At 35.1% G+C, this 72,089-nt stretch overlaps 5 protein-coding genes across 6 annotated transcripts; 1 reads left to right on the top strand and 4 right to left on the bottom strand.

Annotated features, from left to right (window-relative positions):
* Nucleotides 1-21,409: 21,409 nt before the first annotated feature.
* LOC108332301 (uncharacterized) lies at nucleotides 21,410-24,546 on the bottom strand. Its single transcript, XM_017567487.2, has 5 exons — nucleotides 24,268-24,546; nucleotides 24,030-24,170; nucleotides 21,963-22,202; nucleotides 21,826-21,885; nucleotides 21,410-21,709 (listed from the first exon to the last, which is right to left on the bottom strand). Exons 1-5 carry the CDS (start codon nucleotides 24,376-24,378, stop codon nucleotides 21,605-21,607), a joined length of 657 nt encoding a protein of 218 aa, XP_017422976.1. The 5' UTR covers nucleotides 24,379-24,546; the 3' UTR covers nucleotides 21,410-21,604.
* An 8,809-nt stretch (nucleotides 24,547-33,355) lies between these two features.
* Nucleotides 33,356-34,036, bottom strand: LOC108327752 (S-adenosylmethionine decarboxylase proenzyme 4-like). Its single transcript, XM_017561451.1, has one exon. The coding sequence runs from the start codon at nucleotides 34,034-34,036 to the stop codon at nucleotides 33,356-33,358; it is 681 nt and encodes a 226-aa protein (XP_017416940.1).
* A 469-nt stretch (nucleotides 34,037-34,505) lies between these two features.
* On the bottom strand, nucleotides 34,506-36,022 carry LOC108339928 (uncharacterized). Its single transcript, XM_017577159.2, has 4 exons — nucleotides 35,825-36,022; nucleotides 35,543-35,730; nucleotides 35,325-35,487; nucleotides 34,506-34,990 (listed from the first exon to the last, which is right to left on the bottom strand). The coding sequence occupies exons 1-4, from the start codon at nucleotides 35,900-35,902 to the stop codon at nucleotides 34,763-34,765; spliced, it is 657 nt and encodes a 218-aa protein (XP_017432648.1). The 5' UTR covers nucleotides 35,903-36,022; the 3' UTR covers nucleotides 34,506-34,762.
* Nucleotides 36,023-44,068: 8,046 nt separating this feature from the next.
* On the top strand, nucleotides 44,069-47,918 carry LOC108322955 (succinate dehydrogenase subunit 6, mitochondrial). The gene is made up of 4 exons (XM_017555301.2): nucleotides 44,069-44,181; nucleotides 44,639-44,847; nucleotides 47,160-47,262; nucleotides 47,522-47,918. Exons 2-4 carry the CDS (start codon nucleotides 44,662-44,664, stop codon nucleotides 47,671-47,673), a joined length of 441 nt encoding a protein of 146 aa, XP_017410790.1. The 5' UTR covers nucleotides 44,069-44,181; nucleotides 44,639-44,661; the 3' UTR covers nucleotides 47,674-47,918.
* Nucleotides 47,919-54,662: 6,744 nt separating this feature from the next.
* LOC108339883 (glucan endo-1,3-beta-glucosidase 14) lies at nucleotides 54,663-57,087 on the bottom strand. Of its 2 annotated transcripts, none has more exons than XM_017577109.2 (3): nucleotides 56,880-57,087; nucleotides 55,641-56,695; nucleotides 54,663-55,341 (listed from the first exon to the last, which is right to left on the bottom strand). In XM_017577109.2, exons 1-3 carry the CDS (start codon nucleotides 56,941-56,943, stop codon nucleotides 55,261-55,263), a joined length of 1,200 nt encoding a protein of 399 aa, XP_017432598.1. In that variant the 5' UTR covers nucleotides 56,944-57,087; the 3' UTR covers nucleotides 54,663-55,260. The 2 variants fall into 2 exon arrangements, with proteins under 2 accessions (XP_017432598.1, XP_052723877.1); XM_052867917.1 differs by having other exon boundaries at nucleotides 54,663-55,124.
* Between the last annotated feature and the right edge of the window lie 15,002 nt (nucleotides 57,088-72,089).

Genomic DNA, 72,089 nt, shown 5'->3' with positions numbered 1-72,089 from the left:
AAGCCATTCCAACAATTAATCAATTACCAGAAAATTAATATAACCAAAAGAACAATTAATCACCCTTCTTCCGTTCAGCGAATCGTCGTCCGCAACCAAGGGAAAGGAAATGGAATCTGACCCAATCCTCTACGTTATGAGAAAAGATTAAAATGGAGGGAAAAAGCGATAACCCATTATTGGGGTTTGAAGATTTAGAACCAAAACCGGTTGTTGTATGTTTCTCGCCAAAAACACTTATCAATGGAGTATGACCTCCTGCGCGTTCCCCCTTGGTTGTCGCTCCATGACAACCGCTACCGCTGATTGTCCCCCACATTAAGCCAAAAGCTCTTGCCCCCGGCGACTTACGACGAGCGGGAGATCTGGGCGAGGTCGGATTCCGACGCGTTGACGGCAGATCGGCAAAGCGGCCCCGTGAGTTTCAACTGGAGCCGTGGTGGAGTCGACCGGGCGCGACAAAGATTTGGAGCAGCGGGGGCGGATCCAAGCTTTTCCTGGAGGATGTTCTGAATGTCTAAGAAGGGCGGTGCTCTTCTTTGGTTGTACTCTTGTGGCTTCAGCTTGTACCAACTCCAAGCTCCATGGCAAGCTCCGTGCTCCAGAACAAATTGCTTCCTATCTTTACAAATGTCCTGAACTCATCATGCTCAAACAAAAGATAAAAATCAAAACAATATTTATTTTTTGAACTCATCTGGTATTTATTTATTTATTTTTGAATCCTGATCGTCGTAATCGCGCCAACGCCGAGACCTCAGCAGCCCAACGATCAACCCGTGCACGCGGAACAACAAAAGCACAATCACCGTCGAGTCAGACTCAGTGAATTGGTACACCGGGTTGATGCTCCTCCCGGAAGCAAGCAACTTGTGTTGTTGAGTAAGGTCAGCCTTGAAGTGGCGATGGAGAAAGGTCAGGGCGACGTAGGTGGTGGGTATCCACATGTGATTTCGTAGTGAGAAAGCCATTATTGCCGGAGTTTTGAGAAGACCTCTGATGACTCGGAGGCTGGACCGGACGGTGCCGCACTCGTCGCAGGTGTTGCGGACGACGCAGAGGCTGGTGGAGCTCAGACGGAGTCCGCGAGAATGCTTGCTTATCTGATTGCTGACCCTAACCAATCTGCGGTGTTTGGGAAACCTCACATGGTTCTTCTGAGGATAATCTTTTCGTGTCAGCCTCGACATTCTGGAAATGCTGAGACTAGAGACATCTTTTCAGAAATCTTTTTCTTCAATTCCAGAATCTTTTCTCATTCCGGATGATGTTTAATGGTTCATCAGTAATCAGATCAGTATTGTATAAAGAATAAAGGTTTTCTGGGAGAATTCTTATATTGTATCCAAAATGTAATGCTTGAATCATATCAGGTTGCATTATAATAATCTCATCATGAAATTTCTATGCGTTATTGACAAATATGTTTAAAAATGGTTTAAAAAAGTCATGAACTTTTTGTTTCGGTGTAAATGTTGTCCGGTGTGTCTTTGTTACTTCTAAATGTCTGGGGCGCTATCTTCTCCTCCATTGTTGTCGTTCGCGCTCCTTCAGCTCGTACCGCTCGTCTACTTTCGCCAACGAAGGGAGAGGTACCTGCGAAGATACTCCGACACTCAAGTCAGATGTGAATTATGGAGCCTCAGCTCTCAAGAAAGTGATTATATTATCATTGTAGAATATTATCTAGAGTTCCTCTGGCATAAGTGGAACGTAGAGGGAACATACCTATACTTTTGCCCTGTCATTGTATTTATAGGCCAATAAAAATAACCTTACCTAAAAATCTGGTTAGTTACTCATAAATATCTTAACCGCTTAAAATATCTAAGATATTTTATCCAATAAATATCCTACGATACATGCCCCCTAAGTCCGAGTTAACCATTCTATTTTATGGACGTGGTAACTATAGGACTTATGAGTTTAAGGGAAGCTGTATTCGCTGTGTTAGGGAGCGTGTTTCCGGTCGTTGCTCATCTGTAGACTGAACGGCGGGTTTTATGGGTTTTCTTTTTGCCCTGTGCTGAGCGTTTTAACACCTGAGGCCAAGGATGACCGAGCGGTGGAGGTCAAAGGACCAACATGTGAGGCCGAATGGCCAAAAGTTGGAAAGCTTGAGGCTGCAAAAGGCCGAACGGTTGAACGTTTGAACACATGAGGCCATGTATAACCGAGCGTAGAGGCCAAGTGACTGAATGTTTGAACACCTAAGGCCCAGGATGACCGAGCGGTGGAGGTCGAAGGACCAAAAACATGTGAGGCCGAACGGCCAAAAGTTGGAAAGCTTGAGGTCGCAAAAGGCCGAACGGTTGAATGTTTGAACATGTGAGACCATGCATGGCCGAGCGCTAGAGGCCGAACGTGCCATGCATGCCCAAGCGCTAGAGATCGAACGTCAATGAGGCAAAATGCTGGAACGCTTGAGGCCACGGATGGCCGAGCGCCAATGATGCAGAATGCTGGACGCTCGAGGCCACGGAAAGCCGAACGATTGAGGCCGAAGGGGTTGAGGTCTAGCGGCCGAACGACAATGAGGCAGAATGCTTGAACGCTTGAGGCCACGGATGGCCGAACGGTAGAGGCCAAGTGGCCGAATGTCAGTGAGGCCGAATACTGGACGCTTGAGGCCACGGAAAAGCCGAACGATTGAGGCCGAAGGGGTTGAGGCCTAGAGGCCGAAGGGGTTGAGGCCTAGCGACCGAACGACAATGAGACCGAATGGCGGAACGGTTGAATGTTTGAACACGTGAGACCATGCATGGCCGAGCGCTATAGACCGAACGTCAATGAGGCACAATGCCGGAACGCTTGAGGCCACGGATAGCCGAACGATTGAGGCCGAAGGGGTTGAGGCCTAGCGGCCGAACGTCAGTGAGGCCGAATGGCCGAGCGCTCGTGGCCATGAATGGTCGAGCGGTTGAAGCCAAAGGGCGAATACCTTTGAGACCGAACGGCCGAATGCTTGAAAATTGGATGTTCTTGGGCGAACATAAGGTAGGCTAGGGGATGGTCCCCTAGTTTTTATGTTCTGGGTGTTCTAGGGCGAACATCTACCAGAGGGAATGTATCCCTTTATTCAATGCACCTGGGTGTTCTAGGGCGAACATCTACCAGAGGGAGTGTATCCCTTTATTCAATGCACCTGGGTGTTCTAGGGCGAACATCTACCAGGTTTGAGAGTGTTTTCCCGGTTTTGAGTGCTTGAGCATGTACGACTCTCTAGTGTCCGCTTTTGTATGCAATGTGTACTTATCTGCACTGTAGAATGAGAAAAATAGTAGCCAAACAAACCAATGCATTTACAAGATTTAGAAAATTAATATAAAAAATAGATTATTTTATAAGGCCGATCAGTTGATAGAGTAAGATCGCTCGGTCTTCGGTTGATTGTCCCTTGTGACCTGTAAGATACATAATATCAAACATATAGGTGAGACCGTTCGATCGAGATTTAAGCTGAGGCCGAATGGCCGAGCATTAGTTGGGCCGAATGGCCGAATGTTGGAGCGCTCGTGGCCATGGATGGTCGAGCGGTTGAGGCCGAAAGGTCGAACGTCCGTGAGGCTGAGTGGCCGAATGCAGGAACGCTTGAGGGAGGCCGCAAATAGCCGAACGATTGAGGCTGAAGGGTTGAGGCTAAGCGGCCGAACGTTAGTGAGACTGAATGGCCGAACGGTTGAGGCCGAATGGCCGAGTATCAGTGGGGTCGAATGGCCGAACGTTGGAGCGCTTGAGGCCACGGATGGCCGAGCGTCAATGAGAGCGAATGGCCGAACGATTAAGGCCAAGCTGCCGAACGTCAGGGAGGCCGAATGGCTGAACGTCAGGGAGGCCGAATGGCCGATTGCTGGAACATGTGGGGCCATACATGGCCGAGCGGTAGAGGATGAGTGGCCGAACGTCAGTGAGGCCGAATGCGGTAGAGGCCGAGTGGCCGAATGTCAGTGAGGCCGAATGCTGGACGCTCGAGGCCACGGAAAGCCGAACGATTGAGGCCGAAGGGTTGAGGCCTAACGGCCGGTCGCCAGTGAGAGCAAATGGCCGAACGGTTAAGGCCAAGCTGCCGAACGTTAGGGAGGCCGAATGGCTGATCGTCAGGGAGGCCGAATGGCCGAATGCTGGAGTGCTCGTGGCCATGGATGGTCGAGCGGTAGAAGCCAAATGGCGAATACCTTTGAGGCCGAACGACCTAATGCCTGAAAAATTGATGTTCTTGATGGTCGACCTGGTTGGGTGACCTTTGGAAGATGACGAGATCGTTTTTCCTTGGACTCTGTCGATCGATTATCTTGGTGTTGGACGATCGCTGTTAAGGCGATCGCTATAGAAGGCGATTGACGTGTGCCCGACGAATGCCTCAATGGCATTATCTTTCACGTTGACAGGATCGTCCTGTCTTGGAGGTTGACGACCGCTTATTGACGATCGCTTTCTACGTACTCGTTAATACAGAACCTGCATATTATTACTAGCCGACCGGAGGAAGGGGACCTTGGATGACCGCTCATTCTACGTACAATTGGTCAAAGGTCAGTCCTAGTTTGGACACTCGTTCTTGATGGTCGACCTAGATGGACGACCTTGGAGGACCGTTGGGTCTATGTGTCGGACGGACCGGACGGTTCGGTATCTAATCCTTAAAAATAGGGCTCAGGCCAAGGTGATGGAGGTGTTAGTTGCCGCGTTCACAGTGGATGGCGGTGACATCGAGTTTGCACAAGAGGCCTGAGAAATGATTTTGTGAATCACCATCACGGTTGAGTGCGACGCCAGCGGCGGAATTGCTCGTTGTAGGGGTTGCTATTGTAATGCGAGAACTGTGGTTAGTGGCGGAGACGCAAACCTGGGCGCGGCGGATGACGCGGAGGCTGCACTAGACGGTTTGGCGGGTGATGTGAGACTGGATCGGACGGCGCCGTGGGTGTGGAGCCAGAATAATAGCATGAGAACTGCCTAAAGATAGCGTAGCTCCAGCTTTCTCTGGCGCCCTCGATGAGGGCCTGTGGACGGTGCTGGAGGGTGTCCTGGATGAGGATGGCGGCGGATTTCGGCAACGCCGGCCGAGGCCCTATAGAGGAGAGATCGGATGAAAACCTCCACGACAGAGAAGTAATCATCTGTTCAGAGATTCACTCGCGAACACTAAATTGTCGATGATGTTGGTCATTAGGTAATGATGACCGGAGTTTGACATATGGGGAATAGAAATTTGGACAACGTGGAGGCAGAACCGAACGGCGCGTGGATGGCGTGGGTGCTGCGGAAGACGCGGAGGATGGGTCGGACAATGCGGTGGACTTGGAGGCGCCGAAAGGGTTTGTCTCTGGGTGACAACCGTCTTCTCCATAGGCAATGGGGATGCGACTGATAAGGGCATCCAGGGTATCTCCTTATGAGCTCTGTTTTGGTCACCGAGGAGGTACCATGGTGACTTGAAATGCTGAGAAGCATCATGAACTTGCTGGTGAAATGTCATGTAGAGATGATGACTTTTTTGCTGTAGTTTTTTGATGTTGATCCCAAATAACGATGTCGAGACCGAGTGCTCCTCTTGCGGCTTCTGCGGGATGACACTCGGCCCCACGGTGGGCGCCAAAATGTTTCGGTGTAAATGTTGTCCGGTGTGTCTTTGTTATTTCTAAATGTCTGGGGCGCTATCTTCTCCTCCATTGTTGTCGTTCGCGCTCCTTCAGCTCGTACCGCTCGTCTACTTTCGCCAACGGAGGGAGAAGTACCTGCGAAGATACTCCGACGCTCAAGTCAGATGTGAGTTATGGAGCCTCAGCTCTCAAGAAAGTGATTATATTATCACTGTAGAATATTATCTAGAGTTCCTCTGGCATAAGTGGAACGTAGAGGGAACATACCTGGACTTTTGCCCTGTCATTATATTTATAGGCCAATAAAAATAACCTTACCTAAAAATCTGGTTAGTTACTCATAAATATCTTAACCGCTTAAAATATCTAAGATATTTTATCCAATAAATATCCTATGATACACTTTTAATTAAGTTGATGGGATTAAGAATTACCCAAACAGGAACAAATATTTTGAAATATTTGAATGAACCACACAATGGAAATATTTCTGCATTGGGGCAGGACTACTTTTTCTTTAAACCGCTATTTCTCCCCATTTTGATGAGGCTTTTTGATGAAATTATTTATCCAAAGGGAGCCTGATGCAAAGCTGCAGACCTTCGTTAGTGATAACACCCTTGACTTTTATATCAAGTATTTGAAAAATAAAACTCCCTACTGATGAACAGTACCGATTTCACTTTTCAATATAAGTTCTAAAAAATGAATATTTTTTTTTAATAAAATTTACCAGTTCTTTCCTAAATAAAGGAGTAAAAGAAAGAAGCAGGCCAAAATAATGTATTGTGACCTCCACTGGAAGTTGACGTAACAGTCAAAGTTATTGACAACATTATCATATATCACATTTTTTTAAAGATCTATGTGATTGTCATATAACTAGAATAGGTGGTAAAATAATAAAATATTAATGAGAAAGTTTAAAATATTAGGGATTTCCCACTCATCTTTTACTAAACCTCAATCGGCGACACAAATATGATGAGTCTTTCTGAATGTAGACTCAAGACCAGTGTCCATAATATTCCTGAAAATTTTCCAAACAAAAAACATCAAATTTATTATTGAACTTTTTGGTTTTGGTGCGAAACCTGGTACTGATATGAAGTAGTGATGTTGAGACCGAACACGCGTCTGGTTCTTCGTAGCTTCATGGGGATGCCCTTCGGCCCTACGGTGGACGCCAAAATGTTTCGGCAGGATTTAGAACCCTAATCCAAAACATTCAAAGTTGTCTGCTCCGATGTCCAGTTGTGTTGTCTTCTCTCTTCTCCTTGTCCAAGCCGCGGGGAGGGTACCTGTCTAAGACACTTCGACGCTCAAGTCAGTGACCTCGCGTAGTAATCTTGTAATCAAGATTAGTTATCAGAGCTCTAAGTTCAGTTCCAGTTAAAAGTTACCTGTCTTCTTTACGAGACAAATAATTATAAATTATAATGAGCTTACCATTAGGTTTGACTCATTAACCAACAATGAATGTCAATATTAATTGTCAATAAATGACAATTATTTTCATTAACTCCCCGACAGTTATTACTATTGATTACCTTAACGACCGATTTTACCGATCGATTCATTGACTTGAGAGGTACCATCGGTCGGGCTGATTTTACCGATCGGTTCATTGACCTGAGAGGTATCATCGGTCGGCCGACTCTTCTGCACCTTTACCGTTCGGTCGGCTATGAACCCATAGTAACAATATGTTATAATTGGCTAAACAATTATCACTTTTGTATACAAATCAAATTTAATTCTTTTATTTTTATTTACTAAATGAGAATATATATTTTATTTTTTCATTTTTCTCTTGTTGAATATTTCGAATTCCTTAACATTTTTAAATTTGAAATCTATATTGATAAATGGAAAAAAAGGACCTTATTTTTTCGTGTTCTTTTTAGACGTAGAGCTAAATTGACATTCAACTTTTAGTTCATATATGGTTAAACTTCAAATGTGAGGATTGAAAAAAATGTCTTCCATAAACATCGGTTGAATGCCATTAATTACACGCCAAATTAATTAAACTTGTGTTTGAATAAAGAATTTTATAAATTTTAAAATTTAAATATTTTAAATTCAAATTGTTTTTATTTTAAATTATTCAATTTTTAAAATATTTTATTTAAATAGGGCAATTCAATTTTTTTAAATTTTTTTTTATTTTTATTAAATTATTTAAATTGACACTAAAATAAAAAAAAAGTATAAAATTTAAAGATTATAACTAGATAACTCTTATGATTATGACGATAATAAAAAAAATTCTTATAAAACTCACTAGAATTGGTCAAACTCTCAATGTGATTGGGAGAACTCTTATTAATCTTAGTTAACAAATAATTTTGACTTGTATTTTAATTAATGATAATTAATTGAAAAACAACCCTATTATATATCAACTCGACGTGGTAAAAAAATCGTATTTGATATTACTAATTAAAACAATATAAAATTGCCAAAAAATGTAAAATATTAACTAAAAAATTAACATTTGCTAAATTAAAGAAAAAATAAATAAAAATAGACACAATATTCTCAATCCTACAAGAAAATTTACTAATCAGTCAAACCAAAAAATATTATATCAAGCCAATAACCATCTCAATCTTGATTGACGTGGACATTTCAATAGAAATGAATGAAAGCTGTATTTACCAAAAGTTGAATTTAAAACGTGATATATATATATATATATATATATATATATATATATATATATATATATATATAAACCTTCTTTTGGTGTTAGGATCTTTTATTCCACTTGTTTGTTTTGTAAATATATGTGAGTCCTGTACTTTTTAAAGGTAATTTTAGTTTAAAGAGTAATTATTTACTAGTTTAAGATATTTCTCATAAGACAAGGTTATGTATTTAAGCGATTTCTTTAACTCACCTATTTTATTTGGAACTTGTATAAGTGTGAAACTTGTAATCTTTTAAATTAAGAAAACTATTAAAAACAAATATGTCATGTTATAGGTCTTTTAGAGTTAGTAATTTTGATAAGATAGTTGCTTTTAAAGACATTAAGAAAAAGCTTGAAGAAATTGTACATTTGGAGAGTTTGACAGGTGTAGAAAAAGTTAGGTCAATTGTACCAACCATGAAAGGGAGTGAATTGACTTTCCCCTTTAAAAAATTGTTTTTTTAAAAAGCTTTTCAAAATCTTTTAAGTTTTCTTGGAATGCAATCAAATAAGAATATGAACAACGTAAAAAAGAAGGGATAAAAAAATCAACACATAAATTTATACTAGTTCGGCCAAGCCTACATTCAGTCTTCCTTCAACAACCTGAGTTGATGAGAACCACTATATTGATAGAGTTTTACAAGCAAGAAATACAAATATCAACCCTCTTAAATGTACTCTCCTTTCACAACTCAATATCACCTATAGCATAACCCAGAAAGCTATCCCCACTTTCTGTCACCTTAAAGCAATTCCAACTCTAAGAAACTAGAACTCAAAAAGTCCTCTTTCTCGCTCACAGCAAAAGGGAAACACAATCAACCAGATTGTAGATGAACAATAATATGATAGAGTACACCACAACGTGCAGAATAATCAACAATATGAAAGCATTTCAATCTTGCAAGAATCTTTATGAATTTCCTTCCAATTAAGTAATCTTGATTCTCCAAGAATATTAGGACGCTCCTTCCAATTAAGTAATCTTTAACAACCCAGTTAGTTATATAAGTTTAAGATCATTAAATCATTAAGAATAGAGAGCAATGCGTCTATTTATTAATTTTTCAACTCTGACGCAATTTAATCAATTAGGCATTTAACGTAATCTGTTAAGTTTTTCTTTCTGCTTTAACAGTTTTATGTTAACTCCTCGGCAAGTGTACCAAATCGTTCAAAGTAATATAAAATGGTAAGACCAAGTATTGATTCCCAAGATACTCGCGTAATACTAGTTAATCAGACTATTAACAACTCGTATAGACTCAAGAACAACATATCAATTGAAAAACAAGTGCAAAGAATATAAAATTTCAACTATACAAATTTGGACTTTGGTGTTTGAAGACACTTAGACATGGACTAGATTAGAAATGGTATGAAATGACATTGTTAAGGTTAGTTTTCACTGATTCACTCTTGTGCACACACAATTTCATCTCCTCTCCATCAAATTACTAAAGTCAATCCACAAAATTATTCTAGCCCTAATTCCTTAGGTGAAAGAGCCTAGCTTTTTCCTATTAAACTCTAATATCTTGGAAAATCTAACAAGCAAAACCCGCATTAAGAACTAGGATCCAAGACAACAAGTGAATTATCTTCCATTCCTAGAATCAATGAACCACTAGGACTCTTGTTTCAGTTCTAGATTACACAAGATACATTCCCATACCCATGAATCAAAGATCAAGCTATGAATATCTCTATTACATGCAATCTTTAAGAATGGAAACAAGAATACTAGCAATTGATAGAAAAGGCATAAATATATTCAAATCATTCATCAAATACACAAGAGTTCAAAGGTTACATCTATCCCCAACAAGATAGGTTTGGCTCTCCATTTCCATGGAGAGCTTTAGAGCTTACAAAATGGCCATGGAAGAAGAAGAAGAACCCAAAGAGGAAGAAGGGAGTGTTCCAACGAACCCTAACAGTCCTTCAAGCTCTCCTTTAAGTGAAATCGTGCCTCCAAACCACCAAAGACCTAGATCCCTTCGCTTTTTAGGTTTAAATAAGCTCAAATTGCCACATCAGCGAAACTAGATGGCGCTCAGCGCCCTGGATGGGGCGCCTAGGAGAATTTGCGCAGCAAATGGCGCTCAGCACCCCCTGGCGGGGCGCCTAGGCGCGAGCACACCAGAAATCAGCTTCTGTGCAGGTGGCGCTCAGCGCCCTTGAACCAGGGTGCTCAGCTTGACTCTACTGCATTGCATCTTTTTCTCTTTTTTTTTTCAGATTTGCTTGATATTGTGGTTGGTTCAGTCCTCTACATTGTTGGAGATTCTTCCAAGCACAATTTTACCTACAAAATAAGGGGATTAGTGATGAATTTATATCAATGTAGCCTAAACTATAAATAACATTAAAACAAGATAAAAGAGAGGATTTAAGCAAGTAATAAGCTAAAGGGAAGCTGATTTTGTCTCTAAAATGAACCTCAAATAATGGTAAGAATTACCGTTATCATTTTACATCTACATAAGATTTAACAAATCAAAATATGCATGCAATCGATTATATAAAACATACAACCCACCACATTCAAAATATGACTGTTATTGACAGTTATGGAAGTTTAATCGGTTTGGTTTGGTCATTAGCGGCGGTACAACGCTTTCCTTGAGATTAATGAGTATTAAATGTAAATTTGCTGCACTTTACCTTGCATTTCATTGAATCTGTTGTGCATTGGAGATTACAACATGCTTAGTGGTCTAATGTGGGTTAATTATCGCTTAGTTAATTAATCTGTTCGGCGCAGGATTGATTAAATGTGTGCAATTTATTTGCTTAATTCGATTTTAGGAAAACTCAATTAATCTTCGCTTAGTTGATTGATTGGTGTTGGAATAGGGTGAGAACAGTGATTAATTGATTGTTAATCGAGGATTGGAAGTGTTATAATTGAGCTAATGACCAAACTGTCTTTGAATTGTGTGAATTTCGTGTTTTGGTTTGTTAATTCTGGTCACAAAATTGTCCACATAACCCCTCACTACGTGTTCGATATAATTCATGAACTACATTTGGTCCTTGAGAGACGACCTAGGAGTCAATTCTCCTAGTATACTGCACTTTAATTGCACATTAATTTGATTCGGGTATGGCCTCAATCCCTTGGCTTGTAGTGTCATCAAGATTTGCCATTAAGCACAAGTTTGCTTCTTCATCGGAGTCGCTTGAATTAGATGAGCTTGAGTCATTTTCCTCCCAAGCAATGTAAGACTTCTTTTTTTGAAACTTATTTTCCTTCTTTTCCTCACTATTTTTGTTTTTAGGATAATCCGCCTTGACATGTCCTCTTTCTCCACATCATAGCACTTGTAACTTAAGGAGGATACTTAATGTTCTTTCTTTGCACTTCTAAACTTATCCTTTCCCTTGGCCTTCATGAACATAGCAAACTTCTTGATCATGAGACTCGTATGCCCATCATCGTTAGAGTCATCATCTACTCTTGAGCTCGTTCCTTTAGACACTTCAGTTTTGAATGCAAAGGTTTTCTTCTTTCCTTGGTCTTCTTTAGTAGTTAGTGTATTGAGCTCAAGCTCATGCTCATGGAGTTTTCCAAAAAATATCGCCACTGACATTAACGATAGATTTTGTGACTCAGAAATTGTTGTCACCTTGGGTTGCCAAGTCTTGTCCAGAGATTTCAAAATTTTCACATTAAGTTCCTCAGTATCAAAGGTCTTACCTAGTCCTGTAAAGTGGTTGACAATGTGAGTAAAATGCTTTTGCACGTCTGTTATGGTTTCACCAGGCTGCATTCTGAACATTTCATACTCCTAGATCAAAGTATTCTTCCTTGCACATTTTACATCATCTGTACCTTTGCGAGTTCTTCTAAAGACTTCCCACATTTCTTGAGCTGTCTTACACACAAAAATTCTATAAAATTCATCAAGCACAATAGTAGAAGACATAATGTGACGAGCTTTAATATCAAATTGAGTTCTTCTGTTTTCCTCAACAGTCCAAGATAAATATGGTTTTTCTTGTTCAACACCATCAATAGTTCGAGTAGGGATTATAGGACCATTTTCAACAACTTCCCAGATGCCTCTATCAACAGACCCCATAAAATTTTTCATTTTAACTTTCCAAAAAGCATAATCATCACCGGTAAAAGGGGAAGGTTTGTTGATGGAAGCACCTTAAGCATACACTTGATTGTGTTCGACCATTTTCAAAAAATTTGAAAAACTATCAAAGCAAGCTCTGATACCAATTGTTGGAATTCGTATCGCACAATGGAATGTTTAAAAGCATGAAATCGGACACAAAACCAAGAGGGGAGGGGTGAATTGGTTCTATTAAAAGTTATCATTTTCCTTTTTTAAAAATTTCTTCGAATAGATTGAATTAAAGATATTAAGGGATGAAGAAAATCACATAGATGATTTTTATAATGGTTCAAATCAAAAGATTCTACGTCTAGTTGTTAATCACTTTAAAATGAGTGATTAACTTTTCACTAAAATGACTTTGAAGTTACAAGATGAACAATGAAATAATCAGTAAAGAAAATACCTTCCTTTGACACATGAGGGAATGAACACCAGCTTGAACAACTTGGTAGAGAATCGCTTGAACTTTTAGACACACTAAAACCAAGTTTCTCCTTCTTCAAGACTTAATCAAGAAATCACTTAAACACAGGAGTTTCCTCAGAACCAATTTTGTACTCTCAATAGTTCAAGTAACCTTCAAAAGGTTTAGGAGACTTCTATTTATAGGCCAGGGATCAGAAAATGAAAAGATAGCTCCCAACGGCCATATATAATCGATTACCAAAAGTGATAATCGATTACCAAAAGTGATAATCGATTAGTTTAGGTCGTTATGGATTTTGAAAAACGTGATAATCGATTATCCTTAGTGATAATCGATTATTTCCGAACCCTTACAATTATAACTTGTAGAGATAATCGATTAACCTTAGTGATAATCGATTATTGTTGAAACTAAGCCTTTTTTTAATTTTACTAATGATAATCAATTAACCCACGTGATAATCGATTATTACCAAGAGAAATTAATACAAAAGAATAAGTTACATGACTTCTAAGTGCTTACAATTGAAAGATAAAGCCTAATACAAATGTTTATATAAAAGATGCTTTAACAATGTATGTGAATGTTCCTTCAAGTCTTCAAGTGCATCATCATCAAAATCTCTTCAAACCATCAATGCTTCTCATTGGCAACATGCTTGATGTCTTAGGAAAATGTCATCAGTATAATCCCATCTCCATTGTTAATGTTTTGTAATAGTCTAATTTCCACTCTTAGAAGTGAAGATATGTTAACTAGCTTTTAAGTGTCATTCATCTTCATATAGGGTCGTTAGCATTACTTGTTTACATCATAGCATTCAATTCCCTTATATTTTACTTTTCCAAATTTTTTTGTTTTCCTTTTAAGTTTTCGTGGTACTTAGGATATTTGAAAACACTTAAGTAAACCTTTCTTTGGTTTTTAGGAGCATTCTTTGCATAAATATTTAAAAAAAAATTGGAAGATTTCTTCTTAAAAGCTTAGGTAAGGCTAACTCAAGTAAACTTTGTCTAGGAAAGACTTGGTTTCTAAACTTGTCCATTGTGACTCACCTCTCTTTCTTGGAAGCTACTCTAAATATCCTTATTCTATTGTTTCTCTTTTGAAATCCTCCACCAAAACCAAAAGTTTACTTGTAGAAATCTTTTCTCATTTATAGTTGTAAAGTGTTTTGAAAACCTTTGTGAAAATATTTTAAACTTTATAACATGAGTGACCATTCTTATTCAAGTGTTCATGGTAGTGTTAGGCTTAGCCAAGAAAGCATACATTGGCGGGATGAACTTTCATAAAAGGTAAGCAAGCTAGAGAGTATGTTTACTGAGTTTAAGATGGAACAAAGGAGAGAAAAACATCAACCTGAGTCATCCCATAGAAGAAGGTACAATAAGACCCTCTCTCTTAACCATAGTGAACACCACCATGAAGACTTTTACCAATCCACATCTAAGAGAACCCATCGACATAGGGATCATACTCCTAGAGAACCTAAAATTGACCTTCCCCCATTCTATAGTAGAGAGAGTGTTGAAGAAAATATATTCTCAAGCTTCATAAAGTTATAAGCTTGCAAATTTAAGTAGAGAGAAAATCTTGCAAAGTCTATTAGATTGAATTGTAAGTATTCTGATTGTCTAAATACTTGTAAGCAATCTGATTGATTGCACATTCTGAAGAGAATTCAAACACTTGGTGATTAACTCACTTGGGTTAAACACATAGCTAGACTAGGAAGATATCAAAATTATCTAGTAGAAACAAGGAGTGGGTGAAATTCAACTAGACAACATATCAGAAAGATACTGAGATTGTCTAGGGATAACAAGAGTGATGAAGAATACTACATAACCATGATTGGGTGATACTTGGTTCTAGTCAAAGTAACATGGGTTACTAGGAATGACTAGGGATATTGGGAGTGCTACGAATACTCAGTTGTAATCTTGTTGAAGATTACAATGGAACCATCTGACATGTCATAGAGGAGAATTGGATGTAGCTCTGTTGAGTGAACCAATATAAAATTGATGAACTTGGAAAAACACTAGAAGGGAGGGTTGAATAGTGTTATAAGAAAATTTTTCGCAAAGGAGAAAATATAACATTTTTGTCGAGGATTGAAGAGTTTATTGATCAATTTAAATAAGGAGTTCTTTTTAGCAAAGGCTTTTAAATCATTTAAAATTGTTTCCTGTAGAGTTTGATAAAACCTGCTCTTTGTTAAAAGTCATTTGATAATAGGAGCTTTTATATCGATTAAAGTAACGCGCAACTGCACGATTTGTAAGAGAAGCTTTTAAAGATAATAGAGAAATAAACACATAATCGGTTTTCTACTGGTTCAATCCACTGAGCTATGTCCAATCTCTTCTAACACCTTAGAGGGATCCACTATAATCTTTAACAAGATTACAACTGAGTATTCTCACCCCTCCTGGTATCCCTAGTCACTCTAAGTAACCACTGTTACTCTGACTAGTACTGAGTTTCACTCACTCCTAGTATCCCTAGAGAATCCAGATATCTTCCCGATATGTTGCCTAGTTGAGTTTAACCCACTCCTGGTTTCCACTAAACAAACTCGTCTAGTTGTCATTTAACTCCACCAAGTTAAATGTAAAGTGTTTTAATTCTCTTCAAAATTTACAATCAAAGGATTAGTTACAAGTCCTTAGAAGATAACTCTCACAAAAAGGATTTGCGTTCAATACAATTCAATCTAATAGATGAGCATCTATTTAAAAGCTTCTCAAAAAGATATTTGTTACATAAAGCTTTGCTTTGATCTTTAAGTCTTCCTAGTCTTGTTGTACGTACCTGTCACTGGTTAAAGTCAACTTGTTAGAGCAGACTTTCTTTTTCAATACTTTGACAAAACTAGGCAGTACAATTTTCTTGGCACGAATTCTGATGAAGAGAACATTCCATAAATATCTTCTTTGTTCCTAACGTCCACTTTTGATTTTCATATGCTCATTTTTTTAATGTTGTTTGTTAAACTTCAAAACACATGAGAGCATTCAGATAGTTCAGTCTTATACACGATCTTGTCTTAACAAAAATAACTGTGTGCTTATTACTTCATCCATGCAAAACATTTTACTCATAAACTTTGCAGGTTCTTATTAACATAATCTTTATAAAAGCTCTTGTTACTAAACGTTCTTTTTCTAAAGTTCTATTTTTCTTAAAACACTGCAGCAACTTTGCGAAAAATGCTTGAAAAGTATTGTATCCCTGAAAGTGAGGTTTAATAGTGCTTTACAAATCAAGTGTCTGATAACTTGGATAGACCGTTTAATCCTTAACAAAGTTGTTAAACAACATCTAGGCAAAACGTTTTTCAAAACACTATTCAAACCCCCCCCCCTCCTTCTAGTGTTTTCCAGTTATTTCATAAGTTACTTACGGGCCATGTTCACTATCTGACGGCCAAGAATGACAACCCGACTTTGGAACTCTAGAAGTCCCTCAAACAATACTTCAGAGTCGGACTCATCGACCACCTTCAGCTCATGCTCGCCAAGATAAATGGAAACACCTTTGAACATACGAATTAAGGGGCCTTCCAACTTTCCTATGTCAAGGGAAATTTCTCTAGAGTTGGTTGAGGTTCACACACTGGCTTCTTGACCCTCAACCAAAGGCTCCACTCTTAGTCTTCACTAGTCTCTTACTGACACCCGGTAGATGGATGTTGGCCTTGGGCTCCTACAGATTAGGGACGTTCCTTCCCACCTTTTGCACTTGTCCTTCGATTTGATTCCTGATCTTGATCAACAGATCTTCATCTCCCCGAACCTTGTCAACATGATGGGTCATGAAACCTATAAACATAGCAAAATACTCATATAATTTAAAAGGTCTTCAGAGTTAGACATAAATAAATTCTAACGAGGTGTTAGGTCGGCATCCTCTGGGGCAGGTTCTCCAAGAGCCCTACAATCCTTCGATCCTCTAGTGACAAGGTATCTCGAGGCTAGTCTTAATACTATACAGTTATCGGTCTAGTAAAAAGGAAATTTTTTGTTCCTATTATTGTCATAAAAGTGGGACTGACCAATCTAGTTAATCACCACTCGGAAAAATCTCTTTTTAAAATTATTAAAGGAGTCCGAATATAGAACAAACAATGGAGCCCTCAGTTTCTTTATTAGCAAAATGAAAACGTATGTAGTAAATGAAAACGTAGCTAAACAATAGCTAAATGTTTTTGTAAATAGTGTTTAATATTAATTTGCAGGGGTTATAAGGTCTGCAACAATATCTAAGCACTTAGATTTAAAGAAAATGTTGAATGGAAAACTTGTTTAAACACAAAGTTATAAGAAACACACTTAGATTTTATATTAGTTCATTCAAACTAAGCTACGTCCAATTCTCCCTTAAAAACATTTTATAAGGTTCGACTAAAAACTAGTTTTACCACTTCTGGTTTACAAACTAACCAAATTGGCTAGATGAGTTTCACCATTCCTAGTATCAACACTAGACCAAATGTCTAGAACCTTTAACTCCACTAAGTTAAACTTTACAAGTGTTTAAATTCACTTCTAAATTTAACACAACAAAGGTGTTTCTGAAATCTTATAAGACAGAAGATAACTCTCATAGAGAGGATAAAAGATATTACAAAGACCTTCTTAAAACTTGTAAAAAGATCTTTTCAAGAAAAGTATTAAGAGCTTAGAAAGATAGCAAAGAGCGTATGAATACTCTTGATACCAAAAGTTCTTCTCTTCTCTTCATGCAAATTCCTTTATATAGACTTCTTCGAAAAATATCCATAGAGTTTTTGACTTTCTTCTACGAATGTAGTCTTTAAGGTAGGGTCAGAAGCTATATTACGTCTTGATAGAACAATTATGTTGAGTGTACAAAAAGAGCAGGCATAAAGCATGTAAGAAACATTCCTTGAAAATCCTCCTATCTAATAACGTTATTATGATTCTAAGCAATCTCTTTGATAAAATTGATAATCTACATAGGAAAAAAAGAGCACAACCCAATAGAAAAAGAGTACTTGAACATATATGCATTAAAGTGTTAAATGACCTAAGTGTTTAAGCATGGCAATAGTACTAGCTTTTAGCTCTTATCTGTTTTGAGTAACTTTCAAAGCGTTTAGGATATAGCGTTTAATGAGATTGTATCCTAGACAATCAAGCTTTCTTTTATCAGACGCTTTCGCAATTAGACATTATATTATCAACTCTATATCGTTTAGCGCATATTAGGCAAATGTTAGTCGCTCTTAGCTATTCGATGCTCTAGATCATTTAGGCATATTAAATAGTAGTGTTTAACGCTTCTAACATATTATCCTAGACGATTAAGCATTATTTCATTTTAGACGTTATGTTAAGCTTCAAAAGAAGATTTTCTTAGACAATCCTATCTTAATAGTAAAAATATAAAAAACATTCGGGAGGAGGGTCAAGTACAAGGATTTACAAAGTAACTTGAAAGATTGGATGCACCCTCATCTATTGGGTGAAATTATGTTAGAGTCACGTTTAAAAGACGAAGAACACCCATTGTGAGCTTATCAAACAACAATTGAACATGAAGTTGGGTGAAGAGATTCATGTACACATAGAAGAAATCGTCATCATAGCTCTCTTTTCCATGACAGTCATAGTCGATGGCATTTACCCTCTTCAAAGAAACAATATCTTATGACACTCCATGTTGGAATATGTAAATCCTTTCCAATCACGACTTCAATAACCAGACCTACCTATAGTTTGAGAACTATGCTCGCAATGTTCACCTAGTCATACTCATCCTTAGGTTTCCACTCGATCTTGACATACTCCTCTAAAGGGTCAAATCTATTTTCTCTGTTATCCCTGTGTTTACTCCCAAAACTTAGGAGGATGTGGCATCTGACGACACAAACACCTAACTATCGACACTATTACCACTATCAGATTTTGACACACCTTATGTGATAAGATAACTAGTATACACTTCAACAACAACACTCCTCTCATATAATCGTGACCAACAACAAACAGTTCAAGTGACTTAGTGTTGAACAATGGCCAACCCCACTCTTATTTATAACAGTGGTGATGGTTCGCCTTCTGACCTAATGGGCCAAACCCTTCACAAATACGCCTATAAAACATTTTGTTGAAGACAACCCTCCGGATTCAGTAATGTTTTTTCCCTTCCAAGGTAACAATTACTTCTTGAACATTCACAACTCTTGTCAAGTCATTACTTTGATTTTTGTGCCACACTTATTACCATCAAGTACATCTCCCCAGATTTGACAACTCATCATTCAAACATTTTCACTGTTACATTCCGTGAGGTTGGGGCCTACAATACACGTAGGGTTATGGTTAAAGATAATAAATTTGTTTTGCAAAATCAGACGTTCTGACTATTGAACCTCGACACCTTACTTCAACTTCAAACTAGACATTGACACTCTTTGTATGCCTTCAAGACATCAAAAGACTAGGGAGTTGATGTACTGTATGTAGACCCATTGATATTGCTAACTGCATCCTTCTAGTTACTTAAGACAATGACATGATACCATTTACTGGGTATCTAGTGTCAAGTAGAATGTGGCCAATAAGACAACTATTAGATGCTCTATGAATGGATCGCTTAGCCGAACACCAAATAATAGATATAGGGTATCGAGTACTATGTTTCCTACACCAAAGACTACATCTACTTTGATAATAACGTCATTCATTAAATTAAGATATCACTTGTTGGTACCTCCTTATACCTACTGAAAACATCGTCTCACAGGGTAACTTAGCCAAAAACCATTTCAGTTTCTCATAGGCAAGTTAGTCATTGGACTTCTACACCAATATATCTATATTATGACTCATTCAAAATAGTCAACAAGATACACCTATAAATAATATTTTAATCGTAGTTTGACTTCTTTTTCACATTTAATTCAAATTTAACCAAAATCTATGGTCAAATATTAACTTTAGTGTGAGAACATTTTTTACAAAAATTACACCATTTGACAGTGGTATTAGAAAACTTGGAGGACGAATACCGATAATAATGGAATGTTCGTGAAAATAAAAAACGACTTTGATAATACATTCGGTTCCATAAAAACATAAACAAATTTGCTTTTTCAAAAGATAAATATTAATCACATAAATAAAAAATAAAAACTTCCATTTTTTTTAACCTAGAAAATTAAAAATAAATCACTTTTTAAAATTTATATTTTCATCTTAATTTATTTTCAAAATTATCAAATTTAATTACATTAATATTTTAATTGTAATAAATAATATTTTTTAAACTTATATTTTAAAGATCTATTTCACATAAATATTATTTAATATATATATATATATATATATATATATATATATATATATATATATATTATCTTTAATAAATAATACAGACATGATATTAGAAAAAATAAAATAGTTATTTTAAATCAACACAATGTTCTTATTAGTCCTATTAAAAGACCTCTTAATATAATTTTTATGCAAGTTTTTGATATTTGACTTTACTTACATTAAGGGTGTGTTCGCATGAGTGAAATTCACATTTACAGTGATTTGCGAGCGACGATGAATTCAACGAACGTGTTCCTTTGCAGCGATTGTCGACGACGGAAAAGGAAGGATTTGCGGGATGGTATGGTTTGATCGATCTTCGCATAACTGAGATGATTTACGCGGAAAGTTACCACATTTACACATTTGCCCTGAACCATTTCCATAATACCCAGGGAGATGCACGATCAAAGGTCATGCGAGCGCACGTTATTAACTTTTGGCACAGGGAAGACTGACAAACACGTTACGCAATATATATTTTTCAGTTTTTTTTATAATTATTTTAATATTATAATTTAAAAAGATGACATTTTAATAAAATTAGGTATATTATATTTTTCTAATTTATTAAAAATAAGTTAATTATTTAATTTTTATAATTTTTAAATATTAATTTTATAAATTATTCATAATTTTTTTTCTTTATAAATATTTTTACAATTAAATATAACATTTTATATTACTTTTATAACTAGGGACATTTTAGTAATCTTTAATTTCTACCAATTAAACTAATTTTTAAAATCTATCACATCAATCAAATCATACACTAATTCTCACAAACTTTACTTCCAAATTCACTCTCAATTACCCACAAATCCACTAAAAAAAACAACTAAAAAATTACCCTCAAATCCACTCAAATCCATTCAAATCCATTCAAATCATCTCTCCCAAATCATCTCTCCCAAATCATCTCTCCCAAATCTACCCATAAAAGGATTTTGATCTATATTTCAATTACATTGAATTTTGGAATCATCCTTCTTTTTATGAAATTTGTGTCATTAACCTAATTTTATAATAAAATAAAAAATATCAATTACATAATTCCAAAATAAATTTTAATCACCAAGTTTATAACATACTATCATTTTAAGAAAAACCTTGACTTTGATAATGTAAATAAAGAAAAAAGTAATTGAAAGAAAAACTCACTGAATGAAGTGAGTCACAAAAAGCAAATATTGGAGCAACATCAGACCACAACCATATCATTATATGAAAAAGTAGAACTTCGGTAACACTTAACTGCACATCTAAACTTCTACAAGTACCATGACCATGGGCCTATCATTCTTTTTATAACAAAATCTTGTAATTCAATAGAGCAGATCATTCTCAAGAAACAGGAACTAAGAATCTGAATCTCTGTTTGACGCTCAACGGTAGCTACCTAAAGGGTCAGCTGTTTTCCCAGATCTAGCATCAGTCCATGCTTTTGCAATTGTTTTCTTCATCTCATCGTCCCCTTCGTCATACATATTCTGCAATATTACATGTATATCAAAAGTCAAATTGAATGTTCCCAATGGTAAATGCATATAAGCATTAAGTTCAAACAAAGTAGCTAAAGCCAACTAAAGATGAAACAGAATCTGACCTTCATCATGTCCATGATTCCTGCCATTGGGTCTTTCTCTTTATCCAAATTTGGCTTTAGCTGTAACATCACCACGAAAGTTACAACTTTATCACGTTGATTAACAGGGAAAAGTCATTTTAATCTTATCTTACTACCTTGTCCTCTTTGAAGTGCAAATCTAGCCAGTTTCCTTTGGAAGCCTTCACTAATGTGATGATTGCCCTTTTGGGCTTGACCAGAACCTTACATTTCTCCGGTACTATCTCCTTATGCAGTTTGGATATTGCACAACGGTAATTCTTCCCTTGAACATCATGGAACTTAACATCAAATGAAATTGACTTAAACTCAGATTCAATCTTATTCTCATCAATTCCCTCCATTGATACATATATCTGTCAAACAACAAATAAAACAAGTATAGCCATTAGGAGAAATTTGATACTTTTCATAAAAAATATAACTGTTAACTTACGGCCTGTGCTTTGCTGTAGGCTATAGATGTGTGAAATTGCAGCAGTTTTAGAGAAAGACACGGAAGCAGTGGTTTCTTGCTTCTATGTTACACATGTACAAGGGGGAGGAAACGTGCTTTAAGACATACTATTAAGCTTAGAACAAAATGGAACTTGATAACTATTTATATCGAACTTCGATTGACACCTCTAATTTTCAGAAATACTAAATAAAATCAACTTCAAATCAATGCTGCTAAATGGTAGCAGCGTTATATGCCACAATATGGCGGAATCTTAGCCTTCTAGCATTGTGAGATACATGCAATGCGGAATGACAGCTTTGCTTATATCCTATTCACTTCCAAAAAATAAAGATTAAATTCTACTAGTCCTTTCATCTTATATTTTATGTTTAATTTGGTATTTTATCTTTCAAAAATTTCAATTTAACATTTTATTATTTCATGGTCAATTTGATCCTTTCTTATTCCGTCGTTACTATTAACATTACAAAACTTGCAAGTTCCACTTTTATGGTTTAAAATCGCCAGTAATTATTTTATCTTTTAACGAGTATAAACAATTTTTTCTGTGGTTTTAAACTACCTGAAATCACTAAAAACACATTACCAATAACCCTTTACAACTTTCCTTCTTCTGTGTCTCATTTCTGCATTCTTTCTGACACCAATAAACGCAGGAAAAGATGACCCCCGTTGCTGCTCCACAACGATCCCTCCTCTTCGTCAACCAAACATTTCTTTCGGCCTTTCAAACGCCCATCTTCTGCCTTCCCTCACCAATGCTAAAATAAACCACATGTACCCTTTGCTACTTCAAACATAAGAAAAGCCTGAAGTTATTTTATCCTGATTAACGTGAATAAACTATTTTTTTAAGGTTATAAACAGCCTGCGATTGCTAGAAACACATCACAAATAGCCCTTTTAAACTTTCTCTTTTATCTTTTCATTGTCTTCATTCTTTCTCGGACACCAACAAAGATAAACAAGATGGCCTCTATAACTGCTCAAACAAGATCACTCCTTTTCTTCTCCCTACTCTCTCCAATGTTTCAAAATACGACATGCATACTCCAACAACCTTGCCTCAACCTCATTAAAATTCGCAAAGGGTAAAGTCTCTTCACCTTGGCAACCTTCATGACCTCATTGTGTTCCCGTGATTCTACCACTGCACCACCATCTCGTTGAACGACAGCAACACCATGTGTGTCGGTCTAAGAAATTCTTTAAAAAACATGCCTAACAGTCCCGGGAGAAGAACACAGGTCATCTCCAATACCATCAAACAAATTTTCTCACACTCAAAATCCAAACTTTGTGATTTAGCGTGTGGCTATCTAAAGTAAATTAACAAGAAACTCAGGCCAAAGGAAAATGCGCCCTATTCATAACTAATTAGATAATTTCAGACCACCAAGGATCCTAGTGGGGCCAATTACGTAACACACTGGAGATTCGACCAATCTCAATGTAACATGTATTCCAGACTTTCACCTTACGAGAAAGAACTATTACAACTCAACTACGAGTCCAGTGAGATTAAATGAGACCACGGTAGTTAATATCATGTAATAATTTCTCATTAAGCACAACACACAACACAAGATGGAGAGGAATGATTGAAACAACCAAAAGATTAACAGGGGCAGAAAACACCGTTTCAATCAATGACATTCAGATACATACTTAAAACCATGATAGCCAATATCTCCACAAATAGAATTATACGACTCCTTACCTTTACTTTGTCAACATCCTGATCCCAGCTGAACGATGCTAGCGTGGAATAGTTCAGTGCAGGTGAAGGCGACACCTTAGCTCCGGTTGAAATAGGAGTAGGAATCTGAGGAGCACGAGCAGCATTTGCATCTGATGATATCTGCAAAATCACCTCATAAATTTTCACAGGGAATGCGAAACAACGAACAAGAAGTGCTAAATCAGGGAAATTTGCAATGTGTGTATAAACTGACAACCTTCTCGAGGTTGCGAATCTCAGAGGAGAGTAAAGAGAGGGTTCGAGATCTTTTGGCGATGCTGTGGAGGTGACGAAGCTCCTCCAAATCCAATGTCAAGTCTTGAGCCATTGTTTCACTGAATCGGAATTGATGTAGCAAATTCAGACAACTACTCTGCGGACTTTGTTTTCTTTTATATTGGGGTTTGGAAAATGCGAACAAGCAATTGATATGTCGTTGTATCTATTATTCATTAGGGTTTTTTTACCACTCCCCTTATCACGGAAGATTCTAGAGATAACAGGATCCTGCGAATGGGACCTGCGACCTAGTTTTAGTTTCTCAAACAGGGGCTTTCTTTATGTAACTCCTAAGTTTTCTTCCTGCACTCTTAAATTTTTTTTAAATATTTGAACTGACCTTTTAATTGGGGTAAAAAAAAAATCGTCTCTTCATATATTAATTTCACCTATGCATTTTTTTTCTCAATGACACTGGTTTTAAACCTAGCTTCAAAGAAATGGCTCTTCCTCTCCCTCACCTCCTAAACCTAGACACTCACATCCATTTTTTAATTATTATTTTAATTTTTTTAAATTTAGTTTTAATTATTTTTTAATGGTTTATGATTTTGTTATTTCTTTTTAATTTTATTGATGTTGTATGTTCTTGGTTCGAATTTATCGTTTAGGATGTAAGGTTTAGTTCCTTGTTATGATTTAGGAATTATATGTTGTTGTTTTGTTTATTTATTCTCTTTAAATTTAGTTATTTGTTATGTGTATTGGTTTTAGTCTTTGTTTGAATTTGTTTGTTATAGAAATGACAAGAATACGAGGTGTGTCTACATACTTGGATGAAAGTTCTGCACAAGTTGAAGCTAAAAGGAGACCTAGGACATCTCCTCATAAAAAAGGTCTTCATGGTGAACACTAGAGAAGTTGCACATTTGTTGATCCTAATGTTTAAGAGGATGTTATTGAACAACATGAGGATGTTATTGAGCAGCAGGAAGAGGTTAATTATTAAGCAGCACGATGATGTTGCTCATGGAGAAGATGAAGTGGATGGATATCCTAGAGGTCTACAAAACACTTATTTGGTGACGAGTTATGTTGATCATGTTACATATGCTTTGTGAGAAGGTCGAGTTAATAATGGTCTTTTTTTCACGATGGATACTTATTTAAATTTTATATGAAATTATTATGCGTAGCATCAAATGAAGATAAATTTGGTCGTCTCCCATGACAAAAAAAATTAAAGCATGTCATCTTGCTATCCAGAATTATGTGTTGAACTCTAGTTTCATGTCTCTCTACGATATTTCATATGATTACATTGTTAAAGGGTTGATATTGGCATTTGTTTTCCATGTTCATGTTAGTGAGATGATTGTCACACTAGATGACGTATTTATGTTGTTATATCTACCTATAGTGGGACAATTATATCTAAAAGAACCCCTAAAATTTGAAGTTGTTATGGAAACTCTCTTAGACCTATTGCGCATGGACCACGCAAGGAGTATATATGAGCTCAGGAAATGTCGTGGTTCCCATGTAAGACTAAGCTAATTGAGAGATTTATATAACGATTGTTGTGAAAACCAATGATAGAACTATGTTGCATAGGCCTACTTGTTGCATCTAATTGGATGCATAATTTTGATGTATAAGAATTACACATACATTTGTGTATTGTACTTGATGCTCTTAAGAGACTTGTTGACATGTGACATATATGCTTAGGGAGTTGCTGCACCTATCTATTTGCAGAGATAAAGAAATTAGTTAGATATCTTACTCTTTTACAAGTACACATATATCTTGCACTTCGATTTCCTTTATTATTTCATTATTGAAATACATTTTATACTTTTTTGTAGAGTTGAATATATGAGCACTTCTCTAGGATAAGAAGGAAGCAACCGCTAGCTAGTTATGGTAAGGGTAGACCATAGGCCGTACATTTTGTGATAGGGAGGAAAATTTCCAACCTACATGAGATCAATGCATAATTGAATGCCTTGACATATGATGGGTGATATAAGCCCAATATGAATCACATCAGATTAGTCGTACGCATCCGGAAATCAGTATGTTCACGGCTTAACTTGTCTTTATTGTACTCCCTTGCTTGGCAAGCTTGTTAGGATGTGTAAGCATACTTTCCAACCTTATTAATGTCCTACAAAACAATGTAAATGGAATTAGTTAAAGAGAATCTATCTAAGACTTAGATAAGGAAAGAGCTTTAGCAATCTTTATTTTACTTCCCTTTCTTTAGTCTTAGTTTTAGTTGATACTTCTTCAGATGGGAAGTCCCTAAAGGGGTTGTCATCATTCCCTCCCTCTTTAAAAACGGTTTGTCCTCAAATCGGGAAGAAAGAAAGAAGCACAACTTTGGGTTTTGTTTTCCTCCTAGATCAAAAATATATCTACAAAAGATAGCAAAAATGAGTATGATGAAGAAGATGTAAGCAAAGATAAGAAGACAAACGAAAAGTCTTGTATTTTTGAAAATGATTTTTTGAAAATAAGTCTTGGAAAAATGGAGAACTTCATATTCCCAAGTTATTTTATTGTTATATTGAGTTACTGGTTTACACAAGGGTAACATTAACTCAAGTTTTGAATTGCCATATTTTGAAAATGATTGCACAGAATATGGGATGACAATTGATTTAAAAGAAAAATTAATAATGGAAGAGTGCACAATAATTGGAAAAGAAGTAAAGAATTGGAAACCATCCCTTTTAGGTTCCATGAGTTTTGGCAGAGTTGAATTTTCCATCAGTAGCAAATTCCCTTTTTCTCTATTTTCCTCTTCTTTCTTCTTTTCTACTTCTGTTCTTTCTCTTTCTTGTCTCTCTTCTTCCTGTCTCTCTTCTTCCTGTCTCTCTTCTTCCTTCTCTCTTTTCTCTTCTTCTTCTTTTCTCTCTTCTTCTCTTCTCTCTCTTTCTTCTTTCTCTCTTCTCTTTGTCTTGTCTTATTTCCTCTTGTTGTCTCTCAACATCTCTTTGTAGTCTCTTCAACTCTAGTTTCTTAGCTTTTAACTTCTTAAGTCTAATTTCAAATTCTAGTTCTCTAAGAAGGAACCCATTATCGTTTAAGCTTTCAAGAAATGTTTTTCCTTCTTCAATGTAATCTCTCAAGAATTGGAGGTTTCTCTTAATATGTGAAGGCACAAACTCTTTTCTCATGCAAGATTTTAATTCATACCAATCACGAATGGGGGACTTTCTTCCTATCCTAACATGATATTGTCTTTCATCCCACCACTCTCTTGCATGCACTTCAAATCTAGATGTGTAGAGACTAAGGACATAAGATGCACTATTGCTAGAATGGAAATAGGATTCAGGTTTACTTTTTCTAGCAATGAATGGATGCATGTCATCAATTTCTCTTTCCCGAGCTAGGTATGTTAATACACCAATATCCTTACCAAAGAATGGAATATTTGCCCTAGCTTGTTTATACAACTCATCCTCAATCCGATCAAATTCATGAAAGGAACAAGTCCTTCTTCTAGCTTCATCAAGTTTTCTTTTAATTTCTTTGAAACTAATGGATTTATCAAAACTAGAATACCGAGAGGACCTATATGAAGAAGAAGACCTATAGGAATCATAACAAGACATCAAACTCTTTAGATTTTGGTGAAGGATTTCTAGACAGATTCTAGAGGTAAAAGAAACCGAATAGCTCCCAGGAAGGAGAGGTGAGTCACAATGGACATGCTTAAGAACCTTGTCCTTCCTTAGCTAGAGTTTCTTTGGTTGTTTCTTACCTTAGTGTCTAGGTAGAAATCTTTCAAAAAAATTTTGAATGCAAGAATGGTATGCACCTAAAAACCAAACGAAGGTTTATCTATATGAAAGTGAACCTAGATATCACGGAGACGTAAAACAAAAAGAACAAAAACCAAAAATATTAAAGAAAGAATGGAAGTGGAAAGGAAAGATGAGACTCGACCCTAGGGGAAAGTGCAAGTGACACTTGGAGTCCCTTGACACACTTTCACACTAAGATGCGTAGATTAAACTTATTACAATGTTCAATGGTGCTCTTGGAATTGCTTGAAAAGCATTTTCCCAAGTCACTTTAAGTTGGAAATGAAAAACAAAATTGAATGAAACTACAAAGGTTCCGTGATACCAAGCCAAAATTACAAGTAAAGATTGTGAACAATTGAACAAAGCCAAGTGTGGCTGCTATTTCAGCTTGGTGGAATGCCAACAATGTGTATTTTCGCTGCTGACTTGGTGCTGGACCAGCAAGGAAAAATGCTCTTTGAGTGCACACTTGTAGCCAATTTAACAAATCTTCCACTCCCTAATATGCTACCCCTTTGGAGCAAGCAATCTGGGCATTTGAAGCTTTACCACCACGTTGCAGCAGGCCAAACATAACAGCAAACAAATAATTAGCACAACACTTTCTTTGCACCAGATTTTGAATGAAAATCAATTTGACAACATAAAGGAAAGTCAATATAGATGAATTCTAATGATGTTTAGGGGTAGAAAAAGAGGTGGCACTCAAAAGGAACCTAAGAGAGGGTCTAGAACAGATCACACAAGCAAGAAAAACTCAAAAACAGTGAGGAGACCGTGTGCATTGTAAGTGTTTGATGGAAATTCAAAATTGTTTAACAAAATGCCACAAAGAGATGCAGAATTTGGGTTTTCTGGTTTTGAGCTTTCAAAACTGGATTGTAGGGATTACTTGCACGAAAACTTGCACGAAGCTCAAACAAAAGAAATATGGACGAAAATCAGATTATACAAAATCAATCCAGAAATCATGTTTTATGCAAAATTTGGACTCGAAAAAACAGTGTGCAATGTTGTTAGCTCAAATGATCAAAGTTGGACATGATGCCATTGCTTTTCATGATCAACATATAGCTAGCAATGCACTTGACTCAATGAAAAATGAAAGAAATCAAAGCTGAACAGAATCAAACCAATGCAACAGTAAAACAATGCAATAACATGCACAAGACTTTGACAAAAGTGGAAAATTAAAATTGAAAGTTGGAATTGGACTTAATCAAACAAATAACACCGATTAAAATGATGATTAAATGCTATGGAAAAGTGAATGGAATCAAACATCCACAGAAAACACGAAAACAAAGGAAACAGAAATCAAAATTGATCAAACAGTAACATATACAAACAACACATGACGGAAGTGAAGAAAATGAAGAAAAGAGCAACTTAGCTCCTTGAAGCACAGCATGGACGACTGGTTCTGGATGCTAAATGATGGAAGCGGCGTCTATCTTCAAGAAGAAACGAATCCTCATATCAGAATGTAGTAGCGGAATGGATACACAGTTGCAGACGACAGTGCAGGTAAGGTGTTTGTGAAAATGTTTGGCAGTGGTTTGGATGAGTATGTGGTGAGTTTCTAGCTCAGATGGTCTTCCAGCAGGGAAGGAAGCTAGAGGAAGACAAGCTAAATCAGCTCTAAGTATTTGAACTCGAAGAAGTAGAGGCTGGTTGCAATTCAACAGCATAACACTATATCAATTCAAGTTAAGTTTTACAATGGATCAAGCTCTCTTTTATAGATGAAGAGAAGCTTGGAAACGTGCAAGGGAAGCTGCATATTTACAATGTGCATGAAGCAAAGAGAAGTGTGCAGGAGACGGTAGTCAGCTGGCTGCATTTTGCACGTGGAACATGTTGGAAACATGCTTCAAAGAAAGAAGATGCACGGCTGGATATGTTTCACATGGAAAGAGTTGAAAACGTGCTCTAACGAGAAGAGGCTTCACGGCTTAACTTGTCTTTATTGTACTCCCTTGCTTGGCAAGCTTGTTAGGATGTGTAAGCATACTTTCCAACCTTATTAATGTCCTACAAAACAATGTAAATGGAATTAGTTAAAGAGAATCTATCTAAGACTTAGATAAGGAAAGAGATTTAGCAATCTTTATTCTACTTCCCTTTCTTTAGTCTTAGTTTTAGTTGATACTTCTTTGGATGGGAAGTCCCTAAAGGGGTTGCCATCTGTATGTGATAGACGTTCATCTACATCTAACTAGTAGTGTTTTTGTTATGTATTTTTGTTGTTTTGAAAATTCACACCAGGGATAAGAAAGTGTTTTGGTAGTTGTTCCTAGCCACCTTAGGTGACCCGACTCTAAACTAGTACTATGTGTTGCCTCCCTACTCGGTAAACTTATTTAACATGTTGAGTACCATGATCAAAGTTTAGTTTGCCAACCACAAGATAATTTCTACCACATCGACCTCTTTGAAGTATCTGCAATAAGAAAAAAATGAGACGCTTAGGCACTTCATGGAAATGTTCACCGAAGCAATGACTACCGAAGCAATGACTACGATCCAAGTCTTCACATTGTCCATGATCATGCACTATTTGATATGTGGTCTTCAACCTAGATCCTTTTCCAACTTGCTCTTCAAAAGGAAACCGACTAATATGGATGACCTAAGGGAATGGGTAGCAAAGTATATCGCTATCGAAAAAAAATGGTTGAGAAAAGCCAAGAAGCTAGCACCCCTATAACAGGAAAGACCAAGAAGTACAATGCCAATGAATAGGCACCCTTATAAGTTTGTGTAGGCTTATCCTAGTGATCATATTTTTCTGCCTAGAACACGTTAGATTGTCTGGTTCATCTTTTTCTTCTTAGATAACATCTTTGAGATTGTATCTTGATATACGTTGTTTGTAAGATTTCTTGTTATAAGAGTCTTAGGTTTGTGCTTTAGAGACTTTTTAGCATAAGTCATTCAGGTTTTCTATTTATGATTACAACATCTAGATGATTCATTTGATAGATACTTAAATGATTCAATGTTGTTAGTTACCATATGTTTAGATGTTCTTTCTTCCTAAGGAATATTTTATTGAGAATATTTGTTAAACTTCAAAACTTCGAGTTATTGAACGGTCTTGTCTTTTTAGACAATCTTACCTTAACGAGATTAACTATTAAATTGTCATAATTAATTTCATTTAACATTCACACTATTTTTCAATTTCCAACTCGTATTCATTGCTTATTTCATTAGAGGTTTCATCTCCATTATCCACCAAAAGACTAAATTCTAACCTAGTTAATAATTTTGCAATTAAGTCCAAGCAAAAGTACCAAAAAAATAAAACCAAACAAATGAAACACATTTCTAATCCTAATACAAATTTAACAAATAGAATAAAAACAACAGCAATACAAATATAAGGAAAAATATACTAACTAGAAATTTAATAGACTAACCTTGTTAATACTAACACATCACAAATCATAAAGTTATAATTAATTTAATAGAGTTATATTAGTAATACAAAAATTTGAAACGTTTTTTTTCTTAAATATAATTTTATAATTAATTTAATAAAAGATATTAATACTAAAGAAAATTGAGGTCTTTTTTCTTAAACATAATTTTACAATTAATTTAACAGATAAATATTGGTACTAAAAAGAATTGACTTTTATCTTATAGAAGATTAAAGCGAGTGTTTTACCAATTTCACCCTTGAGTCGATCTATTTATTAGTAGCGAGTACTTCAAATTTGGGTGGACCTTCCTCGTGTTCCAATCCTATAAAACATCCAGAGCATAAAGCCACCAATTTTACCACTTTTTAAGAGACTAGCACTCCAATTCCTAGTAAGTAACAATACCCTATACTCTTATTACTAAAAACAAAATTAATATTGAAAAAAAAAATTCATAAACTTTACATCAAAATTGAAACAAGATAAATAATATATTAAAGCAATATATATATGTAAGAGTACATATCTTTAAATGATTTCAGAGCATCTCCTGATGTATAATCCTAAAAGAACTTCAATTTTAATGTGTAATACAAGAATAAGCAATCGAGGTGAGGACTTTTACGCAAAAGTAGTATTGGTATAATGGACTTTTACGCAAAAGTAAACATTAGAACAGGATTGGATGGGTTCTTTATATTTTCTATAAAACTCAATTTAAATCAACTGATTCTTAATATGTTTATATTGAAATTCGTTACAAATTTCAAGAAAAAGTTTAAAATTTGTAATTATAAAACATTATTTTAACGTAATTTAAAAAAAATAAACCATATAATTTAATATTTAAATAAATTAACATTTTCAAAATATTTTGTAGCTATTAAAATAGTAAATAAATTGAACAACAATTATATTATTATTATTTAATATTTCATCATATGATTAAAAAGTGGGGTTAAACATGTTTTTAGTCCCTAAATTATCAAGTGATTTTGGATTTCGTCCCTTTTCGAAAGGTTTATTTATTTTAGTCCTTTTAGTTTTAAAACTCTTATTTTTAGTTCTTAAAATTGAAAGACGTTAAATTTTTGTATGAGATGGCTATGGGTGAGTCAGGTGGGTGTCACATTTTTTCTTTTTTTTTCTTGAAATATTTGCCATGCGAACCGTTCCTTATTCTCTCCAATCACTCAAAACGTGCCCTGATCTCTTTCACACCCACCATTGTTCCCTCTCCTAAGTCTCCATTTTCATCCATTTGGGGTTTCCCATGGTGTAGGTTCAAATCATGTGGAGCGCGGTTTTCTCACGCTTTTTTAGGCCGTGTTTGGTGGTGAGCTTCTTCACGGTGAAGTAGTTGTGCTTCATGGCGCGCGTGGTGATGTAGACGAAGAGTTTAATGACGTCACGGTGAGAAGTTAGTTTATGAGTGACGTTGGGTTTGGGTTATGGTGGAAGAGGGACAGAGGGGTGCTGCTGCTTTTTTAGAGAGAGAAGTGTGGTTGCCGGAATCTGAGAAAGAGAGAGAGAAAGTTTTTGGTTAGTCATGGCTTAGTCTGATGATGAAGGTGCCCAAAGACACGGGAAGAGCCATTAAATGTCTATAGTTTTGGGTTAGTGAGACACTTTTATTTCCATTTTAGAGCAATTGGGTGGACTTGTTTCCTTTCCTAATTGAGAGAAGAGACTGAGGGTTTTTCTCGAGTTTAGCTTGGTTTTTGAAAGCACTACTTATTGCAGATTTAGTTGGTTTTCACACCTTTGATTATGTCTGCCATTTTCTCTCCTGCTACAGGCGAATGCTATGCTTGGAACATGAATCCAAGAGGGGTTACATTGGGCTTGAATACTCTGGTCGCACAATTTTCATTAAAATTTTGCCTACTGGGCCATAAAACAACTCCTTCTTCTTGTTGATGGAGCCGACCCACTCGAAGCTAGCGTAACTGAAATCGTCCTCTAGAGTGACGTGGATGGTGGAGTACCAATCCCCGTCCATGCCATTCATAGAATACCTACACGGGTCAAACGCGAAGTCATACATAAGGGCGTCCGGGTTGATTTTGTTTATCCCGGTGAGCTCCGTCATCTCCTTCCCGGCAGAGTCGCTGGATTTTCCGTCCTCTGGTGGTCGGAAAAACTTGAGTGCGAGGATGGGGTCCAGCTCGGTCATACAGATCTCCATGGTGAATAGTAACTCGTTGTGGTGATCATAGGACAGGTGGGGTAGAGCGTGTGTGCTGTCGTTGGTTGTGAAGACATGCCAAGAGTGTGAAGAAGATTTTGAGGGCATGATGGAGGCTTTTCTGAAGCAGAGGTTTGAAGGGATTGTGTCTTGCAAGTAGGTAACCTCATCCTTAAAGCTGGTGTGGGGGAAAGGTTGTGACTTGGGGAAGATGAAGCTTACTCTGGTGTAGCGGCAAGAGGAGAGGGTGAGGCCTAAGTGGTGAGCATATGGGATCAAGGAAATAATGGACATATTCAAAGGTGTCAGTTTAAAATTCTTGGCCATAGAACAACTCCTGCAATCCAGAAATGCAAGGTGAAAGAGATGAACGGACATTTTGAGTGATTGGAGGAGAAGAAGGAAAAGTTTGGGAAAAACATGGCAAATATTTGAGAAAAAAAAAACGTGACACACATTTGGCTCACCGATAGCCACTTCATACAAAAACTTAACGCTATTCAATTTTAAGGACTAAACATAAGAGTTTTAAAACTAAGAGGTCTAAAATGAATAAACCTTTCGAAGAGGGACAAAATCCAAAATCGTTTGATAGTTTAAAGACTAAAAACATATTTAACCCTTAAAAAGTGTAAATACTTGTTGGCCTCGTTGTGTGTAGATCTAAGTGCATACCTTTTAGAAAATTAGCCATAGACGGATATAAGAAATATACGTAACAAACGAATTTAGATTCTTTATTTATTTTGTTTAACAATTACTCTGGTATGCATTTAAAATACTTTAAAAAGGAAAATATTTTTTAACAACTGCTTATGTGATAGTTTCTGATTGATCCGTTTTAGATACACAGACTAATAAAATAGTGATACATAGTCTATTCTCAAAAACTTATTAAAAAAATTGTTAACATGGTCCTACTTTAAAATACATGTAAGAGTAAAACATGTATTGCTTCTCTTAGTCTCATATCTGAATGCTCCTTTTCTTTGCTTTATCAGTGCAGACGGCCTCTAAGAACCGTTGAAACTGGAAAAAGGAATGTGACACTCTTCAAGTAGACGAATAGTTAGCAGTGACACTTTTATCTTGTGTTTGCGTCATCAGAATAATCTGAAGCTGCTTTTGCAACTGTGCTTTGATTTGGTGGTTGCAATCAATGATTCTACACATATTGTCCTTTTCAGCCTGGAGTTCCAACCTTCTCATTTCAGCAGCAGTTATTTCGGAATTGCAAGAGTTGCCACTGTTACTTTTAAGTTCCATGAAAGAGGACTTCAGCTGAAAACACCAAAAACGCCAATCCAAAAATTCAGCAATTTCATATTAACTCACATCACAAAGGAACAAGAAGAAAAGAAAGGAGATGGAAGACACTATAGAAGATATTGACAAGTTTGAGTAAAATTTGATAGGGAGCATTAACTTAACATCCAAATATAAACTACTTAAATTTATTAAAATTAACAAGCAAACAAACTGTCTAAAATCAAGCAATATGATCTAGAAAGCACTCACTGAGATCACATCATGCATTTTTTCTAAATTCGTGCAAATTCATACCAAGACAAACTGTTAATTGTTTTCCTTTCAGTTATACGTAACATGTAATTACCAGGTTCACTCTATTCCTCAAACTCTCAACTTCCGTTCTACAATTCACCACAAAGCTCTCAGCAATTTCCTTGAATTTCCTCATTTCTATCCTCTTGGCCTCGTAAAAGCACTCTCTCGTGTCGCGCAATTCCTCGAGCTCCTCCACCTCGTTCTGCAACGACCTAAAACGAGGCCAATTAATCAACGATTTCAGATTTTGAATACGCACGTGGCTACCTGAGTTGCAATGAAAGCGAATCATGCTTGGCTTCGAGGTTCTCGATTTGACACTTGAGAGCGAGAAGCTTGAAATTCTGAGACGCGATTTTGTGATCGAGCCAGGAGCACCTCTGCTCTGAGGCTCTGATGTTTGCGAGCTTCGAAGCCAAAGCTCGGGACTTGTCGGCTTGCGACTCCTTCTCGGCCTGCAGAGTAGACAATGAAGATTCAGATCTCAGCATCGTTGTGGCGAAATTGACGGGAAAAATATTGAAAATATGGTGGTGAATCGAATTGGACCTGAAGAAGAGAGAGGCGTTGGATTCGAGTACAGTCCATCTGGTGGAGACGCTCCTGAAATGCGGAGGAAAACGCCATTGATACTGCAAGCAAACAATGACAGTGAAGTGAAGGTGGTAGAGTGGTGGTGGGAAATCACTGTGCGATGCCAGAAATGGATGAATACAAAAGAAACAGATTCTTTCTTGCACTGAAATTCTGAAGGAATGGAAAAAAACAGACACCATAATATGATTTATTTTAACATAATTTAATGGATATTATATATTATTTAGAAATGTGTTATTAGAAGAACATTTCATCAATTGAGTATATTTTATATTTTTAAAAAATTCAAATTTGTATGTATTTGTCCTATGACAATTGTATTATTATGCTGTAATAAAAAGAATAGTATGATAAAAATAATTTTATATAAATTAATTTAATTTTACACCATATTTTTACAACATATAGAGATATAACAATATCATCAAAATGATAGTTGGTAAGTACTCTGTAAGACCCTAGAATCTCAAGAATTTATCAAGTTGTAAAAAGTTCAAGTTATAATGTAAAATGGAATGCTGTCAGGTTTGACATGGTTTACAATGGTTTAGGATGGTCCATTGGTTGTTTATTATTGCTAAGTGCCAAGTGCATGGGTCCTTAGTTGTCTAAGGCATCTTCTTTTAATTCCAAATCAGATTTGGAGTTTTGGGGAAGAGTAGAGAGGTCCTTGGTGGGAGGTGAACGAAATCCTAAGTGTCCTAAGTGTGGAGGCTGACTTGGTCTAGCAAGGAGGAGAGGAGTTGCTCTCTTTGAAGAAGAGTTTAAGGTGTTTTAGTCTTCATGAGGTAAGGGGAGCTAACTCAACTTAATTTCAAGAATTTTGTGGTTAGAAGTATGGTTCCAATTGCTTGATTTTGATGTAGGGGAGCTAATCCTTTCTTGTTATGATCATGAATATGAATATGAATATGTTAAAAATTTGGTAATGGTAGTTATTTATTGATTTGTGTAAAATTTGGTTTTCATGATTATAATTTCTTATTTTCGAGTTACTGTGGTGAAAAATTTCTATTAATTGTTTTCACCGTTGGATTTAGCTAAAATTTTAATATGTGAATCCTAAGACATATTACTAAACTCTGACCGTTCGGATTTGAAAATAGAAGTCTGTACTTGGAGAAATAAATCCTGTAAGTTTGAGTAAATTAGTTACCCCTGTAGTTCTGTTACTAAGTTGTCTCGATAAAATATAGATTCTGACCTATTTCACCGTTAGATCAACCTCAAAATTTGATATAGGATCCCTAAGACATATTAATACACTTTGACCGATCGGATTTATAATTGAAGGTCTATGCTTAGAGAAAGAAATTTCGAAAGTTTGAAATATTTGATGAACACTGTAATTCTGTTCTTAAGTTATAATGGTAAAATTTTCATATGTATTCCATTTACCGTTAGATTGATCCCAAACTTTAGTATGTAGGTCACAAGATATATTCGGTGATCTTGACCGTTCAGATTCGGAATTAGATGTCTATGCTTAGAGGAATTCATTCCGCATTTTGAGTTTAACCGAGAACCACTTAAATTTTCTATCTCTGAGTTACCTCGGCAAAACCTTCATATCTACTTAGTTAGCCGTTGGATTACCCTGAAATTTTAATATGTTGTTTCTAAAAGATAGTGTAATACTTTGACCGTTCAGATTTTAAATCAGAGATACAGATTTATAGATATTAGTTTCGTATCTTCTCAGGGATCTCAATACTGCTTAATTTATGTTTTTGGATCATTTATACAAAAATTATGATTTCCGCCTCATTAACCGTTGGATTGGACTGAAAATTTTACCGTATGAGTTAAACATGCTGGTTATTAGTTTGATTGGTTCAGATCTGTAATTAATGATATGAGTGAAGAATAATCTTTTCACGAAATTGTAAATTTATTTGTATTGGGTAAAAACTTGGATAACTACATTCTTAAATTGTATGTGTAGTTGTATTTTGGAGATTGGAGGATGAGTAATATAATATATTCTATATTATAAAATTTAATTATATTGAACATTCTGAGTTGTAATAATTACTTGAGTTAAATCATGAATTGTAAATAAGTTGATGGTAAATTTGGATGGGTAGTATAGGCATTATTGCCATAATTGTAAATCTGAATTTTTATTTATTTTCCTACGACTTTGGTAAGTCGAGAGGGGAAATGTTTGAAGCCGGACACTACTTTGGTAAGTAGGTGGGAAAATGAGAGGTGAATTTAATATAAACCGTACTACTTTGGTAAGTAGGCTGAATATTACCTTGTTGTGCTACTTTGGTAAGTAGACAATATCACCTTATTTGTGCTACTTTGTTAAGTAGACAATATCACCTCCTTGTACTACTTTGGTAAGTAGACAATATTACCATGTTGTGCTACTTTGGTAAGTAGACGATATCACCTTATTGTGCTACTTTGGTAAGTAGACAATATCACTTTGTTGTACTACTTTGGTAAGTAGATAATAAAAATCACCTTGTTAGATTACTTTGGTAAGTAATCAGTATATCATGGTTATACTACTTTGGTAAGTAGACAGAAGGATTGTTGACTGCTGTGCTTTGGTAAGTAGGCAGATTAATAATATGTTGTATTAACTCTAGTAAATCGACTGATGATTTTGACTGGAGAAATATTATAAAGTATCAGTGTAATAGTTGTTTTTTTTGAGTATGTTTGAGATGCATGTATTGGACTGATTGCCACACTTGTGATGTTAGTAAGATTGTGGATGATGTATATTTCTTGAATCGGTTAGCTCACCCTATTGTTTGTGTTTGTGTATGTGAATGCAATGATCGTATAATGTGTGATATTATACGGGAGCAGAAACTATTTCAGATGAATTAGCAGATGGTTCTGGACTTGCTTAGAAGATGAGAGATCTGTGGGGAAAAAAAAGAGACATGGGGAATTTCTAAATAAATATGTTTTGAAATTTCAAACTGTGTGGAATTTTAAATTTCAGAAGTTTATGAACTGTGTGAAACTTTATTTTAGAAGACTTGTGTTGTAATAAAGCACTTAATATTTTGTTGGTGTTGAAAATTGTTAAAGAAAAGTTATATATGTATTTTTGTGGAAAATAAATTGTAACGCCTAAATCGGGGTGTTACATACTCACCATTCACATATATTGATTTGAATTTTCCAATGATTTTACAGTTGAAAAATTTGTAAATATACTTTGTGCAAGGATAAAAAAAATAGTCTGATGATTTTTTAAAATGAACACTTAATTATTTTAATAATAAAAGGTTAAAGTTATAAATATATTTTCTATTAATCAAGTTTTATTTTATAAAAAAAAACACTATTTTTTAAAAATTCTCCAACAACTTCTTTATACACTTCTAACTTCATTCTTCATCCTTTTGAACATCAACTACCATAGGATTGATCTTAATGAAGAACTTTACACATTCATCCGATAATAAAAAAGAACAAAGTAAGTTCACTTTTTATTTTTTTTAGGTTGTTTTACTTTTTGACTTGCATGAGACTCAAATTTTCTCAAAGTGAATCTTTGTTTTTTTATGATCATGAAGGTATGTCTTAGAATTTTTCTAGAATCTATAACAAGGAGTTTGGTGCACTCCTTTCATTTAGAAGGCATCCAGCATGAACAGATAAAAGAAAGTAACACAAAAAAAAGTCATTTTTTAATATTGAAGTAGTTGAGTACAAAATGAAAAAGGGAATATATAAAATGTGAATCATATAAACAAAAAAATGAAATAATAGAAAACACGTCGGGTAGAAACATAAACACAGCCAACACGGTTGGCACTATTCGTTGATTTGATTATTTAAGAGCCCTTCTCAAGCTTGGCATGTATATTTAACCGCCCAAGCTTGGAAAGAAGCCCATGAAAAGTTGAAAGAGGTAAGGTTTTCATGAAGATGTTAGCAGGTTGGTTCTTTGTGTTAATAGGCAAGAGCTTGATGGTTTCACTTTGGACTTTTTCCCTTACAATATGGAAATTAATTTCTATTATGCACTCATGAAACACTTGATTGAAAGGTACTTGTAAGGCATATTGGTTGTCAAAAAAATGAAGGGATAGTTGTTGATGTTGAACATGAAGGTCTTAAAGAAGATAGAGAATCCTTTACACTTCATAGATTGTTGATGCAAGTGCTTTATACTCTTCTAATGAGCTACGAGACATGATGCTTTGCTTCTTTGACTTCTAACTTATAGGTGAGTGTCCAAGATAGATGATGAAGCCTATGACAAATTTCCTTGTGTTTAGACACCTAGCCCTGTTAGAGTCGCTAAATCCAATGATTTTAGTATCACTCTTTGCATCAAGGAACAGACCTAAACCATGAGCTTGTTTTAAGTAACAAGAATACATAAAGCAACTGATAATGATATGTAGTAAGAGCAACAACAAATTAACTATGGTTGTGAATGGAATGCATGTTAGGACGCGTATTAGTGACGTATATAAGTTTTCCGATAAGTCTCTTGTATGATGTAGGATCGGGCAAGACATCTCCATTATTGATAGGGGCTCTTTTGGAAAAATTCATAAGAGTTGAAACTGGAGCAAAAACAAGCATACCAGTTTCTTGAATATCTATGCCATATATTTAGTTGTGACAAGTGTATTCCTTTTTTACTTCCTGCCACCTCAAAACCTAGAAAAAAGGTTAAATCCCCAAGGTTTTTTTATCTTAAAGTTTGGTTTAAAAGGGCAATTATGTTGTTTATTTCATGTAAGTCATCACCAGCTGATACAACATCATTAACATATACTAAGAGGATGGTAATTTTAGAGTTGGAACGGTCCAAGTATGATTTTTGTTAAGAGCATATATTTCATCATTCATAGCAAAACGCCACTTACTACATCTAACAAGTTCCTCAAATGTTTAGGTTCTTTGTTACTATCAATAAAACAAATCAAATGCTTAAAATAGGAGGAAAGCTTATCATGAGATACAAATTTTTCAATAGGATATCTTACATTCTTAGAAGCAGCATAAAACATGTGATAAAATTTTAAATATGAAGGAGGATTTCTAGTTTTAATGCTTTGATTGTTTCTATCATTGGATTACATATGTTCTTGTTCAAAATTATTAGTAGAAGAATTTGTGTATCAGAAAGATTGTCTACATCATTCAGTACATCATTGTCATTGTTATCAGGATTGTGATCATTCATGCGATCTTAAAGACTTTTAAAAACAAGAATAAAATAAACATGAATGTAATTTGATCAATTGAGGCTAAACACAAGAATAAATGGATTAAGTTGATGATATTGTTGTTGGGTTTAGATTCCACCTAATTTACTCTCATGCATATATGAATTCATCTTTCTTCATTAATGTTAATGTCACTTTCTAATTTACCTTAAACTCGATGTCTCAGTGAAGAAAGCCTAATCCTAATCACTAGTTCACAATGTCTTGTCTCCCTAGCAATTAATCATGCATTACATTCGCACAGAAGCTTAAAGGCAATCTATCCTCCTATTCCTATGTCTAGGTAATATTGCTTCCGGGAGAATTTCTCCAATTCTACATTTCCCCGAATGTGTCCATATCGATAAAGTCAAAGATCATGCAATTGAATGAGTTAAACAAAGCATGCAAAGAGTAAAGAGGAAACACCCTAACAATTAAAGAAGTAAAACATATATAATCAAGAATCAATTCAATACATGAAAGTTTAAGAGGTTACATCTTTCCCAACAACAAATAAGGTTTAGTTCTCCATCGTCATGGAAGAACTAGATGAACAATGGAATGAAAGAATGGAAGAGATAGAAAAACCCTAGAAAGAGAAGAGGAGACTCCCGCATCCCCAAATCTACCCCTAAGGGGTGAAAAGTGTGTTTCTGTGCTCAAGCCATCAAAAGATACCATCCGTAAGATGTGCAAGTCCTTAAATAGAACACAAAAATAACAGAAAACAGGTCCAAGCCCACGTTGTCGGCGCTTAGCGGCACTTTTGGTGCTTAACGGTAAGTGCGGCACTGGCGCTCAGCGGAATTTGGCGCTCAACGCAACTTTTTCTGCACTCTGGTTGACGTTTCTGCACTCTGGTTGACGTTTCTACACTCTGATTGACGTTTCTGCACTCTGGTTGATTGGTTGACTTTTCTGCACTCTGGTTGACTTTTCTGCACTCCAACCATTCGGTACTTTAACTCTTCTTTTAAATCATTTCAATAGCCTACAAAATCAAGGGAATCTAATACAAAACCATTAAATTCACCTTCAACTCTCTTATTCACAAAACTAAAGCAAAAACATGAGCTCAAGCAAAGCTTCTAAGTCAAAAAGGGTGTTTTTAATATCAAAATTAAGTATAAAAATAACGATTTTTCAACCGTTATCACTTGTTCGCAAGGGTGAGAGAGGACGAATCCCAGACGATTTCGAAGCGAAACTTTGGGGGTTTTATGGTTTTAGGAAGAAGAAAACATGTAGGAAAATATAATTAGTGAGGAAGGAATGGGAAGAATGGAGGCATCTCCTTAGGGTTTCATGGCAGCCTACGGATGAGAAGAAATGGGAACAACTCTTTTTCCTTATTCTGATTTGAAGAAAAAACCCTAAAAAGGAATTTGGGTTTTGGCCAATTTTTATAGAAAATTAAATAGTTAGAAAAGAAAACTAATGGGATAAAATTGTAATTTCATTATTCAAACGAGTAGCAAGTACTAGCGGATACAAATAGTGTGATAACGGAACCCGACCCATTAACACACGTGTATTAAAATACCCGCTACCCACGGGTACCTCTTACCCAAGGTACTAAATACCTGCAACGTTCTTTAAAATAAGATAGGTATTAATCTCCTTTTTTGAGAATTGAACTCACCTAAATTTAATATATATATATATATATATATATATATATATATATATATATATATGGATTTGCTAACTTGCGTACGTCTGTTTTTCAGTTGGAACATTTTAATAATGTATATCAGGTTTTAATAGACAAAAATACTCTAATATATCATGGATTCTAAGTTATAAGATTAAGAGTATTTTAATAATTTTCATTCTTAAAACTAAAAAAAAAAAGAAAACTCAAACCCTTGCTCACCCCTTCATTCCTCTCAACCCTTTCTCTTTCATCTCTCTCACTCCAACATTTTCTCTGTCATCCCTATGCTAGTCCCAATTGAAAAAAATCAGAAACACTCGTTTAACCCTAATCTACCTTCTTCACTTATCCAATTTGTTTTTGTGATTTGTAAAGTTAAAGGTTTTGTTTACCATTACATTCTTCTGACTTAATTTTTAATTGGCTAAGCTTGGTTTGATTTTGATCTTTGTTTATTGATGATGGTGTGCCTGCAGAAGGGGAGTTTGTAACACAAAAAAATTCTAAAATTTAAAAAAGAAATTTAATAATAATCAGAAGGGAAAATATATAACACAACTCTCCAATAAAAAATCAACATCAACATCATCAATTATTTTGTTATTAAACTGGAAAACAAATGAACGAACAGAGTAAGAGCAACAAATTGCGGTGTCGCGGGTTGTTGTGTGTCGGTGAGGAAAAGTATAGAGATGAGAGAGAAACAAATTGGACAAGTAAGGATGGTAGATTAGGGTTAGGCGAGTGTTTCTGATTTTTCAATTGGGACTAGCATAGAGATGACAGATAAAATGTTGGAGTGAGAGAGATGAAAGAGAAAGGATTGAGAGGGATGAGAGAGATGAGCAAGAGTTTGGGGATTTCTTTTTTAGTTTTGATAATAAAAATTATTAAAATACCCTTAACCTTATAATTTAGAATCCATAATATATTAGGATATTTTTGTGTACTAAAACCCGATACACATTTCTAAAATGTACCAACTGAAAAACAGACGCAAATTAGCAAACTCCATATATATATATATATATATATATATATATTATAAGTTTATTAAGTATAAAAGGTAAATTTTATTTTTAGGATTGTTACATTTTTAAGCGTTCTTTTAAATTAGACAGGTATTAATCTTTTTTCTTGATAATTGAAATCACCTAAATTTAAATTTGATGCATATTTATGATGTATATAATGCTATAATATTTTCTCTCCAAAATGTTTTATAAATTATTTTTAATAGAATAAGTTGGGAAAGTAATAAAAAAATATAAAAATAATAAATGACGTAATTTTGTTGAAAGAAAAATAAAATATGACGTAAAGTGGATCGGAAAACATAAATGAACATCGCTGTGTTGTCTGAGCTTCAGCTCGTAAAACCTAAATAAATCACTGCCTTTGGAAAACGACTGCGTAACCTCTTCCTCAGCGTAATTGTTCCAGCAACTTCGGTATCGCACTTTTCATCTCCTTCTCCAATTTCTACTCTTTCTTTACTTAGTTCAATCTCTGATCCATCAATATCATCAATTTCATCATAATTATAACCATCTCTAGTATTATGTTTTCTCCTTTTTTTTTTTTGTCTCTTTTGTATTATTACTGTCGAAATTATCATGCAATTGCCGAACGGTTTCGATTCTGTTTTCTATAATGGATTTATTTTTCTCGATTTCGATCAGGAGTTTGACTTTCACGCAAATGATTTTTTTTAAAGAAATCCTGCGTTTTAGATTGTACGAAGCTGTAATTAATTCTAATGCAGCCATTGAGAAAGGGAGAAAAAGCAATAGTTACAGAAAAAAAGTGTTTTTGGACTTGCTAAACTTGATTCGAGTATACAATAAAATTTTACTTGATTCAGTTATTAATCTTGTGTGCTGAATTTAATTTCACTGGTTATTACAGAGGGATTCAAGTGAAAGGGGGTGATGGCAGACAATTCGCAAGGTTCGTCATCCCAGTCATATTGGGAAGGTTACAAGGAGTTTTGGTCAGAGAGGTTTTCCTTTTTGGAAAACTACTCAAAGTTCATCAAGCGTGATAAACCCATCCCTTCCTGGTCCAGCTCTGACGTCGAGGAGTTTATCGCTTCTGATCCTGTTCATGGACCCGTTGTAATATTTCTCTCAATTTATCATCTACATTTGCGTCCTTTAGTTTTTCATTTTCGTTGCCTTGTTATGTTGAATGTTTACATCGTCTTCTGTGTTTCTAGATCATAACCTAAAGTTTCTGTGATATTTATTTATATTTAGTCTCGAATGTTTAGTCGGGTGCTCTTTGCTATTGTTATTGTTGATGAGTGTGTTCTCTCAAGTGTGCCTGGTTATTTTTAGTTTGGAATTTTATCATTTGGTGCACTGCATGTTTTAGTTTGGTTCCTGATGTTGTAATTCTTGGTATTGGGTAATGTTGTTTTAGTGAAATGACACTAAAGCACGTGCTTGCCATTAATTGTGGATCATAATTCTAAACCCAGCTTATAATCAATGATAAAGGCATTGTTAGGCATTGACAGATTCGATAGTTACATTACAACTATAGGAAGCTAGTTATTGTGTTTGTTGGATTGGTTCCACTTTCTTGGAGTTGACGAAACAATTACTTTTTTATGCCACTTAAAAAAAATTATGTTTTTCCCTGAAATAATTGTTACCAAATACCTCAATGAATTCAGGTTTCTTTTGAAGTTATTAGGATACTCAATTTGTAATATAGGAAGCTAGTTAGTATGTGTTTGTCCGATTGGTTCAACTTTCTTGTTATATACTCAATTTTGAGTTGGGCGTTAAACTAACCAAGTTTTTCTAAAGTTTGTCCTTTCAATATGTTAGAGTTCTTCTGTCAACAGATATTATTATGATGGTCATCTCTTTCTAATCATTCGTTGGTTTTGGTAATATGCATTATTGTCATAATGGCATCATCCACTAGACATAGCATTTGTCTATACATGATTGGTTGTGATTCTTATGAACTGAAGTAGTCAAACAACTGGATGGGTTTCCAACCCAACTGGTGAGGTGATCCCCTTGAAACAACCTAAAATGAGAGGTGTTATTTCACCAGCAGCTCTAATGTAGCATCAATACCTATCTATTTTCCATTCTCATCCATGTTCTGCTAGGTTGGCTGTGCCACTTTGCAATCTTCAGTATTTTTTGTCACAACTATATAATCATTTAAACTCCCTGACTTACACAAGTAATTTTTGATGATATGTTAAATAGAATCACTCACAAACAATCAATGGCCGTGACACTTTTAGGCATAGACAGATTTAATCGTCACTATTGCATGTAGCTATAGAAAAAACTTTAATTTCCTTTTAAGTTATTGGGATTTGGGATGCTTCATTCTAATCTATTCAATCTTGAGTTGGTCATGTTAGGAATTCAAGTAAGAGTTGAAAGCCCCACATTGAGAAAAAATAAAAATGTTGAGTGGCTTATAAGAAAAACAAGACCCATAAACATTAACCATTAATGTTTTATGTTAGAAGTGTATCAAGTCTCTTATATGGGGAACTCGATGGTCCATCTCTCCAATCTATCCTAGTAAAAGATTCCAATGGTCGTATTAGAGCCGAGGGTTAGTGAAAGTATGTTGAGATAAATGAGTGGGACAAGTATATCCTATTGTGGTAGAAAGTTATAGTAAAACCCCAACTCACACTTGTGGGATAGACTGTTAGGAATCCAACTATAAGTTGAAAGTGCTACATTGAGTAGAAATGAACAAGATGAGTGGTATAAAAGAAAAATAAGATCCACAAACATTAAGCCTTAAGGTTTTATGTTGGAAGTGATGTAAGCTCTTTTACATGAGCAACTCATACCTTAGAGGTGGTCTATCTCCCAAGTCTATCTAAAATTTTTTCAACAGGCCATTAATTGTCTTTTTCAAATGTTTTCCCTTTCAACATAATAGAGTTTTCCATCAATTGGATGCCCTCTAGACATCAGTATGGTGGTAATTGCGTTTCATCATTCATCAATTTTGCTAATATGCATTGTTGTCATAATGTCATTAGTCACCGGACATGACAACATTTATCTACCTTTGGGTGTTTGTGATGTATTAGTCCAAAAGAGTCAAGTGATTCCCTTGAAACCTTGAGCCTCCCCCAAAGAGAGAAAAACGGATATTGTATAAAACAATACCATGATGGACAAATTATATTGTTCTGTTTCATATGTCATTGTTCGTGTTGGAGCACATTAAGTAAATGGCAAATGACGGCAAATCTTTGTTGCTAACCCCTTTCTGTTTATAGCATCAACTCTGGCTGTAAAATTTAACTGTTTGTGCCTGTTATCATTTCCTGCATTTTCAAAAATATGAACATTTCACCTACTGGAGTACATGGTTGATTGAGTTTTTACTTCAAGATAGCTATGACCTGAAGTCCTTTCTCCCATTTCAGCTGAAAAGTGCCAGGGAGGCAGTGCAATTTGGCATCGGAGGAAGTGCTTTGGGAGCATTGTTTACTGCTGGCTATGCCTGGAAATATTCAAGGAGTTTACATGGTAATCTACCATTTGTCATACTACTTAAATTTTTTTCTACTTCGCTGTGCTTCTGGATAGCTCATAATTTGGTATCATATTGTTAGCAAAAGCAGGCGCCATTCTTGCTCATTTTTACACTTAATATGTTTTACATTCGAAATTGGTTTTATAATATTTTGTACAAGAAATTTTTATGTAGGTCTTTTGTGACAAAAGTAGTGTGTAACTGTTTCATATACATTGTTAATCTTTTACATTTCCCCATAATATTGAACAGGCGCTGGATTGTCATTTTTAGCCGGAGGTATATTTGGTTGGACTTTTGGACATGAAATCGCAAATCATGCTCTTCAACTTTACAGGGTAGACACATTGACTGCGGAGGTGAAGTTTCTGGAGTGGTGGAATAAGAAGAGTGGAGGGTATTAAAACTGTTGGCTTCAAGGAAATAATGCCACACTTGTTATCGTTTCTGAAAAAGTGAAGAATATTTATCCGTGTTGTTAGTACGATTTATGTTCACTGAATAAGTATGTTGGAGTGGCATAGGTTAAGTTTTAAAACTGATGCATCATAGCAAGACAAATTGTGACCTGTGCAATTCTTTCTCTGTATTGTGCTGTTCTTCATTAGTCTGGTTTTTTAATAATAGTTGGGCACTTGGGCAGGGGTCATAAGAGCTGGCAATTTCATGTTGTTCCACTTCTGGGACAATCGAGAGTGAGAGCAGTTGTCGTTGGAGTCAAAATTAAGTTTCACGTTAGAATCGTACTGCTTTGTGATTGATTTCTTCGTTTTCCTTTACCATTTACTACCCCATGGTTAATTATGAAATGTCTGTTAGGCGTCCCTTTAGATTAGAGTTTGTATACATAATTTTAGATAACTTTGATTTTAGTTAAAAATGAATATGACTGAATTAGTTCATGTTTGGAAATATTTGTTTCGACAATAACTTTTTGTAAAGTTAGGTAGTGTTGATATAAAATACTTTTGGTTGTGAAATTACAAAACATGAATATAGTATCAAATGAACAAAACATGAATATAGTATAAAATGAAAGTGATATTTTTGTTAATGCTTGTAAATGAAAATTTTCTAATTGTAAAATTTAAAGATATTCTGTTTTCATTAGAATCAAGTTTAGAGCCGTCTATGTACGACATTTGAAGTAAAACAAGTCTTAACCAAGGCACCTTAAATCGGTTTTTCATTTCTTGTTCTCATCTGCTCTTTGCGTGCTTTCCAACTATAATACTGGATTTTATGCTCAAAATCTCAGCACAAGTAATCTAACAGTGGAAAAATTAAAAATTGTTCTGTGTTTTGTACCCTGGTCATGTTTTATGATATCTCTTCTCTTTATTTCATTCTTAGAAGACTGTTTCGGATCAAATGCCATTTTTTCACTTTGGTTCTATAGTTTCATTTTTTTAAACCATAGCTGCTTTTTATCCCATTTTAATACACCTCGATTGTCGTTTTTAAAAATTCATTTTACCATTATTGTTTTATCGACATGAAAATAAGTGTTGCGTAAACTCAATAAAAAAATCAGACATATATGTATGTATGTATACATATATGTATGTATACATATATGTATGTATGTATACATATATCTATGTATACATATATCTATATATATCTATATATATATCTATATATATTTATATATATATATATGAGTTTGCTAATGCGTGTATGTTTGTTTTTTAGTTGTTTTTTAATTGGTATATTTTAGCAATGTGTACCAGGTTTTAGTAGATAAAAATATCCTTATATATCATGGATTCTAACTTTTAAGGTTAAGGGTATTTTAATAATTTTCATTCTTAAAACTGAAAAAAAAAAAGAAACCCCCAAATTTGCTCTTGTAGTCCAAATTTGTTCTTGTAAAGAGTTGAGTCATTGACATATTCAGCTTCAGGGCAAAGGTTTATTCAAGATCTTTTCAATTTCATCATTTTTATTAACATCTCTAATTTCATCATCTGCATATGTTGAATCATCATCTCTAAAAAAAATCCTCTAGGCTAATTACCAATTTCTTCAGATGTCATTATGCTTGTGAAAATTAGATAAAATTATATACGACAAAAATTATAAAATGAAAACTCATTATAAAATCATTTTTTGTAAGAAATTGTTTAATAACGAGTGTTTCAGATTTTTTCCAGGCTAATTATCAATTCCTTTGATGTCATTATACTTGTGAAAATTAGATAAAATTAGATAAGACAAAAACTATAAAATAAAAATTCATTATAAAATCATTTTTTTGTAAGAAATTGTTTAACAACGAGTATTTTTGATTTTTTCCAAGTCAAATACCAATTCCTTTATGCTTGTGAAAATGGGATAAAATTAGATAAGACAAAAATTATAAAATGAAAACTCATTATAAAATCATTTTTTGTAAGATTGTTTAACAGTCAATGTTTTTTATTTTTTTTTTGTTGAAAGGAATGAGGAAGGTGAGTAAGGGTTTGGGGTTTTTTTTTTTTTTTTTTTTTTTTTTTTTTTTTTTTTAGTTTTGAGAATGAAAATTGTTAAAATACCCTTAACCTTAAAACTTAGAATCATATCATGATATATAAGGATATTTTTGTCTACTAAAATCCGGTACACATTGCTAAAATGTATCAACTGAAAAACAGGCGTACGCATATTAGCAAATCCCATATATATATATAATTGTGGGTTCACTTTGTCTGTTAATATTTGGAAGTTATAAGATTAGTTTAAAGGACTTGGAACTGAGGACAGAAAAGATTACAGATTTAACTCTTTCTATTAACAAATTACTAATAACTAACATTGTCAATAAAAAAACATGGTGTAATTAATAGGAATGATAAATAAATTTGTTCTTGTTAGTATATTTGAACTTATATATCAAATGTTACAAAATCAAGAATTTGAAGACTTTTGTTGTATTTATTTTAAAAGCATTTTTGTAGAATAAATTATAATAGGAATAACTTTGTTGATGTAAACACTTAGAAGTTTTCCTGTCTTTAGAATGTTTGCGCAGATAATCGATTAGTTGGTGTAATAATCGATTATCACAAGCTCATTTGAAAAAGAGTTACTCATGCAAATAATCGATTATTTATCAAAATAATCGATTATTCCAGTGTGAGTCAGTATTGCCTAAGTCGCGCAAATAGTTGATTATTCCTTAGGATAATCAATTATCTCTTTTTGAAAACCTCATAACGGACACAAATAATCGATTATCACTTTTGATAATCGATTATCACTGTCAGTTAGGAGTTATCTTTTCAGTTTCTAACCTTTGGGCTATATATACTCTTTGCCAAACCTCTTTGAGGCTTAACTAAGTCATTTGAGAATACAAAATTTTGTCTGAGGAAGTTCTCAAGTGTTGGTGTGCTCATATCAAGTCTTGTGAATAGGAGACACTTGTTCTTAGTGGGTCTAAGGTCGAAGCGGTTCTCTTCAAGTTGATTGAGCAGGTTCTTCCATTCGTTTGTCGAAGGAATGTGTTTTCTGTTATTACTCTTTATTCCATCTAATCGTAATCTGTGAAAAATATTTTAGTGAAAAAGTTAATCACTGTTTATAGTGATTAACGACTAGACGTAGAATCTTTTAATTTGAACCAGGATAAAATACTTTGTGTGATTTTTTCTTACTCTACACTTTTTATTCACCAACTGTTTGTTAAAAGTCCTAAAAGAAAATCACGATTTTAAAAAGAACCATTTCACCGTTCCTATCTTGGCTATTAACCGTTAACACGCTTTTCACACTAAACATTTCGCTGTGCGATACCAACAGAGGTATCCTCTTTCTCCTAAAGCTCTAAGATATTGCATTAATTGATTGGACGACCCTCATATGTGTCTTTTTGGATGAAGATGAAGATCTGCCTCCAATGAACCCTCCGAATATAATATTGATTGTACCTTTCAAGGGAGGTATGACATCAGAACGCCTATCCTTGCATTGAGCTGGTTCTTCTCTTGTATCTTCTTTTTCTCTATCTCTTCTACCTTCTCTTCAGTCATTGTACCTTCGATAACTAGATCGTGAGCTACTCTCATTGTCACGTTTCATAAACATTTTAAGGTTCAAATTTGTCTTTAAGTTCAACACACTTATCAATCGTGTGGCTATAGTTGCAATGGTACCAACAATGCGTTTTCATGTTGACATTGAATGATGTTTTGGCTTTCCTAAGAGGTGGTATATGGTTCACCTGCAACGCTTCCTTCAACATACAAGACCTAGGTGTGTTTAGGAGGTGTAACACGTGAACCGAGTATGTTTAGGCTCCCTCTAGTAAAACCTACTCTTCGATGTTGAGTCTCGATCAATCCCTTTCGATCGACATGGTCTCGATTCTTATTTTGTTCTTATGATCTCTTGCTTTTTTTAGCTGCAAAAACTTGGCGGCCCACTACCTTAGCTCATTCATACTTGTGGACGACATCATGCACAAACCATTCACAAAGGGACCCAACCTTAGTGCTATGATCAAATAATGCAGAACCATTTCAGGATTCAAGTTCTTGATCTTCAAAGTCACTTTGCTAAACCTATCGATGAAGTTTTGTAGAGACTCCCCCTTCTCTTGCATGTCGTTGAGATGTGCCAAGGAAGTAAGGTGTTGATGTTAACTTGTGGAAAGCTACATAATAAAGGATAACACCAACCTATCGAAGTAGTGGATGGAATATTGGGGAGGCAGGTGAACCATCCAGTGTTCTCACAAAAGCTTTGCACAAACAACATTTTTAGTTATGTACAAACCGACTTGAGTGGTATAAGCAATGATGTGCTACCATTATAATCGATCCAAAGTAAGGGACTTCGGCTGCTTAGGGAGAGGGGTATCCATGATACCATCTACGGAGGGAGGGTGGTATCCATGATACCATGTACAAATAGATGTCGAGAATTCTCATGCTGCCAAGGAGTTGTTTGTTTTGGGAGTAGGATTGTATTCACTCTCTTCCTTAGTTCCACATATTGGGTGACACGAGGTGGAGTTTTCTGCACCGAGTTCATGTTATCAAGAATTTCCTTCTCATTCCCCTTGTGAGTTGTTCCTTTGGGCTTGACCCTCCTTCTCATCCATACATTTTCCTGCCTCGAGGCATCCCTATGATCAATACTCCTTTTGTTGAACTCAGCAAATTTCTGTTGCAGTTTCATCTGATTTTCCAAGATAGTGGCTTTAACAGCCTACCATCTTGCTTCATGTAGACACCATAAAAACCTTCTTATTCTTCAATGAATATATGTCGGTCCTATAGTGGGTGTCAATTATTCTTACAAAGCCAAATATATCTTGCGAAAATGTTAATAAACACTAAAAAAGCTCCAAGCCTTCAAATTCAAGGGTATTCATCTTCTTCAAGATACTCATCCTCTCCTAGCCAAGTAGGGGGTTACGTCTGCAGGAAACACTTCGACGCTCAAGTCAGTCAAATGCCTTAAAATGTAATTATTGTTGTAATAAATAAACGTAATTAATTTACCTTGTATTATGTGCTATTTATATTTTATTTATAGGATTTTTACTTGGATTGGTTTGGCTCATGACTAATTATCTTGATTAGTCTTTGGTTAATCCATTTGCTTAATAGTATTTTAATTATGACCTTAAGTAGACTTTCTATATGTTAAATCTACGGATCGAAATGTAGCTGGCCATACTGCTATGGTTCGTGGTTAGACCCTTGGAGTTGATTACTCCTGAGTATATCTACTCTCATATATCTTTTGTCCTTGGTAATATGTAGTCGACCATACCGCTATGGTTCATGATCGAGGTTTGAGAACATATGCATGTGAAGATGTCATCAGACATATACGATATACGATGCGGTAAAGGTCATTGTATAAGTTTTGACATTACTTTGAAGCTTCATTTCTCAGTAAAACTTCAAAGTGACATCATTATGGGATAACAATTTGTTTCAAAAGTTATTTGGTTAGTTATTCAGATATATGATTCTTTTTGATGATTTGCAATGGCTTTTCAAGAGGGAGAACCGCATTGGAATTAACCAGAGCCAGTGGAACATTTATAATATAGAAGAAACAACCGATACCAGACGCAATGGTGCAAGTGCCACTGGGGTTGGTTGGAGGGACTGTGCTCGCCTAATCAATGGTTGTAGAGCCTGTCACTATTATTGTTTTTAGTATTATTAAACAGATTGTGAGTGATTACGATTTTCATTTTGTTTTGTTTTCCTTGGTGGCCATTGCTTCATCACAAACCAAAAAGAGGGGACATCAGCCACTTACGTGATTTGATTATATTTTCATATATTTCTTTGTTCTAGAGAGAAGTAGCTAAAGAGCTCTACTACAATCGGACATTTGGGGTGCTGTTGCTCCAAGCTACATTCGAGGCTTTTGATGCTGCACTAAGGTTTCAGATGATGATGCCATGTTATGGCAAAATTGACACGTGGAGATCCCCTAGTGAGCCACCTAAGGTAAACGTAGATTGAAATAATGAAAACCAGTCTGTATTCCAAGAAAAGAATGAAAAATGGCTACAATTATAGGCAAGCTTTTAATCATGGTGACAGTTATGTTCGCCGTTGCCCCTTAAAATTCAGGAGGGCCATGAGCAATAGAGATTTTGACTTAACACTCTATGATTACAGTTCAGACAACAACACAGACAACAGAGAACATACGATGAAATAGAAAACCGACAATTTTACTTACCACACAACATTATAATTGAACGCAGTAAACAGCATGAAAGTGTATGCAAGGACAACAAATTTTCCAATTCTAACTCGGTGAAGCACTCGCTGAAATTATTAAGAGATGGGACCCCTTCTTGGAATATGTCGCGTTGGTGATTGGACTTACAATCAAAATTGATAAAAAGCGAAACTGCTGCTGCCATCACATTGTCTGCAGGAAGCAATTTTAAATCAGAATGTTGAGTACCTCAAGACCATGACGATGCAAAAATTCTGGGTGGGATTTGTTTGCAAATTGTCCTTGCATATTTTATTACGCCCCAAAAGAAAAATAATTGTTTTTTTTTTCACATGAGGGTGGTGGGTCAGCTAGAGAATTTGAGGGGTTCATGTGCAGAACCACCTTCACTGATGTCAAAGAGCTAGACCAATCTCCATCATGTTCTGATAAGGCTGAAGTTTAATTGTCCCCTTTAAAATAGAAAAAAAAAAACTGATAAAGGCACCTTTGGAAAAGGGGTCGGCAATGACCCTATGCTGACGGTTATTTGGCCAGGGAATAAAGCAGGACCGTCCTATTGTCCGAATGAGGATAATAAAAGAGGCAAACAAAGCCTTAACTTTGTGAACTTTAATTAGATTTTCATTATATCATATTTGTAATGAACTTTGTACTGTGATAAAATACACAAGTTGATGAAAGAGGAAAAGGAGAGAAAAGAATGGTGTATCAGGAATTACTTTTACATTTATATATACAAATGAGAACAGTCATGGATTCCACGTCCCATAACAGGGGGCTTTTCTTAGCATCCAATTAGACGAGCTCAAGGCAGACATGTCTTAGAGCCTCATATGCCTTTGGACTGGATGAATGAAATGAAATAAATGGTACAAAATCAGCAATATACAAACACATTTCCTATTTGAAAATTCCAAATAATGTCAGGTAATAAAAAATGATGTGGCTTTTGGACCTTATCTATCTAAAACGAGCTCAACCTAACGTCACCGCCACATGGTTGTTGCTGGAATGTGACTAGTGGTGGGGTAAGTGGGTGAAAGTGAAGCCACAGTGAAAGGTGATGATGATCCTCCAAATGAGTTGAACTCTTCGCCGTGATGCAGATTTTGTTGCCCCATTGTTAAGAAAGTGTGAGTGTTGCTCCTGATTTCTGCAAAATAGGTACCTTTAATATAGATCATACTAGAGATACTCCATTTTGCAACTTGAAGGTTGTAAAATCCCAACTTTTCGTTATTTTGATATATACACATGAATCACTCCATAAGAATGTAATAATATTCTTCTCAAACAAAGCCACGAAGGGCTGAAGTCAGCAAACACACAAACACCCAGAAGAACAAGCTTTGAAATTCCTTTGATGCTGCCTGCTTCAATGTAAAATTTGATTTTTTTAGAGAAGGAAAGAAAAAAAAGAAAAAAAAAGATAATTAGACCGACACTCATGAGAATGCACCAATTACTCACTACCTAAGAACACGACAGTAGTAAATTTGAAAATGTTCTGCTAAAAGTTGTGATTATGAATTTGACTATCTGACATTACATACAAAACCCCTTTTAAACTGATACACTTCTCCCAATTGTATAAACTACATTTTCATTTTCTTTCATACGAGTTTTGCCATAAGCTGGGGGAGAAAAAAGAGACTGGTTTTACTTTTACCTTCGTGTTAGTTGCAGAGGAGGTAAGAGAAATTGAAGTGGAAGAAGTGGATGAGGATGCAAAAGCAGCCAACCCTACATTGTATGTCATGGTTTCATCAGGCTGAAATAAGCCATAGTTCCTTTCAGAGGTTGCTCCTGTCTTCATGTCTTCATTGAACAATGCAAAAAAGTATGCTTCCAACCTCATTCTTGGACTCAGAGGTGTCCCTTCATTTGCCATTTGCCTTCTCAGCAAATTTCTATTATAAGTTTGAGCATTCTGTAGTGTGGCACCGACCTCATTAAGGTCTCCTTTGGATGGCCAACCAGTCTCAGAGACCCTTACTTCAATCCCACTAAAGTTCAATCTAGCAATGGCAAATGTGACAGCATCTACCTGAGCATAAAGCATGTTATCATAGTGTAGGTTGGTGTTGGGGTCAACCATTCCTTCATTAGGATTAAATAATACATAGTCCAATGGAATCCTACTAGGGTCATCCTTGTAAGCGAAGTAAGGATAAGCATTGATCCAAAAGGGTGCCTTAGTGGTGGACAAGAAGCTCAAAAACTGGGACATTATCCCAGAGATCTCATTTTTGAAACTGCCAGCTGAAGGAGGGTAAGATTCCTGAAGCACTTCTAAGGAACTTGGTGTTGAAACGTGGATGTTAGAGTCTATGCCTAGCTGAACTAGAGCATTGTGAATGTTAACCACTGCAGGTACTAGATACTGAATAAGAGTGGTATCACCATTAGTGAATAACTCATTTCCTACCTGAATACCAGTGATTTTTGTGTCTGGAAGGTACGGTTTGATATGTCCATTCACCCATTGAAGGGCTTGTTGGGGGTCATTTAACTGGATTAGCATTTGATTTTCTACTGTCACAATGACCTCAACGTTTGATTTAGCAAAAGCACTCAAAATCTCCGGATTGGTGTCATAAATTCTTGTTTTCGTGACCTTAAGGTTGCTGAAGAGTTCAAGCACTTTGTTCGGTGACGGCAAATTGTTAGCCACTTGGCCGTAATTGATTCCAAATGATGTAACACGTCCAAGAAATCCAATATCTGTGGTTGCAAAATCAGCAAAATTCGTTACTCTACCAAGAAACATTCACGGCAACCAAACCTGTTCTACTTCTATAATACCAATGCTATCAACTTAGGAATGCTAAAAAACACAAAAACTAAAAACATGCAATGCATAAAAAGCAGAAAAGAAAGCAAAAACTGCATGAGAAAAAGAAGGCACCTGCAGAGAAAAACAATGTCAGAAAAATATATCTGATCGCCATTCTTCGGAAAAATGTTGCCATTGTGACTAAGATTGATACAATGAAGAGTTTCAAAATGACTCAGATATGATTGATGATAATAAAATAGAACTATTTTGAGCAAGGTTTATTCCTCCCTTTCCTTGTTCCAGAATTTTGGAGGCAAGAGAGGATTTATGTATGGTTTCCTTAGTGATAAGGGCTTTTCAATCTCTCTTAGGTTGTCCTTGTATTTATATTGTTTTGGGCAGGGTTGTCTCTTTTCAACCCACGTCAACTTCCCAAGTCAAGTTGCGAATTCTCGTAAATACTCTTTAACCAAGTCCCTTTCTTCGACCAAAAGCAAAAACCAATTCCACTACCTGGTAAAATACTATAGGCTAGGCTAGCCATCGCAGCAGGATCCGAAGGTTAGGTGAAATACTATATGAATTTGTATTACTAACCATGCTTCCATGCATTTTCCCAAAATACATCACTTCACTATTATGGCATACTTTACTTGAATCAAATAATTCAAGTGTTGACCATCCAATTAGCAGTTAGCAATTTTCTTAGTTTGGACCACAACAATAACCGTCTTTTCGATTAATTATTATCAAATAATTAATAGCATACATGCAATATAAAATACTATTTAGATATCCCATTTTAGAGTGAATAATCACTTTTGATTGTCACAATGATCTCATAAGTTTTTATACACTATTTTTAATTAAACAAATACTTTTATCTTTCAAAATTGTAAAAGTGTAAAAGTAAAGATGATTCTTTATTGTTACCAATGAGGAGCATTGGTATCTTGGAGCTACTGTGAAATTTTGATGATGATAAAAACTGAAGAATTGAAGACTCTAAATGCATCTTTGTTAAACGCATTTTGTAGAAATAAATGTATAGGATAAAATGTAATGATGTAAAAACTCTTAGAAGTTTTCGTATTTAGTGAGTCATTGCACAAATAATCGATTATTACACAGAATAATCGATTATCACTGTTTCACTTAATTCTGTCCAAGTCTCTGGAATAATCGATTATTGCTCAGGATAATCGATTATCACTTTTTTGAAAACCCCATAACGGACACAAATAATCGATTATCAGTGGTAGTTGGGAGATGTCTTTTCAGTTTTTGACCCTGCACGAAACTAGGCTTATAAATAGAGGTCTTCACAGCTCTTAAAAAGAACTTTTCAATTGAGAGTATTAGAGCTTTGTGCCTAAGGGAATCTCTTTGTGAGTGAAAAGGATCTATGCCATTTTGAGAATACAGTTTGTCTGAGGAAGTTCTCAAAGTGATAGAGTGCTCTTGTCTAGTCTTGTGAATAGGAGAAGCTCGCGCTTTGTATGTCAAAGGTCGGAGCAGTTCTCTTCAAGTTGGCAGAGCTGTTGCTTCCGGTTCTTGCGTCGAAGGAAGCTCTTCCGGTTCATTTGTCGAAGGAAGTTACTTGTTGCACTCTTCTGGTTCGTTTGTCGAAGAAAGGTGTTTTCTATTCTTTGCTCATTTCATTATCTTGTAATCTGTACAACTATATTTTTAGTGAAAAAGGTTAATCACTATTTATAGTGATTAACGACTGGACGTAGAATCTTTTGATTCGAACCAGGATAAAAATTCTGTGTTGATTTTCTTGATCCCTAAACTCTTAGCACATCAACTGTTCGATAAATTTTCTCTAAGAAAATTAATTTTCTAAAACGGACCATCTTATTACGAGTTGGACCGAACACGCTTTTCGCTTTATTAATTTATTCCATTGCGCGACTCTATGATAACAGTTGAAAAACTGTTATTTTCATGCTTAAAATTAATACTAAAAGCAACCTTTAACACTTAGAAACTAACTTGGAATCATGCTTTTGTTCATATTTTTGGAAATAAGAGAACTGAACAGGTTTATGCTTGATTTCAGTGTTTTATGCAGGTTTTAAGGTGAATTTGGTGAAAGAAGTGAAGAAGGATAGAGATGGAATCAGAAAAGACATAAAAAAGTGCAAAAGGAGAAGTCGCAACTACCGCTCAGTGGCAGTTTACCGCTGAGCGGCACTCAGGAACTCACGTTGGATCCGCTGAGGGGTGAAAAGGTCGCTGAGGGGGAAGAACCAACTCACGCACTTACCGCTGAGCGGTAGTTTACCGCTGAGCGACACTATTTTGGGCTTGGGCCTAATTTTCTGTATTATTACGAACAATATATAAGTTTTAGGTGTTCCTAGGGTTTGTATCTTTGGCTGAGACGAAGCAAACACTCACTTTTCCACCCCTTGAAGGAAGATCTTGGATGCTCAGGCTACCTCCTCATCTTTCTAGGGTTCTATCTTTCATTCTTTCATTATTGTTCATCTAGCTTCACCATGAATATGGTGAACTAAACCTTGTATTGTTGTTGGGGAATCAATGTAGTCTTGTGAAACTCTCATATATGGAATTAATGTTTTAACATCTTATATTAAGATACATGCTTTCTTTCATCATTAGTTAGGGTTTTTCCTCTTTGCTTAAAGCTTGCTTTGTTTAATTCATTCATTGCTATGATTATTGATTTTGTCGATATGGGAACGTACGGGGAAATCTAGATCCGAGGAATTTCTCCCAATAGCATATTGGTTGCCTTTAAGCTCCTACACTTCAGAATTAATTATTATGGATGCTAGGAATTGTATGAACTCGTAATTAAGGATAGGCCTTCTTGACAAGGTAATTTAGAGAGTGACATTAACATTGATGAAAAGATTGATGAATTCCTAAAATATATGAGAGTGGACAAGATGAAATTGATAACCCCAACAACATACTCATCCATATAATTCATTACGTGTTTGTTTTACTCTTTTTGCCATTGATCAAACTCATGCATACATGTTTAATTATTGTCTTTTGCATTAAAAACCTACAATCAATCGTTCACAAGTCTTAAATAATCAACAAATTAGATAACTAACTAGGCCGTGAGTCCTTTGGGAAAACGATACTTGGTCTTACCTAGTTTTATTACTTGATACGATTCGGTCACACTTGCCGATTGTTAAACAAGTTTGTGGCGCCGTTTTCGGTGTTCATAAATTTGTCATCACTCTATAATGGTACCGATTGTTCCGACATTTATTTATATTATTGATAAAGTGAACTTTAACTCTAACTCAACTAATTTGTAAGGTGAGGTTTACACTCGTTTATATATATATATATATATATATATATATATATATATATATATATATTATGAATTGGTTTTATCTCTAGTTAATGTGAGACTTCCAACCTATCTCTCTCATGTCGAGGCAACACTAGTGTAGAAAAGGCTTTAGACGTTTGTTATTTTGGGATTTTTACGTCTGATCCCGACCTGACGTCTTTATGGGTGACATTGACGGCTTTTTGTATTTGATGGTTTTAAAAACATAGTGGAGGGAATTAGAGGAGTGGGAAACGCAAGAAATCTCCGCCCAAGAACGCCGCCCAAGGACATGAGCAAGACTGCACAAAAACCCAGCGAAATCGCATTTTAATTGGTTTAAATGAAAGATAATTCATCAAAGAGTAATGTAATCGGAGTAAAACTAATTTTAAACGGTGCAAAAGTTAGAAAACGAAACTGAAAAACGTAGCCTGTGTAGAGAAAACATGAGGAAGATGAAGAACATTAAGTGCGCGTAACTGCTACCTTGCGTTCGCGGTGTGTTAATGCAGCCATATAGAAGTCTGTTCCCCACATCAGACGTCTATATGGCTTTAGAAGTCGGATTGGCGGGATCTGACGTCTAAATGGAGTCAAAAAGTGACTTTTTCGATTTCAAAAATGAGTATATAGAAGTTTGTTCTCCCCACAACAAACGTCTATATGGCTTTAGAAGTCGGATTGGCGGGATCTGACGTCTAAATGGAGTCAAAAAGTGACTTTTTCGATTTCAAAAATGAGTATATAGAAGTTTGTTCTCCCCACAACAAACGTCTATATGGCTTTAGAAGTCGGATTGGCGGGATCTGACGTCTAAATGGAGTCAAAAAGTGACTTTTTAGATTTAAAAAATGAGTATATTGAAGTCTGTTTCCCCAACATCACACGTCTATATAGCTTTAGAAGTCGGATTCACTAGTACAAAAACAACGTACAACGTCGAATATTTTGGGCCTTTCACGTCGAATTCGAGAACGACATCATATCGGGAGACGTTAAATTGACGTCCAATTTAAAAAATTCGACGTTAACGTCGAATTTTATCAATAAATGACGTTAATAAATTTTTTTATTTTTTAGATTAATTGTGATCCTTTTTTACAACTCTACGAGATCTGAAAAGCAGAAAAATAACAAATTTCAGTTTTTGGTATTTTGTAAAGCATGAACTATGAACGTGTAATATAGTATCAACAACAAACAATAATGACAAACAACAAACAAGTCCAATCAAACAACAAAGAGGTTCAATCAAACAACAACAACAAACAAGTTCACCCAACCAATAACAACAAACAAGTTAAACAAAAAATAACAAGAAACAAGTTCAACAAATAAGTTCTTCAAAACGAAAACGAAAACTAACCTTGGTTCATCGGAATAAAGTGTTGGCACACATGAGAGAGAAAACAGAATGCATCTATGAAGAACAACAACACGAAAAAAATCGGTCAAAACAAACAAAAATCATACCTAAAGTAGTAAATTAACATGCATTTGTATCAAATGAAAGAAATATTACATGTGATGGTCGTCAAACTACGTTCGAGAAAAGTTTGAGCAGAGAAGAGGGTTTCGTGCTAAGATAAAGTTAATGAATTTTCAATCTCCCGCTCAAATTTGTATTGAATTCACTAATTTTGACGTCTAACGCTGGGAGATTCGACGTTTTATATCCTTTTACGTCGAATTACAATTCTAAACGACGTTTAATAATTGTATTTATTTACAAAAATGCCATCGGTCATTTTTATTGTTGACTATTGAGTGGTTCGACGTTGAACGCGTGACGTTATACGCTGTTTTTGCACTAGTGATTGGTGGGATCTGACGTCTAAATGGAGTCAAAAAGTGACTTTTTATATTTAAAAAATGAGTATATAGAAGTCTGTTCCCCCCACATCAGACGTTTGTATGGCTTTAGAAGTCGGATTGGCGAGATCTAACGTCTAAATGGAGTCAAAAAAAGTGACTTTTTAGATTTAAAAAATGAGTATATAGAAGTTTGTTCCCCTCCACATATGACGTCTGTATGAATTTAGAAGTCGGATTGGCGGGATCTGACGTCTAAATGGAGTCAAAAAGTGACTTTTTAGATGAAGTCTGTTCCCCCTACATCAGACGTCTATATGGCTTTAGAAGTCGGATTGGCGGGATCTAACGTCTAAATGGAGTCAAAAAGTGACTTTTTACATTTCAAAAATGAGTATATAGAAGTATGTTCCCCCAACATCAAATGACTATATGGCTTTAGAAATCGGATTGGCGGGATCTGACGTCTAAATGGGATGAAAAATTGACTTTTTAGATTTAAAAAATGAGTATATAGAAGTTTGTTCCCCCCACATCAGACGTGTATATGGCTTTAGAAGTTGGTTTCCTCTAGAATAGACGTCTATATGGTTGTTTTGTTTACGAAAAATGTCACCGGTCCTTTTTTACGATGGATATTCGAGGGTTGAACGTCTAAAGGGTGACGTTAAAGGCCTTTTCTGCACTAGCGCATATATATCTCATGTGTAAACTATACATTAATGGGTGGTCCGATAGAAAATGGAACAAAAGATCCTATAAACAAAAAATCTCACTAGGGTAAGTTATAATTCATGGCTTTGATACTATTAAGAAGTGAATTTTAAGCCTAACTCAACCTTACAAAAACCAACTTGTAAAGTGACATTTGCACTCACTTATATATTGTGAATTGACCTTATCTCTAGTAGATGTGAAACTTCCAACAACTTTATATATATATATATATATATATATATATATATATATATATATATATATATATATATATATATATATATATATATATATATATATATATATATATATATATATATATATATATATACATGATATTCTGCCATTAGTTATAGTTTATGTGACATTTTAGCTTTTCTCATTATTATCTTAAAAGATATAAGATGACTCTAATAGCACATTAGAAATTAAAAAAATTATGAAAACTAAATTGTGGGTGTATCGGTATACAAATCTTCTTTTAAATATGTGACATCATATAAAAGGGACAGAATGTTGATCTTGAATAAGAGATTCAATGATATAAGAAAAGTGTAATTTTCTTTGTTATGTTTGTCTTTTACACAAGATACTCACTAAAATTTCTTAATTTAGCATACAATTTATATTAATAAGAGAAAATGCTAAAGTTAAAATCAATCTTAATGTTTTTTTTGCAGTTTTAATCAATTAGACTTATCTATAATCAATTAAATATTTCTTTAGAGTTTTTTAAAATCGAAAAATTGATTATGTAAAACAATTGATCTAGAGAGCGTTCAAGTGTTTCTAAACTCTCAGTATAATTATCAATTAAGATCTTGTTTAATTAATTAAACTTGTTTTAGGAAATTAATGAGAAGTGTGTTTACTCGATTAAAATGTGTGATAATCAATTATTATAGAGAAACGTTATAATTTATTTATAAAATTTTGTTAGAATAATCGATTATAAGAGCTTGATTCAAAGATTAAATAGGTAAAAAAATGTTTTAAATTTGTGGTTTGAAAACTCTTTATAATATTTGTGGTTTGAAAACTCCATAAATAGATATTCAGACTAAATCTTTTTTATAATATTTGCAATCATATAGAGCTAATCCAATTTGTATTATTTAAGCTATACACATGATTTTTAAATGCTTTCAAAGATTTCGAAGTAAACAAAGGGTTATGTTGATTTTACAAAGTCTTGGAGTTGTTTATGATATGGTAAACTTTTTATATTCTTTTGGAGCATTTTCTAGATTTATTTTTTGGTTATTGTTCTAATAGAGTGTTCCATTAGTGTTTCTTGGTTATTGTTCTACTGTAGTGTTTTGAATGGTTGTTTGTTGTCTTCTTGCAAAAAGAGGTGTTGCAACATAAATCTTTTTGGATGATTAAAGAGTTGATAAAACATATATCCTATTTAGTATTTAGAGTTTATTAAGGATTGATATCCTCATGGTTATGATATCCTCTTAAATGGGTTAAGAGTTGATCGAGTTGAGTGTTTGAATTACTTGTCTTGCATTATACAAACTTTTTGTTGATAGTGGAACCAACTTTTTTGAAGAGAAAAAAATGAAAATTTGATGTATGATTAATTGAATCCAAATTAGTATGTGTGGTCTTTATCTTTCTTTACATTACTTTTCTAATTCTTGTTTCAATTAGATTTTCAAGATATTACATTATGCTTTTTCTAAGTTAAGAAAAAATTTTAAAGAAAAAAGTTCTTTTTGGAAAAATGTTTAAAATAAATTCATCTTATATTAGGTTAACAAAATCATCCTTATTTTTCTAACAATTGGCCTTGGAGATGATTTTTGAAAGCAACTAAAATAGATCCTATCTTTCTAAATGATTTTCTTGAATATATTTTTCAAGGAAAATGAAATAAAGCCACTACAATTTGAAGGATGAAGAAAAAGCTCAAATGGAAGCAAGGGTAAAAAATACCATATTTTCTATATTAACAATGGATATTTGCATTAAAATTTTATTTTTAGAAAGGATAAGGAGATGTGGACAAATATGGAAAAGATGCATAGAGATAAATATATATATTTTTTTAAAAAGAACACCATAATACAAGTGAAACTATAGAATAAAATTGTTGCATAGTGAAACACACAACACCACTAATGCCATTGGCCTTTACCATAATTAACCAAGTGCATCCATTGGTTGAAGTTGATGATATCACCAATAAGAAAAACTGACTACTTGACCATATTTTTAATTTACTTCAAGTCATTGGTGCAAAGGATTCCACACCAACTTTACCAACACCTCCTTTACTACAAATACATCCTCCTTCCTTAACACAAGCCCATAAAACTAATCAATCTCCAACTTTCAAACTCAACTAAAACCTACAATTTGACCAACACAAAAAGAACAACAATGTTCATCCTTTCAGCCACCCCTAATTATAATACAATAAAACAGAACACACTTACAATTTTATTAAATAGTATTTTTGGTATAGTTTCATTTTTAGACTAAGAAACATTTTTTTATGTACATACATTTTAATATAATACTCATTGAAGTCTCATCATAACATATGAGTATCTTATTTTCTATACTTCTCTATTTATTTGTTTATCTTGTTGCGTGTGTGTGAGTGTGCGTGGGTGTGGGCATACGTGTGTGCGTATGTGCGTGTGTGTGCATATGTATATGTGTGTACCATTGGGTGTGTGTATGTGTGCATGCACACAATCTGATGTTGTGTGCGCACGCATATTTTGATGTTATGTGTGTGCACTCCGATGTTGATTAAACTCATATCATATGTCGTGATCTTATCCTTCTCACTTTGACAAAATTTTAATAATACATATTAATTTCAAACAATTAGAATAATTATACACATAATAATATACATATAATCACATTTTCAAAATATGTTAAAAGTTATTATTGAAACAAAAACATGATATTTTTTTATTATAAGGGGAAGATTCTTAAAGTATAGATAACTTTTAATATAATGATAAGATGTAAATCCAAAGTCATGCCAAAAAATACTGTTATTTTGATAATAATAATGATAAAAAAGTAATAACATGTTTTTACGTGTATAACAATTTTTGTAAGTGTGAAACATGTATTTAGACCAAGTTTAAGACAAGATTATTAATTATAAAAGCTTGGACAAAGACTTTGGAGATTGTACAAAAGCACAGGATACATACCAAGACTAGATGAAGTCTCCAAACATACAAAAGTTTAAACATAATCTCTCAAAACCTTAGAAGAAGACATAAGTTAAAAACGCCAAACATAAAAAGTGTTCACCACTAGGCACATCTATATGATGAAATAATGTCTAATGGAAACAAGTTGACCAAAAATACATCTCAAGAATGATTTTAACACAATGCAACCACCATAAGAGTTTTGTTGTTCAAAAGGGTATAGTTTGAGTCATATAGAAGTAGTAAAAAAAAAATATTGTCTTTTATACAATGTTTTGAGTGCAACAACTATAGGTGACAACATAAAGTCAAACATGACTTTGAGTGGAGAATAAAATAAGGACAAATCACAACAAAAAAAACTACATTGAGCCAATTTAAGATGTGTTTAAAATGAAACTTTTCAATAAACATAAAACTATTGAACATGCAAAAATATATGTCTCACTTAAATGTTGCATGCAAAATATGCTTTCAATTTTTTAGGTCTTATAGTTTTTAATGTATATAATGGATAACTAGTTGAACTTTATTTGTAAATCATTAACAACTTTGAAGTTTTACTATATAGAGCATGAAATGGTCATTTGTATATTCTTTAGTGGATAATTTTCCTTATAATACTTTTAACAAGTTTTGTTGTATAGTTAGGTGTGACTTTGTGTACTTAATTAGGAGTGACATTGTATGTTGGTGTTTAATCTTATTTAGTAATTAACTAATAACTAATAGTGAATTTGTATACCCATTGTAAGCTATAAGCAACATTAATAATACTTGTAATAATTATTGATCAATGGGAGACTTTTGTGATAACTTAGGTTGAGATGAACCAGTAAAAATTAACATGTCCATTATCATTTTCTATTGTACGATGAATTACTTTTAACCTTATCAATGCTTTTGAAAATATTGTAAACTTTTTTTATAAATTATCATGGACTTCCCGCCACATGTAGTATACTTAGTGTAAAAATTTTTCTTAAGTATTTTGAATGTTTTATTGAAACTACATTCTTAAAGTTGATGTTTTGTTTTGGTTGACTCACAATTAATATTATTTTACTGTTGACTTACTTAATAATATTATATTTGCTTTATTGTAACTTTTATTTTTTGTAAGAGATTATTTAATTAACTTTTTAGATAATAAAGACAAGTGTATAGACCATGCAAAGTATGAGTATATCCATTTTCTTGAAATGGAAATATGGCAAAAAGTTTATACCTACTAACTGAGACGAGGATAAAATTTTGAATCATGATATTTTAACAACTTTTTTAACCATTTTTTGATAACAGACAATATGTTACTATTTTATTGGTTTGTATATTTAAAATGGGTCAATCACAAACTACCACATAGGTTGTTATTAAAAAGTTGTCAAAAAAAATTATTAAAGAGACATTTTCCTAAAATTTTACATCAAAAATAAAATAAAGATGATATAGTCAAATTCATATATGTGTATCTCGTTATATGTGTTATCTCATTCCCACCATTTTAAGTGTCGAAATGTAAAACTCACTTCAAAATTATAATAAACGAGCATTCCCAAAAGAGACTGGAAATGTGTGTGAATTTTCTTCATAATTTTCGTGCACTCTTACGTTTAATATCATGAGATAACATTTAGTGAGAAAAAGAAGATTGCAAATAGAACAATAATAATTAATTTTTCTACTCCTTTACAATAAATATTTCAAATATTTGTCTAACGTCGCACTCTTCAATCGTGAAAAATTAAGAATTTTTTTTTAGATTTACGAGAAATTAATGAACTTTAGTTTAAACTAATTAGATTTCAAATTATTTTTATTTTTATTTAAGTATCTACTATTTGACTTTGTTCTCAATTTATTCATTACTTTCATCTTTAACTTGTTATATTTTCTCTCAAATTTCTTTCTTTAGTAAACTTGTTTTAGAAAAGGAAACGAGTGTGTTAACCAATGAGTAAGAAAGGATTGAAAAGACAAGTAAATTAATTGGTGAAATGGAGGAAGAAAAAAAGAACTAAAAGTCATGTCATTACGTTGATGACAAGAATAAAATCGAACATCCTTATATAAAAATAAAAAGTATTTTAAATAATTATTATAATAAATTTTTAATATAAAATAAAGAATAAATTTATTAAATTGTCTTATTGGGAAAACTAGGGATGATAATAAGGAGGAGATGGATGAAGATGAATTTCATTATTTTATCCTCGTCTTCAAAGCAATAATTCACTTTTATACTCTTTCACATATTTAATAATATAAACTTTTTGTCTTATTCTAATTGGACGTAACGGGTATATATATACTCATGTTTTTGTATTTTTTTTATTGTTTCAATATCAATTAATTATTTTTTTTAAAAGATAAAATTTACAATAAAAAAATATGATATCAAATATTCAAAATTCAAATGACCTATTCTTGTTTATTCAATGACAAATATTTGAAAAAAAATATAGTTGTATAAATTTGGTATTAAAGTACCAATTAACAATTAAATAAGAGTGAACAAGTTATATATAAAAAAATATAGTTGTATAAATTTGGTATTAAAGTACCAATTAACAATTAGATAAAAGTGAACAAGTTATATAATATATTACAAATATGTTATATAATTATACGTTGCAGTAGTAAAATTATATAACATATGAAATATCTTTATACGTTATAGTAGTAAAATTATATGAGAACGAGTTAAAAAATAAAAACAAATATATAAAAATCATTAAAACGATATTTTTTATAGTAACAATAAATAAAAATATTAAAAATAAGTAAAAATAACTAAATGTGTGTCCTTTGAAGCATCATTGAACAATTCATATAAAGTTTACTGCCTCCCAGTTGGCTGCGAATTTTTCGGGGGTCCATTCCTTCTTAGCATCTGCTGTTTTACGCCACACCAAATCACTCTCTACAAACTATCTAGGTCAGACTTTTGTATTGTATCTTCTTGCAATCAATATTTTTTGTGCCTCTGACCAAACGACCGATTCCTGTCGCTTTTCTTGCAGGACATCTAACTCGACCCTCAAGGACTCCTCATTCCGCCTAGCATCCTCCAACCTTCTCCTGACCGTGGGTTCTCCTACCTCAACCGGAAGCATCGCATCGGTGCCATATGTGAGATTGAAAGGAGATTCCCCTGTGGTATCGTGCGGCATACAACGATAGCTCCACAAGACTTCCAATAACTCATCTGACCATGCTCCCTTCGCCTCTCCAAGCCACCTCTTTAATTCTTGAACAATGGCCTTGTTCACCGCTTCTGCCTGCCCATTAGTCTGGGGATGCTCCACCGAGCTGGTAATGTGCTTTATTCCCAATCTCTAGTAAAAGGCTACCAATTTCTTGTCCACGAATTGCCTTCCGTTGTCCGTGATTATCGTCTGCAATAATCCAAACCTACAAATGAGCTTCCATACAAACTTTTGGACTTGTGCGGCAGATATGGTAGCGAGAGGCTCAGCTTCCATCCACTTAGTAAAGTAATCAATGGCTACCAAGAGAAACTTTCTCTGAGCCCTACCGATCGGCATGGGACCTACAATATCCATTCCCCATTGGGCAAATGGCCATGGGGATACAAGACTATGTAGCTCGGTTGCGGGGGCTTTGAACACATTCCCATGCTTCTTGCAGCTCAGGCACTTTTGGACAAAAGTGCCACAATCTTTACTCAATGTTGGCCAGAAGTATCCTGCTCTCAATACTCGGGCTTGGAGTGCCCTTTGGCCAGTATGTCTCCCGCACACCCCCTCGTGTAATTCCCTTAAAACATATTCCACTTCCTCCGAAATTAAACACTTCATCAATAGAACTACGAAGCCTCTTCGGTACAATTCTTCCCCGATCAGAAGATACCGAGCAATTCTCTTAGCGTCTTTCACTTTCATTGGTCTCCCTTCCTCTTGTCCCTTGAATAACTCTATGATTTCCTTCTCCAATCAAATTGCTCAATCGGCTAGAAGGTGGCTGAACATTCTATGATAGGTTTCATCAAGGTCCTTCTAATCACTAACGACAGCTGACCCTTTTCTTTCCCGCAGGCTAACTTGTATAGCACATCCGCGCGAGCGTTCTCCTCTCGAGGTATATGCTTCACCTCTATTTTTTTGAACTGCTCCCTTAGCCTCTGAGCTTTGTGAAAATATTGAAGCAACTGATCGTCTTTTACTTGGAAGCTTCCATTCATATGCCCCTCAACCAGTTGTGAATCAGTCCGACACTCCAACGAGAGAACGCCTAAGTCAAGGGCAAGCTCCATACCTGCTATCAAGGCTTCATACTCAGCTTGGTTGTTACTGATCTTGAATCTAAAGATAAGCGATTGTTCAATTATCACATTGTCTGGCCCTTCAAGCACAATTCCTGCTCCTCCTCTACTCTTACTAGCTGATCCATCAACGAAAAGTTTCCAGATGAATGGGTCATCCCCCTCATCTACAGGAAGTTTCGCCGCAAACTCTCCCAAGTGTTGTCCTCGTATCGACCCGAGTGGTTCATAACGTAAACCGAACTCCGATAACTCAACAGACCAACCCGTTATCCTTCCTGCCAAATCTGGTTTTCGCAGGATTTTTGCCACTGGGTGATCGGTTCTTACCATCACCTGGTGACTCTGGAAGTAAGGCCTCAAGTGTCGTGTTGCGTTTAATACTGCCAACGCTACCTTCTCCAGCTGCTGATACTTTGTCTCTGAATCTTTGAGAATTCTACTGACAAAGTAGACTGGTTTGAACTCTGGAGTTTCCTGTACCAGTGCGACGTTGATTCGTGACATCTGTCGTAGCTAAATAGAGTTGCAAGTCATGCCCACTCTCTGGTCACCCCATGACAGGTGGGCTAGTTAATATCTGCTTCACTTTCGCAAATGCACCTTCGCACTGATCGTTCCACAGTCCTTTAACATCCTTCTTCATTATTTTAACGATTGGTCTTATCCGTTCGGCTAGTTTAGGGATAAACCTGGATAAAGAAGTCAATCGTCCCACTAACCTTTGCACCTCCTTCAAATTTTGAGGACTTCTCATTTCTAACACTGTCTGACACATCTTTGGATTACCTTCAATCTCCCGTTTAGTCAGCATGAAACCTAAGAATTTTCCTGCCGCATCCCTGAACAAGCACTTGGCAGGATTCAATCGCATATCGTATCTCCGCACCTGCCCAAACACTTCTACCAAATCCTTCACATGCTCCTCCACCATTCGGCTTCTTACAATCATATCATCCACATAGACTTCCATACATCTCCCAATTTGCTGCTTGAAGACTTTATCCATCAACCACTGGTAAGTGGCCCCAGCGTTTTTAAGGCCGAATGGCATGACCTCGTAATAGTAATTAGACCGCTTTGTGATAAATGTTGTTTTTTCACAATCTAGATGATACATGGGAATTTGATTATACCTAGAGTAAGCATCCAAAAAACTAAGAATTCGATATCCCGATGCACCATCTAGTAATCCATCAATGCTAGGAAGTGGATACGCGTCTTTCGGACATGCCTTATTCAAATCGGTGAAATCTGTACATATTCGCCATTGCCCGTTCGACTTTTTAACCATTACCACATTAGCTAGCCACGTGGTGTATTTCACCTCCCGAACAAATCCTACCCCCATTAACTTCTTAACTTCCTCATCCAACGCCCTCTTTTTTTCCGCCCCTAGCCTTCGTTTCTTTTGTGCCACCGGACGAGCTTCTCTAAATAAGGATAATTTGTGGGACATTATGCTAGGGTGAATTCCTGGCATATCTGTCGTCGTCCATGCAAACAAGTCTTTATTATCCCTCAATGTTCCTTCGATGGTCTCCTTCTGACCATTCTCGAGGTTCCCTCCAATGGAGGTATGTTGCTCTTCCTTTTCTCCCAGAATCCATGACTGTAGTTCACCGAGCGGTTCCATTCGATCTTCGGTATTCGTCGGATCTAGATCTGCCATAACTACCTCCACTCGTCTTGCTCTTGGTCTTGGTGCCCACGGTTCCATCTTTAGTCCTACCACATAACACTTCCGCACCATCCTCTGATTCGCCCTGACTGTACAAATCCTGCCCTCGTCTGAGAGATACTTCAACGTCAAGTGAGGTATGGACACTATTGCTCCAAAGGCATTCAAGCAAGGTCGACCTAGCAAGACATTGTATGAGGTGTTAGCCTCAACTAACAAGAATCTGACCTTCAATTCTTTGGCCCCCGCTTGGTCCCTAAACTCGTTCTGAGATCTACATACCCCCTTGTATCCACCCTTTCACCGGCAAAACCCAGAATCT

Source organism: Vigna angularis, chromosome 1 (genome assembly GCF_016808095.1).
Source record: "Vigna angularis cultivar LongXiaoDou No.4 chromosome 1, ASM1680809v1, whole genome shotgun sequence".
NCBI classification, from domain to species: domain Eukaryota; kingdom Viridiplantae; phylum Streptophyta; class Magnoliopsida; order Fabales; family Fabaceae; genus Vigna; species Vigna angularis.
This window is presented reverse-complemented; position numbering and strand designations above follow the sequence as displayed.

Excerpts from the sequence above, each read along its gene's own strand:
- LOC108332301 (XM_017567487.2), bottom strand. The coding sequence starts at position 24,378 with ATGGCTCAAGACTTGACATTGGATTTGGAGGAGCTTCGTCACCTCCAC. Across the intron at positions 22,203-24,029 it reads AGGATGTTGACAAAGTAAAG|ATATATGTATCAATGGAGGG; the intron begins GTAAGGAGTCGT and ends GTTGTTTGACAG. Across the intron at positions 21,886-21,962 it reads TGCACTTCAAAGAGGACAAG|CTAAAGCCAAATTTGGATAA; the intron begins GTAGTAAGATAA and ends GTGATGTTACAG.
- LOC108327752 (XM_017561451.1), bottom strand. The coding sequence starts at position 34,036 with ATGGCCAAGAATTTTAAACTGACACCTTTGAATATGTCCATTATTTCC.
- LOC108339928 (XM_017577159.2), bottom strand. The coding sequence starts at position 35,902 with ATGGCGTTTTCCTCCGCATTTCAGGAGCGTCTCCACCAGATGGACTGT. Across the intron at positions 35,488-35,542 it reads TCGCTTTCATTGCAACTCAG|GTCGTTGCAGAACGAGGTGG; the intron begins GTAGCCACGTGC and ends GCCTCGTTTTAG. Across the intron at positions 34,991-35,324 it reads TGAGGAATAGAGTGAACCTG|CTGAAGTCCTCTTTCATGGA; the intron begins GTAATTACATGT and ends TGGTGTTTTCAG.
- LOC108322955 (XM_017555301.2), top strand. The coding sequence starts at position 44,662 with ATGGCAGACAATTCGCAAGGTTCGTCATCCCAGTCATATTGGGAAGGT. Across the intron at positions 44,848-47,159 it reads ATCCTGTTCATGGACCCGTT|CTGAAAAGTGCCAGGGAGGC; the intron begins GTAATATTTCTC and ends CTCCCATTTCAG. Across the intron at positions 47,263-47,521 it reads ATATTCAAGGAGTTTACATG|GCGCTGGATTGTCATTTTTA; the intron begins GTAATCTACCAT and ends AATATTGAACAG.
- LOC108339883 (XM_017577109.2), bottom strand. The coding sequence starts at position 56,943 with ATGGCAACATTTTTCCGAAGAATGGCGATCAGATATATTTTTCTGACA. Across the intron at positions 56,696-56,879 it reads GACATTGTTTTTCTCTGCAG|ATATTGGATTTCTTGGACGT; the intron begins GTGCCTTCTTTT and ends TTGCAACCACAG. Across the intron at positions 55,342-55,640 it reads CCTCTGCAACTAACACGAAG|GCAGCATCAAAGGAATTTCA; the intron begins GTAAAAGTAAAA and ends ACATTGAAGCAG.